The 67,449-nt window shown below is 36.9% G+C and overlaps 11 protein-coding genes and 1 non-coding gene across 15 annotated transcripts in view; 4 read left to right on the top strand and 8 right to left on the bottom strand.

Annotated features, from left to right (window-relative positions):
- Positions 1-520, bottom strand: part of LOC113711721 (UDP-glycosyltransferase 87A1-like) — a 2,819-nt gene extending 2,299 nt beyond the window's left edge. The window contains exon 1 of the mRNA XM_027234908.2: positions 1-520. This exon is cut by the window's left edge and continues 149 nt beyond it. Coding sequence (XP_027090709.1) covers positions 1-356 — 356 coding nt within the window. The 5' untranslated portion in view covers positions 357-520.
- Positions 521-1,385: 865 nt separating this feature from the next.
- On the bottom strand, positions 1,386-3,576 carry LOC113711715 (UDP-glycosyltransferase 87A1). The gene is made up of 2 exons (XM_027234897.2): positions 2,952-3,576; positions 1,386-2,439 (listed from the first exon to the last, which is right to left on the bottom strand). The coding sequence occupies exons 1-2, from the start codon at positions 3,454-3,456 to the stop codon at positions 1,574-1,576; spliced, it is 1,371 nt and encodes a 456-aa protein (XP_027090698.1). The 5' UTR covers positions 3,457-3,576; the 3' UTR covers positions 1,386-1,573.
- Positions 3,577-6,450: 2,874 nt separating this feature from the next.
- On the bottom strand, positions 6,451-8,173 carry LOC113711710 (uncharacterized). Its single transcript, XM_027234881.2, has 4 exons — positions 7,484-8,173; positions 7,153-7,302; positions 6,901-6,993; positions 6,451-6,812 (listed from the first exon to the last, which is right to left on the bottom strand). Exons 1-3 carry the CDS (start codon positions 8,078-8,080, stop codon positions 6,952-6,954), a joined length of 789 nt encoding a protein of 262 aa, XP_027090682.1. The 5' UTR covers positions 8,081-8,173; the 3' UTR covers positions 6,451-6,812; positions 6,901-6,951.
- A 3,191-nt stretch (positions 8,174-11,364) lies between these two features.
- On the bottom strand, positions 11,365-12,558 carry LOC113689819 (LOB domain-containing protein 12-like). The gene is made up of 2 exons (XM_027207612.2): positions 12,325-12,558; positions 11,365-12,103 (listed from the first exon to the last, which is right to left on the bottom strand). The coding sequence occupies exons 1-2, from the start codon at positions 12,478-12,480 to the stop codon at positions 11,762-11,764; spliced, it is 498 nt and encodes a 165-aa protein (XP_027063413.1). The 5' UTR covers positions 12,481-12,558; the 3' UTR covers positions 11,365-11,761.
- A 3,437-nt stretch (positions 12,559-15,995) lies between these two features.
- On the bottom strand, positions 15,996-19,985 carry LOC113689805 (protein DOUBLE-STRAND BREAK FORMATION). The gene is made up of 6 exons (XM_072071542.1): positions 19,894-19,985; positions 19,593-19,800; positions 18,726-18,869; positions 17,812-17,968; positions 16,525-16,916; positions 15,996-16,378 (listed from the first exon to the last, which is right to left on the bottom strand). Exons 1-5 carry the CDS (start codon positions 19,950-19,952, stop codon positions 16,528-16,530), a joined length of 957 nt encoding a protein of 318 aa, XP_071927643.1. The 5' UTR covers positions 19,953-19,985; the 3' UTR covers positions 15,996-16,378; positions 16,525-16,527.
- A 4,589-nt stretch (positions 19,986-24,574) lies between these two features.
- LOC113711696 (protein FLC EXPRESSOR) lies at positions 24,575-28,811 on the top strand. 2 transcript variants are annotated; one of them, XR_003453142.2, is made up of 5 exons: positions 24,575-25,262; positions 26,213-26,385; positions 26,499-26,575; positions 27,922-27,991; positions 28,102-28,811. XR_003453142.2 is itself a non-coding variant. In XM_027234867.2 (4 exons), the coding sequence occupies exons 1-4, from the start codon at positions 24,754-24,756 to the stop codon at positions 28,201-28,203; spliced, it is 861 nt and encodes a 286-aa protein (XP_027090668.1). In that variant the 5' UTR covers positions 24,575-24,753; the 3' UTR covers positions 28,204-28,393. The 2 variants fall into 2 exon arrangements, 1 of the variants encoding a protein (XP_027090668.1); XM_027234867.2 differs by lacking the exon at positions 27,922-27,991 and having other exon boundaries at positions 28,102-28,393.
- Positions 28,812-30,971: 2,160 nt separating this feature from the next.
- On the bottom strand, positions 30,972-36,030 carry LOC113711670 (transcription initiation factor TFIID subunit 15b). 2 transcript variants are annotated; one of them, XR_003453130.2, is made up of 7 exons: positions 35,578-36,030; positions 35,299-35,449; positions 34,356-34,986; positions 33,914-34,064; positions 33,753-33,834; positions 32,261-32,466; positions 30,972-32,140 (listed from the first exon to the last, which is right to left on the bottom strand). XR_003453130.2 is itself a non-coding variant. In XM_027234848.2 (6 exons), the coding sequence occupies exons 1-6, from the start codon at positions 35,846-35,848 to the stop codon at positions 32,352-32,354; spliced, it is 1,401 nt and encodes a 466-aa protein (XP_027090649.1). In that variant the 5' UTR covers positions 35,849-35,983; the 3' UTR covers positions 32,119-32,351. The 2 variants fall into 2 exon arrangements, 1 of the variants encoding a protein (XP_027090649.1); XM_027234848.2 differs by having other exon boundaries at positions 32,119-32,466; positions 35,578-35,983.
- Positions 36,031-37,929: 1,899 nt separating this feature from the next.
- Positions 37,930-41,099, bottom strand: LOC113711663 (glucan endo-1,3-beta-glucosidase 9-like). The gene is made up of 2 exons (XM_027234836.2): positions 40,603-41,099; positions 37,930-39,248 (listed from the first exon to the last, which is right to left on the bottom strand). Exons 1-2 carry the CDS (start codon positions 40,959-40,961, stop codon positions 38,132-38,134), a joined length of 1,476 nt encoding a protein of 491 aa, XP_027090637.1. The 5' UTR covers positions 40,962-41,099; the 3' UTR covers positions 37,930-38,131.
- A 1,983-nt stretch (positions 41,100-43,082) lies between these two features.
- Positions 43,083-47,303, top strand: LOC113711656 (cinnamoyl-CoA reductase 2). Its single transcript, XM_027234826.2, has 6 exons — positions 43,083-43,365; positions 43,510-43,682; positions 43,805-43,990; positions 44,433-44,595; positions 44,968-45,154; positions 46,981-47,303. Exons 1-6 carry the CDS (start codon positions 43,248-43,250, stop codon positions 47,123-47,125), a joined length of 972 nt encoding a protein of 323 aa, XP_027090627.1. The 5' UTR covers positions 43,083-43,247; the 3' UTR covers positions 47,126-47,303.
- Positions 47,304-47,737: 434 nt separating this feature from the next.
- Positions 47,738-51,983, top strand: LOC113711641 (gamma-interferon-responsive lysosomal thiol protein). The gene is made up of 5 exons (XM_027234815.2): positions 47,738-48,412; positions 49,994-50,059; positions 50,653-50,793; positions 51,024-51,116; positions 51,495-51,983. The coding sequence occupies exons 1-5, from the start codon at positions 48,146-48,148 to the stop codon at positions 51,717-51,719; spliced, it is 792 nt and encodes a 263-aa protein (XP_027090616.1). The 5' UTR covers positions 47,738-48,145; the 3' UTR covers positions 51,720-51,983.
- A 382-nt stretch (positions 51,984-52,365) lies between these two features.
- On the top strand, positions 52,366-52,447 carry TRNAS-CGA (transfer RNA serine (anticodon CGA)). Its single transcript has one exon. It is a non-coding gene; the product is annotated as a tRNA-Ser (tRNA).
- Positions 52,448-57,658: 5,211 nt separating this feature from the next.
- LOC113711610 (protein LIGHT-DEPENDENT SHORT HYPOCOTYLS 6-like) lies at positions 57,659-61,049 on the bottom strand. 2 transcript variants are annotated; one of them, XM_027234784.2, is made up of 2 exons: positions 59,417-61,049; positions 57,659-58,628 (listed from the first exon to the last, which is right to left on the bottom strand). In XM_027234784.2, exon 1 carries the CDS (start codon positions 60,107-60,109, stop codon positions 59,438-59,440), a length of 672 nt encoding a protein of 223 aa, XP_027090585.1. In that variant the 5' UTR covers positions 60,110-61,049; the 3' UTR covers positions 57,659-58,628; positions 59,417-59,437. The 2 variants fall into 2 exon arrangements, with proteins under 2 accessions (XP_027090585.1, XP_027090597.1); XM_027234796.2 differs by having other exon boundaries at positions 57,659-58,045.
- Between the last annotated feature and the right edge of the window lie 6,400 nt (positions 61,050-67,449).

The following is a 67,449-nucleotide window of genomic DNA, read 5'->3' as shown; positions in this document are numbered from 1 at the left end:
TGCACGATAACGTTAGGCTTGGGCTGCTCAAGCCGGTCCAAGAGCTGCTCGACCGGAGCTTGTAGCTTGGTCAAAGCTGCTCGAATGAAACCGGGCCAGTCTTTGGCTCGGCCAATTTCTGAAGGTATTACATTTGGGACGGTGACTAAACGGATGTTAGCCGGCCTGGGATCGGAGCTGAGGAAGCCGTACCACTCTTCAGTAACGATGAAGGTGATGAGCGTGTTAGTGTTACGCGGTGGACTCGCGGCTATGAGTTTGCAGAAGTTCATCAACGGGTTAACGTGGCCTCTCCCAGGAAACGGCATCGCCACCACGTGGCATGTCACGGTTGGCTCCAAGCTCGAAGGCTCCATTTGCAGTGCACCGATAAACCGCCGCAGTCAGTCGAAGGAATGATTGATTACAACTTACAAGGAGACGAGACAAGTAGCTAGAGCTACAAAGTCTCCGAATAGAGGGGATGATACAAGGTGAAGGAAGAAGCGGCGCAGTGCATCCGCTTTTTAAGCTTGAACTTAGAATTTACTTGAGTTGAGGTTCGACAAAAAACCTTAATTTTTGGGGGGGGGGGGGGGGGGGGGGGCGGGGGCCGGTGGCGGTGGGTCACCCGAAATCAATGCCCGAAACTAGCCCAGCTGGCTAGAATCTCTAACACCGACATTGATCGCATGTGAATTTCATTGCCCCAAAAAACGAATGCATTATTAATTTCCAGCAGCTTCAGCAGATGGCCCATTTACATCATTTTTTTTTTTATATAATTCACAGGTATTCCCGTCTGTTCTACGCCCTACAATTAATTCTGTTCGAACTGCATCGAACCTCTCTTTTGGAGAAGCTCTCCCAATATTATCTTTTTTATTTTTATGAATTTTGATTATTTTTATGAATTTCGAATCCGAGACGTGACGATTAAATGATACAAATGCCTTCGATTTGCACTTGGTACGGACCCATTCACATCATTTGAAGAATGGGCCACAAAGAGGAGGAACCCATGGCCGACTTGGTAGCTTTAGGGTAAAGGGATCTGCGACGGGACTGGCTATGCTGGGATTGGATCGACTTATTCACTAGCTTGGGACGTTACCTTAAATGACAATATAGACTTTGTCAAATACGAATCACCAAAATCACCTTCTCGTACTGAACAAATAATCTCCTGATGTCCAATACTGAGCGAGAAGGTGCATTACATGGTACCATCAAAGTTGCTCGTAGGCAGGGGAGAACTCATGACCAGAGCAAATGAAAATCAAGGATGATGATGGAATGTATCATTTTTTTTCTTTTGGCCCCAACAGTTTGGTTCCAAAGCCTGTTTCTTTTACGACTTCCTGAAATTGTGCATCCTCTCATCCACTCAAGCAAAAGCATGGGTCTACAAATGAAGAATGAGTAAGTATAATTTCACTAAGAGGTCGAAAACATCTGTTGCCTTGAAGAATTTTATTAATATACAAGAACAAGATAGGTCTCAAGTTAACAACTCTTTTAACTTGCACAAATTACGCACTAGGCTAATCCCACAGCAATCCTTCACCTTGATCCTGTCCAAAGAATTCTTGAGTTATGCTATGTTCTCGATGAAAGCCTCAATTTCAAGCTCAGAAGATCCACCACCTTCTGCGGTTGCTCGTCGGCAAATCTCCCGGATTTCTTGGGCTCTTCTCCTCATTTCTTTCCCTTCATCACATTCCAAGTCCATAAACCTCTTCAAACTCCTGGAAATTTCCTCTCTTTTCACCAGGCCTCCATCATCTCTCTTCAGCCTCCGACCAATTTTCCAGTCTTCCACAATTTGCTTGCTGTTTGTGTATTGATCCCATGCTAATGGGAAAGTAAGCATCGGCAGACCAGCAAATGCACCTTCTTTAGTAGAATTCCACCCGCAATGAGACCAGAATCCACCTATTGAGGGATGGCACAGCACTTTCAGTTGGTCGCACCAATGCACAACTACTCCATTACCAGTATCACCGCCACTTGCTTGAAACGTAGAAATGTCTTGGCGGTCTACCCAGAAGAATCTAATCCCACTTTCATGAACTCCAGCAATTATTTCAGCCGACTGCTCATTGGATGCAGATAGAAAGCTCCCCTGGGAAATGTACAATACGGAGGATCTAGGTTGAGCATCTAACCAAGCAATATGGTCATTGTTGCTGCGGTTTCTCACATTGAAAGAAGGTATTGCCAAACCTATGGAGTAGATGGGATTGGGTAATTCGGCCTTGAGACTGTCTATGACTCGAGATTCCAGTTCATAGACAGAACTAAATAGAAGGTACTCCGCCTTGGATGCCAGAGCAACAACTTCTAGAGCTATACGGACCGCTGTCTGACTTGTACCATGCAACAATAGTTCCCTAGGAAAATCTGCAAGTCGAATAGACGGGACTCCCGGAATGCAGGTTACCCTGTGATCCCCTTCTTCTGTAGTTGGTTCCATGGCAAGTCGCAAAATTATAAATTAGTTCATTATACGATGCCCACAGAGCATGAATTGACATTTGAGAAGTCAGTCTCATTCAAGAAGATGTTTGATGATCCCTCATAATAAATAAAGGGCTTGAATCCATTACCTAATCTATTACCCAATGAAATTACCCCAATTCATAGACTAAGAACTTCGAAACTGCAAATTCGTACAAGCAACATGAACTACTGACAACATTCGAGGCCCTTCTGATGACAAGTCATTGAAAACAACCATCACAACATATTCCTTAATTGCAAAGAATATTAACAAGGTCACTGACTGTGGTTAAAGCTTTTAGCAAGGATTTTCTTTCTTTTTTTTTTTTCAAAGCACAGAGTTACGCTATCATTGATTAACCACTTTCATTTTGACTGAAGTACGAATTCCTACTACAGGCTACTGGGATGAAAATTGTTCAAAGACGAAATGGGGAAAAAACAATGCAAGTGCAGACTGATAAACACACCTACTGGATTGGAAGGGAGATGCCCATTCTCGACAAGACTTTCATAGTGACGAAGAAGCGAGAAACACGTGGTCGACATGGGCCAAAGCGAAGCTGCGGGTATATTCCTCCGGTTTGCAACGCCCAATCCCCACTTCAAGAATGAATCGAATATTATCACACTCGGCTTCGGCTGCTCCAGCTGATCGAGCAGATGCTCAACTGGACCTTCCATCTTGTTCAAAACAGCTTCAACGAAGCCCGTAAAATCTTTGGCTCGGCCTATTTCAGAAGGAATGACATTGGGGATAGTGGCAAATCGGATATTGTTTGCATGAAGAGGTTCGGAGCTAAGGATGCCATGCCATTCTTCAGTAACGACGAAGGTTATGAGAAAGTTATTGGGTCTTCTGTTGGCCATGATTTTGCAGAGGTTCATCATTGGGTTGATGTGGCCTCTTCCGGGATATGGGACGGCCACCACTCGGAATCTAAAATTTGAGTTACCATTAACCGATGAATCCATTGATCCGTCCACCGACAGTTTTTCCAACTAGAAGAAAGAATTCAGAGAATGAAGCGATGCACGTAATTACTGCAACTTTAGATTCCTTATAACCTATAGTACACCATTTGCTAAGATTTTATAGTGGAAATCTTTATTACTAATTTGTTTGGTAGAGTCCCGGAGCATTTGACATCCTTGCTGACGAAATAAAGTGGAATGCGAATTCCAACAACTGATGCTGTTCAAGTCACCAGTCACCACATGACAATGGATGCTGACTGATGTACCAAAGTTGATTTTTTCTTACTGGCTCTTAAATAGTGAGACTGTATTGTGGGAAAATAAGTCAAAAGGGAAGACGCAAGCAGAACTTTTTTGCTCCGGGACGTAAGGGCAAAGGGAAAGCAGGTATGGGGATGAGAACCTAAAGATTACACCCAATACTACCAGAATATCAACTTCTTTCTGGGAATGTACCTGCTCTAGAAGGTTTGCAAATCAATGGACGTTACTTGCAGTTTTGTATATTTCTGGCGCATCATCCTTTTGACAACAGAGCAAGAAAACACAACAATCTTCAGTGATGCAATCAGATCAACGGTGCCTATGGAAACTTTGTAATGTCCCGTATGGAAGCTTGAAGTTGCAAGTTGACAAGGTCCACGTTCACCACTTCCGGAGAACCTGGACTTAATTTACAGAGTCCAGTCAAATAAATTTTTCCTATTTCCTATCGGGCCATTCTCTATAGTCTCGTCACAAAGTCCAGTCAAATAAAGCTCACAAACTTGATTTGCCTTAGTCTAATCGTCTCCTTAAATAATTGAGATCCTCAAAGTCCCGGACAGCTTATTGCGTCTCACCGTTACCTGCTGTCTTGTCTCCCCCATTCTATTGGCTTGCCCCCCACTGAGATGTGAGGCATGTGAGAACCAAACCAAAGTCCACGTGACATCTCACAAGTCTCTACATTCATTTTCATTTTGTAAATTTCTACCCAACTTTTGTCATAAAAATAAGTTTGCTTGTGCTCTTCATCGGTTCGTCTTCCTAAGGCTACAGGCTCCAGTGCAGCTGTTATAGGCATTCTTTTATTTTTTTTATATTCTTTTTAACTAAAAATTGAATTACGTTTTGCTGGTTATACAATTTTTTTTTTTGTGTATTTTCCTTTCAAAGGTGAAACTTTAATTTTATGCTTTTTGTATTTTAATTCAAGGTTAAAAGTCATTAACCCTTTCTTCGTTAGTCAAATAAATTGCCATTTTTGACAATTACCTCTTTCTAAAATTGCAATAATTGGGAAACTAATAGATTGATTTTAGTCTAGATAATAAATATTGATTGTATAGACAACTTGTCAATAGATGAACCTTAGAATGCTTAGAATTAAGTCTTTCTACTGTTTTAGCTGAAAATAAAAAAGGCTTTGAAACTTTTGAAACATAAGAGTTATAATTGATTATGCTAAATTGACTTTTTAGGTTATTTGGAAACTTTTTAAAAATTTGAGAATCTTGTGATCACGGTGAACAAGAAAATTGACTCATTTTTTCAAGAAAAAGGATGATTGACATAAGTGTTAAATCGGTGGTAACTTTGAAACATCTACATCCAAGAGTGTTCAGATTCTCATGGCTATTTCAAAAATAGCCAACATTATCCAAGTATTTTCTGCTCTCTGAAAATTTCAATGGAGGGAAATTCCTAGAGCTGAAACTCAATCAACATATTGCCACTAATAATTATTGAGTAAAAAACTTGAGCAATCCCTAAACTATCATAGTTGTCCACTTTTGACCCCTTATCTATTTTTTGTTTTCGACCTACTCCTAAACAATTAAAAGTGTATAGTTTAAGAACTTTTGGCCATTTTAAACATAAATTCAGCCGGAATCCAAGGGCATTTTTGTCCGACAATAACCAAAATTATTAAGAACTTAATAAAAAGCATCAAGAGGAGTAGAAACCCTAAAAAGATAAAAAAAACCCTTCATTTTCCATGAACTCTTCATCAGATTTCTCTAAAAAAAATTCCTAAATTCATTGATTTCACACCGAGTGGCCAACGTTTAATCAGATTTTTCATGTCCCTCTCAAATATGAAATCAATGAATTTGAAAAATTTATAGAGAAATTCAATGAAGAGATTAAGGAAAATGAAGGGTTTTCTTTTCTCATAACTTCAATTCCTGTCCTCGATGCTCTTGATTAAGTTCTCGATACTTTTGATTAATAATGGACAAAAATATCCTTTGATTCTGTCTGGATTTATGTCTAAAATGATCAGAAGTCCTTAAATTATGCATTTTTACTTGTTCAGAGGCCAATTAGAGATAAAAAAAAAATAAATTAATGACCAAAAGTGGACAACACTAATAATTTTGTGGCTCCTCGAGTTTTTTACTCTTATAATTATTTGAGTGTTCTGAATTTTTGTTTGCTCAATTAACTTGAGTTCATTCCTAAGTTGACATTAAAAATTAAGCTCATGTTGAGTTTCACACCTCCCCCTCCCCCTCCCCCCAACAAATACGAAACCCCTGACTTTGCGTCTCAGCCCCTCTCCTGAAAATTTTCTCCCCTCCCACAGCACCACCCCCCCCCCCCCCTCCTCTCCCTCCCCCAGACCAAAAAAAAAAAATCTAAAGGGTATAAATCGCATACAGCCCCAGCGAACTGTCAGCATTGCATCTTTTTGGCGGGACCACATAGGCTGAAACTAACGAAAGCAGCCTCACCAAAATATCTACCTTCGTTTTTCAATTTCAGGGAAATGAGTCCCAAAATATCTGCTCCAAACAGATTTGCCGGCACAGAATATACCAAAAGTTGGGAAACACATGATGTAAATGTGGCAGATTTCCTGTTTCTCCAATTCACATGCGGTAAATGAACGGAATATTATGATGTGTGAACCCAAAAGTTGGGAGCAAAAGACTGCCCATTACCATTAGTTGCTCGTTTACTTGAACATCTATCTATATCTATATATATGTGACACTCAATCCAAAATTGAATGAGTTTTCTTCATTATGCTCATATGTATAATTTCCTTTCCTGTTTTGTGAAAAATGGAACTCATTCGAACCCATTATGAGCAAATCAATCCAAGCTACGATGAAAATGAAGTGTAAAAAGGGCTACAGTACATTTTATACAAAAACTTCAGAAAATTGTAATTCAAACAGGATAGACCTCAGTATCATCCTCTTCTTCTTCTTTTTCCCTGTTCCAGAGGTAACTTTAAGGTCCCAATTGAGAAAACGACTCATGAGCTGATAAAAATTTGACATGCCTCAATCTTTGCATTCTGGGACGTAAACTCAGCAGGTGCTAGACTTCTCTATAGTACAGCACAGTAGACGTGCCCCCTGCCAAAAGAAAAGAGATGTACTACTTGTAATTGAAAGACATTGATAGATCAAATCGAAGGAATCGGTCAAATATAAAAGTACTTACAGACAGGAGTTGAGTTAGGTAAGATATTTTGAGGATTTTTTTTTTCTGCAATCATTTGTGCATCTCCTCGGCTACCCTTTTCACAAAACGGCCCTGAAATGATAATTAGGAATGAAAAGATGAGTGTTCTAAAAAATTCTTCTAACGTTAGGCGAGTATGTCTGGAGTTAGACCAGACTTATAAATCAGTACACTTGATTTCTGAAGGATGGAGAAAAATTAGTACTAGTAATTGGCTAGCCAGTCACGTACCTTGAATCTTGGTCTTTTATCTGCATTCAGCTTCCGAACTTGATATCTTATCTTCTTGGAGAACAATCTGGTTTGGCGTTTTTCTTTGTACCTCAGCACACTTGCTTCCCTTCTTCTCCTCTCTTCTTCTATCACCGGCACCTCTCCCATCTACGCTTCCAACATGATGAATGAATCTTATCAAACAAAAGAAAAAGTAGCAGTATTCTTTATATTATCCTTCCAGCAATACATATGATATTACGAGGCTAGGCAGCCAACTTAATTATATTGGAAAAAAAAAAGAAAGAAAGAGAAAAAGAAGAAGAAGTGAAAGGTGGAGATGGAATACTCTAACATAGGCATTATTTGCAGAAACAAAGATTGAAGAAGATTCATCAGCGCAAAGTGTGCGGTCGGACCATGCATCCAAAACCTCTTGATAGTTTAAGCTCAGATTCAAAGAAAGCTTTTTCTCATCATCATCATCATCATCATCATCATCGTCATCATCTTCCAGCAACCCACACTCGGCCTCTTTCTTTATGGTAAACCGCATATCACCAAGCGTGCTACGTGAATGGTTCTCTCTTCCATCAATAATATCATTATCTCCGGCCTCTTCATCATCTTTGATAACTAAACCATCCCAAGCAGGAGGCATCAAACAACCCCAGTAGTTTATAAGTTGACCGTACGCGATATCCTGCTCCTCTTGAACTTGGAGGTTTTCTGCATCATCATCGTCGTGGATGTTATGGAGATTAGTGCAGTAGTCGAGCTCATCCATAAGATCAATCTCTTTCTTGGCGTGGACGTGGATGTTGCTCTCTCTTTTCGGGTTCTCTTCTTCATTAGAACTACTACTAGTAACACTACTGGCACTGATTTCTGCAGGTACTCGCATTTCTTCTTTCTTTAAACTTGTTAACAAAGTTTTTATCCTCATATCCCTTGATTTTATCTCCTTTCTTACCTCGTTTTTCTACTTTCTTGCTGCGACTTATATGGAGAAGTAGAGGATATGTCACATGAATACATCGCAAAGAGAGAAGATATTTTGGGTTTGATAGTAATATATAAAAGTGACAGGTGCTTTTTCCCACGAGACACCTTATCTCTTTAGCTATTGGTCGTCGCTGCATGGCCTACAACTTCTGAGATTATCCAGCTTGGAAATTACATCCGGGGTACTCTAGAAAAATTTTTGATTGCTTTGCCATAAAAAAAAAATAAAAATTTTATATTGTGATTCTAGTAATTTTGGCAACTCCCCATTCTATCACATCACCTGCAAGATCTGATTACTACTCAAACAGTAAAATATGTAGGAAATATCAAAATATTACAAGAAAAAAAGAATATACGACCAAGATGAACTCAAAATGCATAAGTTGAATGAGATATAAGCACATATTCCATTTAGATTGGCCATTTTTGAGAATATTTTTAAAAAATTTTACTGTAACAGTGTATATAAAAAGTTTTTATTTGAAATTTTTGATATAATGTATGGATGAAATGTTTTTTTAGTTATTGTGTATTATTGTGGTATTGTATTTAAAAAATTTATTTTTTAAAAAAATGGTCAATCCGAACAAAGTGTTTTTCATTGGTTTATGGGAAGCTATAAGATAGAAAGGCAATGGGAGAGATTGGGGGAAAACAAAACAAAAGGAGAATTTAACCAGAAAATAAGAAAAACTAACGGAAATTAACAAAAATATGTCTAAATTTTTAGAGCATGTTTGGACTGTAGGATTGAAGTACTTGACTGAAAAATGTTAGCGGGATAAAGTAAACTATTTCATGGGTTTTAGTGTCACTTTACCCTTTAAACAATGGCGGGACGCGGGCGCATTTTTTCTCTGTTCCTGCCTTATCAGACACATGGGCCATATCCAATACAAATACTTACTGGACACAGCACGGCATTTTTGGGCCCTCTTAGCCCAGGACAGCAACGTCAAATTTCTAGGCACCCAAAAAAATAAAAAAGAATTTCACCTGGGCTTCTTCTCCTTACTGGCTATTTTTTCATGGGTCAAATTCTTACGCCGTTTGTGTGGCTTAGATGGCGAAACCTACAGCCGGGGGAATTTAAAGAAGATAACTAATGGTCAGGTCAGGTGAGAAAGTGAGATCACAATAAACCACTAACTGGCCACAATACTTACTCTTTTTTTTTTTTCTTTTCCGCGTCCAGTCGGGTCATTCGAAAACAAAATGATGATATTATTACTAGAGATAGTGACCCCGAAAAAAAAAAAAAAAAACACAATTCATGAAACGTACCTGAGGGCCACATGCCAATCCCTGGCAAGGTACTTGCAGACAAGTTTTAACAGCCCAAACTAACCAGATAGCCGTAACAAGGTAAATAACCAGATAGCCTTAACAAAAAGATGGTCGAGTATATGCTTGATCAACGAGAGTTGTTCAGAAACACTACACATGAGATTCTGAATTTAATAAGCGAACAAGTGAAAAAACGATGCTTAACGAATTTGAATCGACTTTGAAATTTAGTTTTTCAAGTAATTTCGGAGAATGGACATATTTTAGTCATGAATTTACATTTTTATTTATAATTACTAGGTGTATATTTCATTGCAAATCTAACATTTTTAAAATATTTTGTATGATTGGTCGAATATAACCAAGAACTTGATTTTAATATTTTTGAAACTTATAAAAATATTAAATAATTATGACACTATGCTAACATCAGCGAGTTTTTGAGAACAATTCGACCAGTTGATCCCTAACCCAGTAGTTTAGTCGAATGGCGCGCTATCCGATCTGAATTTAATAATATTGTTGTGAACTTTAGCAAACTGATATATTGGTTTTTAGCGACACATTCGACCTCAGTGTTAAATTTCGGCAAATGAAAAAACAAAACGGCATATTTCCTTCAAAATGTCATCACGCATCCGTTCTGGGAGGCTCCAAGTACTATAGTTAACGCCGGAGGTGTCTTTTCTGATTAGGTTTGAAGGCAGAGGCATTTTAAGTATCGAGAGGGTGCTTCAAATAATTGGAGATTGGAAAGCATTCTAGCCGTCGCCATCAAATAAATGCCGAAACCTCACATAGATCTTTAAACCTCTGCATAATTGGCTAAAGTCAAGTCGCCCCTTCTCCCACTTAAGATTGGTAGTAAACTAGTATGCGATGCATCACAATCGACCATAATAAGTGATCTAATCAAGTGGCCTCTTTTAGTGGTTTCTATCTGTATTCATTCTTCTTTTGGTCCTATTGTTCAGTCACAGATTAAGCCATTTTTTTCTTTTTCACGAGTGACAATGGAGGAAATAATATAAACACTACTCCACATGCAAAAAAGTCTTCAGAAAATGACTTATCTTGGATTCAGTTCATGCACCGCCCTCACCTTATTTGGACTTCATGAGATAGTATGATAGTAACTATATAGATTGGACACGACTAAGCTTGAAAAGGTAAAAGGGGCAGCATATAATACAAGATTATAGTTTAAAAGTCAATACGAATCCAGATTACAAGGCAAACCATTATCCTGGCCGTTAGTCAGTTTCGATTGTTATTCTGATTTTAGCTTTCTGCATTTTTGAGGGCTCGAGGCAATGCTTCCAAAAAACAAAATTACATTCCTTTGAACATCAGTTACCTTCTAGACATGGGAAATCCAGAATTCAGCTACTTTTGTTTTGTATGACTATAAGCTCAAGGAAAAGAAAGAAAAGCACAGAACCTAGAGGACGAGACGCGTATTAGGTGTATAGGCCATTAAAATTTCATGGAGACGAGCAATATATAGATGATAAAACTTGTGCAGTTTAGGGAGTAAAAGAGCGACGCATCATACTTGTTAATTCCCAGATAACAGTCAAGGAAATAATATTCTGGCTTCTTCGCTTGACAATAGATGGAACACCTTCTAGATTTCCAGGCCCATTCTCAACCAGAGCAGCAAGCTTAAAGATAATTGGATTTCTATATTATATCCTTGAAATTTAATTGCGACTTGCACGTAACTGCTTGGTTAAGCTTATGAACTTTCCTCTATTGTGAGAGAAACCAACCGAACGAGTTAAGAAAGATTTGCCCCGGTGATTAGACTTCATTTTACAGTAAAACTAACAGTAGCGGGTAAACTGTATTGCAGTAATATCGTGCTACATTAGACAAGCAACATCTTGATTATTGATCAATATGTAAGACCAGAGGGAGAAGGGAGATCTTGAGAAGAACATCCTACCATACTGCAGTTGCTTTAGAAGATTCATGAAGCAAATATTAACCCTACTTCACTCCTACTCCACTTCACATGGCAGCGTTGACCAACTACTTTATTTTGATGCATATATAGGATTTTCATGACTTTTTTCCCTTGTCTTCTTTCGATAAGCATATTAGAAGCTATTAAAATAGTGCTGAGAAAAATTCCATCTTCTTGATGCACGAAGCTGGATTAGTTTTGATACTTTTCAGTGCGGTATATCTTCCTGTCTCTGATGGTGCAATCATCAACAAAACCATGATGCCACAAACCCTTAATAGATACGAGGAAGAAACAAGTTAAAACACTTAAAGCACTTTCATTACTAACCACTAAGTAGTTAGATTAGTTCATAAAACATCGTTATGTCCAAAGAGACTCCCTCTTAAGAGGGTCTTGCATTACAGTGCTAGAAGAAGCAAAGCTGAGGTACGGTTGTAGGTTATTGAAGGTGCTAGTGGATAAGAGAAGCGACTTCTCATCTGGGACGTCCAGTTGAGTGGGCAAGGCTGCAGGCTCCTGTTGCTGCATCTGGATACACAGTATCTCTGCTTGAGCCACTGCTAACTGCATTTGTAACTGGGAAACTTGATTCTGCAGATAGGAGATAGCACCTACGCATCCGTAGACTGGGTCTCTCATTCTTGCATTTGCTTCATATACTAGACTGCCTACTGCATCTGCTCGCTGCTGAACAGGAAGCTCCTGAAGAAAGGATGGACACAAATAAAATTAATTGAAGAAAATATCAGACACAAATGAATTAAGTGCAAAAATGTTCACACGGATATACTTGTTCAGACGCGAGTATATATGATCAAAATTTGAACCCTTAACCTCCTGGTTTCCTACACTACGAAATAGAGAAGCATTGGCACATATATATAGATATGAGCCTGAGAAGAAGAAGGAGGAGGAGGAGAAACCTGCAACATCTTGCTGACGTTGCTAGCACCGAAAACCTTGTGGACAATGGCAAACTTATGAGGATCATCAGGAGGAAAATAGGGTGCAAAAATGCAGTCTTTGGCGCAGCGACGCCGCAACAATTTGCAGGAAGCACAAGGTGAGCTTCCTCCCATGATGTGAAGCTAAAGATAAGTAGTTAAACCAAGCGAGGTGTTAATAAACTTGCAAGATGCCAGGGCTTAAAAAGGAGCTGAACTAGAGCAAGAGAGTGATTTGAAAGAGAACAGGTGGGGTGCCTATTTATAATGGTGTTAAGAAGCGTAAGGCGAAGTGGAGAATGAATCCAAGAATAAAATATTGGAAACGGTCTATTTTTTGCGAAGATAAATTGCGACAAGCAAAGAGAAGTAGAATGACAAAAGGGAGAAGTGAGAACTCAGAGATGTTGTGGGAGTTGAAAAAACAAACCCCATGAAGGTGTGAGCATCTGATTCCCGTCCAATGTTACAGTTGAAGCCTCCCATAATAACAAAGAATACTGTAGCCGTCAAGGGCAATTAAGTCTTTCTGCATAGAAATCGTCTTGAAGAATCAAGTGCGAGAAGTTGACCACCGCCATTCTGCGTGCTAGGTTGGCTGGCGATCAATGGATTTGTTTACTTTCCACGTTCGTGTTTCGCTATTACTTGTGCGATAGAGTACTGGCACTTTGCTTGCAAAACATGAACCATAGGAAGGAAATTATTGAATATTAGAAGCTACTGCCACCATTAATTAGAAATTCACTAATAGACAAACGCAATAAATTTACGAGAACAACTAGGGTTAGGGTTTAGTAAGTTTTGATATGGTGCGAAATTAACGAAGCAAAACCCTGGTCCCAACCAAAAGAAAAGATTGGCTCAACGTGAATGTTTGTTGGCGGACATTCACATGAAAACATAAAATTTGATGGACGTGCAACTCATCTCTTATCATTTGATCGAAGGTCCCGCTCAACCTCTCTCTCACTCGATCACTCTTCTTTTTTTTTTTTTTTTTTTGTTGAACCTTTTTCTTGATCGAATTAAAGAAGGCACGAAATTAAGAAATATTAACCGTTGAATATAGCTGCTTGTTCTTATTCATCTTCTTAACCGGAAAACATGGTGAGGGTATTTTTCCTGCGATGAAGTCAAAATGAAGAAAATTGAGCTCATCTTCCTAATTAAAGAATATGTTATCGCATGCCTGGTCCCAACAACCATCGCAGCTGAGATGGTGTGATCCAAAACGACAAACAAGGGTCATAAGAGTTGAACTCAGATTTTAGACAATTTATTTGGTCAAAAATGGACATTTATTGTCCTCCATAACCTTAACATTTTTCTTTATAGTTACAAATAAAAATTAGAAAGGTCAATCAAGCTAGCTCCGACAGAGGCTGTACCAAGAGGAAAAAATGGAAATGCGAACGAAACTCCAAGATTACTCGACCGTGTTGCATTCCACTCCCAAACATTTCCTGTCTTCACCGTGTTCGGCTTTTTTGCCACCCATTTTCAGTCAAACATAAAAGGTTTTTTACACTTTTTCTTAATTAATCTTAATTTTCTAAAAATTTAACGCCTAAAATACATCTTAACGAATATCTATCAGACACCTGTTAAACTGAACCAACATGATATTATCACTTCGTCTACAATATAATACAGACCCAATTGATTTTGTTTAACAGCCATCAAACTTAAAATTGATAAAAATCTTTTGGTAGGGGTATTAATTAGTTTATGGTAACTTTGTCCGATCATTTATTTTATACAGTTTTGCTGTCAACGGCTGAATTCAGGAATTAGCATTAGCATGCGAACAGGAAAAGTATGAACACGAAAAGATGTTAATGACAGAAGTTCATCAGAAACGTACGTAGTATTAGGATTTAGCAACCTCAAAGAATTCTTTTCTGAGGTTTGGAAATTTGTCAATCTATTAATCAGGAAATTATTATATGAAGAGAAGAAATATAAAAGCAAAAAAAAAAAATGTTGAAGAGCTTCCAAAAAACAAAGAAAAAAAAGAAAATCTTTAAAAATTCTTATCTGAGGTAGGAACTTCATCAATCTGTTTTATCACCATCGTCAACTTTGTCGAATGAGCAACAAGCCTTAAAAGAAATTGACCATCCGCTCTTGTTTGTTTTCAAGAAATTTATATCATGTGCATTTTATTTTGTATACTTGAATACATATCCTTGTGCGAGTTGTAGAAAGTTAGACGCAGTGAAACTCTAATTCTTCGTCTCATTCAGTTCTATCCAAAACTTATACTACTACTACTAATAATAATTATAATTGAAAAATCATTACGACAGCCATAACAACAACCCACCATGGAATTAATGATAAACAGTTAATGAGAGAGATCCGACAAGAAGCTGAAATCTAAGGTAACAGAAAGAAGCGTCTTTTTTTAAGAATTTTTCTTAATTTCAGAAAATTAGAATCGAGTGTGCAGGTCGTAGACCAGTGATTTTAAAACCTAGCAGTCACATGCATAGGATTAAGTTAACTATTAGGCATCTGATTCACCATTATGTTGGTCATGAAACAAAAGGAAAAGATTCTTTCAGATTTCAATTTGCAAGATGTGAAATTAAATCTATGTATTAGCTTGTGGGTTATGCATCACGAGGCTTCTGAACTGACACTCCTAAATTATCAGAGTTGTAGAACCCTAAGATCGATTCCCCACTCCCTTGCATTTAATGCATTCCACATGATTCCAAGCTTCTAATCTTCTATTCCGAGGAAGAAAGCTCTGTTTCCCTGGTAGTCGTAGCAAGTGCATATTTTACCAAGGTTTTTTTAAAAGTGCACTTGTCTTATAACAAGTCCAAGTCACTGTTTTGCTTACTCGTAGACTCTTTCTGGTCCTAGACTCATGTAAATAAACATGGGACCCCACCAACATTTAATTGAACTTGTTAAATGCTTGTTACCTCACAAAACGCGTATTTTTCTGCTTGAGTTCCATATTTCAAACCCCTACGCTCTTAGGAAGAAGAGGCAGCGGAGACAGGATGAGAACCTTGTAAACTTTGTTTTATGTCTTAAGCGTGTTTTCCAAAACGATGTGCGAAGTGTTAGAAAAACAGACATCTTCACCGTCTTAGAGAAAATAAAAAAACATACGATCTCCAATGCAAACATTAAATGAGCTTTGTGATATGGAAGATTCGATTATTGGGATATGGATGTTTTTTCAAATTCTGAATCGGTGGAGACTACGATTGAAGCAATCTTTGACAAAAGACAAATAGCAATTTATGTGTTCAGGAGTTACAAAATGCTACATACCTCAGGTCCAATTGCTACTGGGTTGTTTTAGAGTAAGCATTGTTAGGTCTTCAACGCACAGATGTCTATCCAAAATTCAAGTGTCAACCCTAAGAAACCAAAATATCGAGCAGAATCAACTGCAGAATTTCATGGACTCGGAACCATATCAAGCACATATCTTGCTGCAAATGTACCCTTTCTGGCATAGAATTAATTACAGGTTCCCCGTGGCTTGCTGTGTTAGCGGACTATTAAAAATGAATTAATAAAAAATAGACTAGTAATGGCCTCCTAGGTTCATTAAGCTGTGTTTACAGTAATTCAGTGCCATCCCCAATGGCTGTTGCAGGGTTACACTGACATGTCTCCCGAAATATCAATACGTCGGGGAGTCTACGCAAACAACCATATATCAGAATCCATTTGTGACGTACATCATTTGTAGCAACAAGAAACTTCAAGAGAAGTGGACCAAGGTTGTTATCCTCAATTACCCCTACAAGAAGTAAAAAATTTTCATGTATATTCCTGTATAAGAATACCTTGAATCCCCCTCTGAAAATGTTCTCTTGAACTTGCAGTAGGACTATAATTTAGGTCCACCATTTCATGAAAGCATGAAGAAAAGGTATTGCCTGAGTGACAAATCAATTCTTCCAAGAGTTCCCAACCTCAGGACGCATGCATATTGATATACTACCTTGTTAAAAGCATGTTTGGGCTTCACTATCATCAAACTCACCTCTCTGGCTGTCTAGTTATACAGAAAGACAACAAATCAAGTGCTGAATATAATATTTTAGTCCAACTACAACAAAATAGAATATCCAAACAGTACTAAAGATAATAAAGGAAATATCTGAAAGGAACTAAAAATTGCTAAATTCTGTCATAAATAACCTGCTATAGACATTGGTGTTCCTGCAATTTTCGTAAATTCCGTCTTTTAATTCCATTTCTGAACAGAGTGCTTCCTGAAGAATACGTCTCAGTGCAAATGGACTCTTGTTGTTTCAGCTGCTGATTAATTTTCTTTTTCATGTATTCAGTTGCCTGAACCTGAACTGTATCATCATCAAGCTGAGTTAATAAGTGCACACGAGAGCGCCTAGCTGCTAGTTTTAAGAATAACATAGAATTCAGCTCCAGCCATTTTCCATGACAAATGAAGCCCTTAAGAGAACGTAACAGAGATAGCAGGTAGAATATCAAATTGGACTTTTGAAGCCTCACAACATCGAGAAACGGGATTCCAAGAGGAAAAGGCAATCCACCCAAGGACTTGTTGATTGCTAAAGAGCAAGTCTCTTTATCAATTCTACAAGGATATACTCTTGGTGCATGGATAACAGCCTTTTTTTTTTCCTTTTACAACTTCAGAATTCTGTAGTGATATATTATTAGAATTAAGACATATAAATATGATGCAAGAATTTGCTGAGGTAATCCCAAATTATAGTTTTAAATATAACTTAAAACTATAACCCAAATGTGACGTGTGCATGTGGTATTCACTTTGTGATAATTCAATGAATTCTGTTACTGAGGATGCTGATGTCACAGCAAAATGGAAGTTGTCAATTGTTTGATGAGTCTGCACCTATTCTATACCAATCTACGCGTAACCGTAAGTATGGTACTGAATATCTAGCATGGCACTATCTTCACAACTTAGACCCAAGTGAGGAAGAGGGGCAGGAACGGCATGGCCAAGATTTGGCCAAAAAAAAAAAAATGTAAGGTTCAGATTGTATCTTGTACATCATTTTTCACACTGTATGTGGGGTCTACAAAATTTTATTCTATAATTACACATCGTTAAAAGTGAGTTACACCGTATGCATACAAAGTTACATTTTGTGCATTTTACACAAAATCAGTCCGAACGATTTTCCTAACAACCGTTGGTCGGTAAACATTGCATCCTGTTGAACCTTCTTAATTATAAATATGCACTTGTTGTTTTAAAAAATGTGATTCCAGAAATCATGACGCTAGCCAAACAACATTTCGTCTACTATCACCATGATTTTTTTATCAAGGACTGTTAGAAATATACGATATGTCCATTAGCAAAGGAAATTATTCCAACAAAATAAATAATCACATCTTTTGATGCCTCAGAAACCTTACACCAGAGGTCTTACATCTAATATATCAACAAATTGCACATCATCTCAAGAATCTAACCTCGGTTTGTACCAGTTTGTGAAGCAGCTAATATGATAGCAGCATCCTTGAGTCTCTTAATATTCTCAGAAGCATGCTCACAATTAAAGCAGTCATCATCTTCAGTGCAAATCCCGTTGTCCATCTGAATGCATAAAAGTGCTCTCTCACATGTCTGCAGAAATAGTTATCCAGTTCAACATGAAACTTAATCAAGAAAGGTGGAGGAAGCGTAAAAGAAGTTGTGCAATTTATGATGTACAAGATAACATACTTTTAAGCCAAAGGACAAAAACATGAGGACGATATGCTTGGCATTCAACAAGTGAGACAAATTGATGTCCAAATAATATTGTTATTAACCCTAACATTTATCTTTTCACAAGACACATGAAAAATTTGAAGCATATTAAAGAAAAGAAAGCTACTTAAAGGGGAACCAAAGATTGTTCATCACTACTTTCATTCCCAGTTTAAAAAGGACAAAAATGGTGGACCATTAAAATGTCCATGAAGTCCCATATGAGAGACTCCAAATTACTGGAAAGGTAAACCTCTCAACTAAGAAACATGAAAAGGCTTGGCTATCTGAGCAGGGGAATTGAACAATTGTTCAGGCAGGCGAACCTGAAATTGGAGTGAAGACTAAGAGAAAGTGCAGCTCAACAGTCTCTGCAATAAAATCCTGTGATGCTCTGAAAGAAATATTTCCAGGTAGTCTTGGGCATAATTTGAAACTTGAAACAAGAATGTCTAGCAAATCGTTCTGTTATAGTTTAAATTTTTTCCTATTGTCCTCACCACGGACCGTGATAATATTTTGGGTAATGAATGTTGATGAAAAATGACAGTAACAATTAGCATCAGTAAAAACAGCATTAATAATACGATGACATTTCTGTGACTAATTGAGGCAACTGAACATTCACTACCTTTGTTGCAGCGGAATAAAAACCATTATCAAACAATTGCTCGGCTAATGTGAGCCACTCGTGGTATGAAACCTCTAGCCTTGTGTCACTAGATGCCTTTTCATCTCGCAGTAGCAATGCCTCATATCTCAGGGCCAAGCAACTCTGTCAAAAAGAAAAATTGCAGAATACCAAGTGAAATAAATCAATTATTACCGCAGATTTTTCTAGCACAATCATGTAACATCCAATACCAACGTAGAATAGGCTATTTCAGTCCCGTCGGTTCCCCTGGCTATTGCAATCATGTAACGGCAGGACTGTTATTCTTCTTTACACCCAAAAAAGAAAAAAAAGAAAGGAAATACTGAAGTACCCTGACTATTACATATGGAAGATCAGAAAACTACTTGGACTCAAAACTAGACAAAGGACAATGAAGCTAGAGTACTTTCTCTTAAACACTGGAAATAAGTACAAACAACTAGCTTGAAGTCGCCATTTTAGATCATGTATCAAAACAAAAACTTATGTGGATAATTATCACAACAATAATTGAAGGATGAAATGCTAGTCGAGTCTCTTTTAATCTAGCTACTTAACTTTACTTTGACCAATGAAAGTTCCAAGAGACGAACGAATAAAGACGTAATTATTTGAGCAAAAGTATGTAGTCCTATTCCTGTAGGAAAGATATGTAAAACATGAAAGAACCTATAAAGCCAATATATGATCTCATTCCTCAAATTTGCTACATAAGCGTCATACTCTCGATTCTCGGATTTTCTTTTTTTTTCTTTTTTTTTTTTGCAAAGATTATGAAATCTGAAAGCCAAATGTTTTGAGACAATGTAGTAGGATCGCGCAATAAATATCATTTAAATGTACCTCCACGTCACCAATGAGAGCAAAAGCACGAATGAGAAAATCAGCGATCAGTAGCTTATTGTCGACGGACTTCTCAGTGATTTCTCGAATAATGCTGAGCGATTCGTGTCTCATAAACTCTTTCAAAGCTGATCGGATTTCTAGTGACGATTTGATGTCCTTGGAAGCTAGAAGCGATTCCAGAATTGCAATGGTTCCGTCGCCGAATCTGCGTCAAAATAAAATCGTTTGCAACTAATCAATTCAGGTGTCTGCAAAAATGGAGGGAAGATTTGATACGGATTAGGATGAAGATTACTACATTCGATTTTGCATTTGGGTGCTAAAGAGGGAGATTTGCCGCGAGACTTCGTTGGACATTCTGTGGATTTTCTGTCGTTTGATTTGCGTCGGTGGAAATTTGGCGGTTTTTATTGAACAGCCACAGGCCTTAAAGCTTAAACAGAGCAATTTCAGTATCGGAGTTTGTGGGCCTGAAGTAATGTGGCCATGGCCCGTGTTCAAAATGAGCTAGGGCCAAAGATTAATAAAGTTTGCGACACACAAAACATTCAGCGGACGTTTAGTATTTGCGCCGGAAAATATGTAGTAGAGCTGGGAAAAAAACCCCAAAACCCAACAACCCGTCCAATTCGTCCATTAATTTTAAAGGATGAGTTAGGTCAATTGGATTATGGGTTTTATTGGGTTGGTTAAGAATAACTCAATTTATTTATTGGGCGGGTTGAATTTTTTATTTGGGTACCCAATACCCAACTTGTTTAAAAGTATGATCCTAGATGATTCTAATTAATTAGGTGATGAATTATCTAACGGTATCAAATCAAAAAAAAAATACCTTCTAATATATATTATATGTATATAGATCGTGATATTAACTTCGAATCAATGTAGTTGACTTGCAGATTCTATTTGGTTTTGATTAATTATGGCAGCTTGGCAGTCCAACGATTTCATTTCGTCTAAAGCAAATACCTCCAATCTTCAACTTCATGAGAAGTTTACAATCAGCAAGACAATTAATTTTCCCTCTTAATTAGCGAGTCCAAGAACCACAGTCATTTAATGGAAGAAAGCAATTTGCATATTATCCCCATAATGTAGTTCTGATGCATGGACCTTTCACAACAGTTTGCAAAATTTCTAGAGTCATGAATCATAAAATTTTTGAGAATATAAGGACTAAAATACAAACTTATTTTCTATAATTTCAAAATTATTATACAACAAATTATATGTCTCTTACTTACATTTTCAAGTATAATATAATCTAGCATTCAATAATTTAAATACATAGAATATTACAATTTACGATAAAATAGCTATGAATAGTAAAAGTGTTAATAAGTTGTGACAAAAAATAAGCTTCAATCAATTAGTAGTATTTAAAAAGTATAAAGTAAACAATTTTTTTAGCTAATCTATTTAAATGTATAATTTATTATCTAAAATTCACAATACAAGCAATATAAAATATTATTCTATTTATGATGTGTTTCCAAGGAACTTAAGAAGTGAGTGTGTGTTTGTGTGTGTGAAAATACATTTATGCATGTGAAAATGTGTTTATATGTGTGAAAAAAATCTTTTTTGTGTGTTAAAATATATGTGTAAAAGTTTATGTATTAAAATGTATTAATTAATTTGTTGGGTCATATTTGGGTCATGGGTTTGAGATAACCCAATATGACCCAACCCAAAATCGACCCAATCTAAAGTTTGGCGGGTTGGATATAACCCATTTAAGTAAAAATCCAATATTAACCCGCCCAACCCGCCCAATTGCCAGGTATAATATGTCGTCATAGTTTTCAGGTATCTCCAAATATTTGTCCATTAGCAAAGATATTTAAATCAAATGGCGAAAAAAAAAGAGGGAATAAAAAAGAAAACTCAAAACGTAAATTCATAGAATTTAAAGAATACGATAGACACACTTAGAGAAGACTGACATTCTAATTTTTCAGTCAAGGAATAGTAATATTACCTTTTTTTTAAATAAATTATATACATTATTACTTTTGGATTCATAATACATGTACAAAAGTCAAAATTTATATAATTGTCATTCATCCAAAAATAATAGTGTATACACTAATGCATAGAAGACTAATCTTTTCTTTTTTTGGACAAAATATTTGAACACTTATTATACTATTGCTCGTATCGACTTTTGACTATCAAACAATTTTTCATCATGAATTAGCCACTAAACTAACTAATCAGTATAAGCGTAGCCATTTTCGTGAATTTTGCCTCTTAATCCATCAAAATAATCAAAACACCAAATGGTTTTTTTTTATTACTAACTCAGCCCTGTACCCTTGCTCCATTAAGTTCCAGTCCCTTTTAACTTTCTCGACGATAACAGCTACATCATTCCTCTTTGCAGAAAAATAGTACTAAGTGTATCAGATCCTATTTCTTGTAGTTTTTCAAGGTCAATGCGTGTGGTATTTTCGCCAGCTCCAAAATTCATCAAATATAATTAACACTTTGAGTGGATAAAAATACCTTTAGACCTTTTAATTATTTTGTAGATTAAGAGTCAAAATCCATGAAATGGGCATGGTTGTGCTAATTAGTTAGTTTAGTGACCAAATTGTGATAAAAAATTATTTAATAGTCAAAAGTCGATACAAGTAATAGTTTATTGGCTTATGAGATTTTTGCTTTTTTTTAATGTCTTTCTTTCGCTTCTCCAAACTATGTCAAAGAATTTGTTAATTTTTTCACATGTATACGAAAACATGGTACAGTGGTCTTACAAACTACGAGCATTTTTTCGACTGATTATTTTAACTAATTATAAATCTAATGTTGGTTAATCCGTTTATGTAATGCTCTCATTGTTTTTTAGTTAGATTGTAGGTTTTTGATAAGGAAAAAAGTTAAAATCAATAATAATTCAAATAATAAATTTTACTAATTCTAATTATTCTTTATAAACACTTTCTATAACTAGATATTACAAAACCTAAAACAAATGAAAACAAGGCATGCATACAAAAGATAATTAATAGTTTAAAAATATATTTTCGCCACAAAAAAAACTCAGTAGTCAAGAAATGTCTCTTAGAATTTTTCCAACGGCCATATGTATGTTATATGTGTGTGTATCTAATCTAATCTAATCTAACTATGATACAAGAAGGAGTTGCTTCTTCCTGTAGCAACTTCATGCACTGCCACATGGCACGATGAGTGAGTTGAGAAGCTCCATTTTCTTCTTGCTCTTGCTTTCAATATATTTTGCTGTTGCATGGGGGGATAATTTGGGTTGGATTTAACAATGATATAAATTGGGTTTAAGTCACAAATGATACGTAAGGTTTTTTTTTTTTAACTTTTATTTTTTTATTTGTTGTAAGTATTAGACAATACAAAACTAAGTAGTTGATGTTAAACTTAAATAAAAGGCCTATAAATATCAAATGCAATTATTTAAGAAGTAAATACGAATACATTGATATTTCTTTTTTATTTTTTTAATAGAAGAGGGGTGGAAATGCATCAACATTTCTATTACCGTTTGAATTTATATTTGTTATCGTTTGTATTAGCATCTTGAATTGTAATTTCTAGATTTGGTTATTGCTGTAGTTGCTTGTTGTGTTGCCACGTGGCAGCTGGAAGAAGAAGCTAGTATCTTGCATTTGTTGTGGTGTGTTGACTTTTGTGATGGTATTTCAAGAAGCTAAATGGGTTGCAAATTTTGGCCCATGAAATAAAATGATATGATACGTAGTATGACACGGGAAAGGGCATCGCACCTGCTTGTTTGGGATTTACCAGTGATTCTAAGTTGAATATAATTTTCTGCTATCATAAATGTATATATAAATGCTAGCAACAAATGTAAAGGTTTTTTTTGGCTACCTTAAAAAAATTTAACACCAACAGTAAATGTCAAATAAATTAATGATTATCCTGATATTGTAATTTATAATGAATAACATTTTTTTATTGTTTATTATTTCTTTGCTCAAGAATAAAACAATTAACTGAGAAGTATTTGATACCAATATATATTATGCGAGTAATAAATTTTTGAATCGTACGTGTAGTAGCGGAATTAGGATCTATATTTAGCAGGGACATCATTATACACCTAAAATGATGTTGTTATCATGTAAAGAAAATTTTGATTAAAAATAAATTTTTATTATGAGTTTTCTACATTCAAAAGGAACAAGGTTACCCCTTATTTAAGCAGTAATTAGTTTTATGTTTTAATAGCTTTGAAAAATTTGTACGTGGGAGAGATGTCCAAAAAAATTGATTATTTAAAGAGGTGATATAAAAAGAATGGAAATTTCTCATAATATAAGGGGCAATATAAAGGGAAAAAGATATTTTTCTAAATTTGAGTGGGGTGCAATTATAATAAAAACATAAAAATGCGTAAAAGTTTCAAGACTATTCTTTCAATTTTACAAAATTAAGGGGGTGCAATTACCCATCTTCTACACAATGTGGTTCTGCTGCTAAATATGTGTAAATTTACTAGCACTATTACTTTGTATGAGTTTTTTTTTTTAGGTCAAAATAGACGTCATTCAATTATATTAATCATAAAAAGCATTGCAAATCAGATGTCATTACACATATCTAAGTAAAGTTTTGATATGAATGTGCACATTTACATGGCGTGTGATAATATTATCATCGAATAAGCATGACAGATGACTTGTTAATTTTTTAGAATGTATTTATTGATTGCTAACTTGTGTATTTTTTTTTTCAATAAAATACTATTGAACCATACAACGAGGATTCATGCGCTAAGGATTGTGAACGGTGAGGAGAGAACTCGTTCCACTCCTTAGTGCAAGGTACTCTATACATGTATGAAGAGGACTTGGTCCAATATGTATAGTTACCCTTTTGATCTCGTTTCGAGAGACCAAAAAAAAAAAAAAAAAAAAAAAGTCGTGCGACGAGCATAAAGGATTCTCCAACAAGCCCGGCTTACTACTGCTGATGTCGCGAATTACGCGCCCCCTCACTGGCACACTGATTAGCTGAAAAACACCTTTTGCTTTGCTTCTTTCCCTCGTAGCCGCCCTTCCCAGAACTTGAGATCAATACTTCTGAATAAAAGAAAACAGGAAAGGAGTCCCGGCGGCAGCTGCCTTCTCCTCAAAGGCGCGAGGTAGCAATGGCCGGACGAAATCATCCTTACTCAAGACAACAGCATCGTCGTCCTTCAATTGACGGACCCCGACTTCTCCACCAAGGCCTTCATCGACCTCACCCTGCCGCTCTAATCGAGGCCCAACAGCGGGAGATCCAAGCTCTCCTCCTCGACAACCAGCGCTTGGCCGCCACCCACGTGGCACTGAAGCAGGAGTTGGCCGTCGCCGACCAGGAGCTCCGCCACCTCTCTTCCACAGCCGTCAGCGTCAAGGCCGATACCGATGCTCGGGTGCACGAGGTTTACGAGAGGTCGCTCAAAACCGAGGCGGAGCTCCGCTCGATTGATGAACTCGGTGCTGATTTGTCTCAGGTAAAAACTGATATTCAGAATATGACGGCCGACCGTAAAGAATTCACGTCAAAGCTGCGTGAACTCAACGAAGAGCTCGTGTTGGCCCACTCTGAATTGGAGCAATTGCCTGCGATCCAAGAGGAAATTCAGGACATGCGCCAGGAAATAAAAAGAGGAAGGTATATAAATACTATGAAATTCTCTCCCATTCACTTGATTTTCATGGGATAAGGCTAAATTTGATGAGTTATACCTTATGTTTTTTTTGCATTCTTTAACATAAAGGTGATTTATCTGTAAGCTAAACATTATAGCGAGCATAGAATAGGTATCGTCTTAGGGATCAAATGCTTGATCATGATTGATTAACGTATTGCTGGAGGAATTCGAATATTCGTACTGGCAAGAGGTCAATCCGTGGCATCTCAAGGGAGCTATAGTTAACTTGCAACATTTGTTTGCAAGCAAGAGGTATTTAAGCTATTTGACATATAATTGGCCAATGTAGGTTTTTTCAAACTTAAAAGAATGTGTAGCTGATATTTTTAGTGGGCATTAATGTGAGTACTGTATTGCACGCAAACGTGCTGAAGTTTTCAAGGTTGTACTGAAAGACCAATGTATGTGTAATTCGAGAAACTGAGATTGATATTTGCACAGAAAGATGAAAACAAATAAAGAAAGAAAATTACTTGATACACGAGGACGACAGAACACTTCTCACAAAAGAAAGAAAAGAAGATGAAGATAATAAAGAAAGATAAGATCAGTTGAAGGACCATATCTACAAGCTAATCCTACATGGTCTGATGAGGTTTTCCTCTGTGCTATACTTCTTGCCTCACTAGTTTTGTAATGTAGGACATGAAAACAAATATGGTAGAAAGATAAAGATAAGATCAGTTGAAGAAACGTATCTACAAGCTAATCCTACATGGTCTGATGAGGTTTTCCTCCGTGCTATACTTCTTGCCTCGCTAGTTTTTGTAAGGTAGGATATGAAAACAAATATGGTAGGATAAATATAGTTCTGCAAGATAAATTCATTATGTTAATGCGTTCCTATTAGCTCAAAGATTCGCCTATTATTTTATAACGTTTTCTTCTACTGTTGGTTATTTTGAAATAGGGCGGCTATTGAATATGAGAAGAAGATGCATGCCACTAACCTTGAACAGAGCCAGATTATAGAGAAAAATATGATATCTATGGCTCATGAAATTGAAAAACTGCATGCTGAGCTTGCAGATGCAGAAAAGCGAGCAAGGGCAGCAGCTGCAGCATCCACTGCAGCTACTCCAGGTTATTTTAGATTCTAGATCTCAACTTTCTTGCCTTCTTTTTCCCTCTCCCTACTGATTGTTAAATCTTTATAGCATATCATCATATTAATGCCTGGAACTTTTGTATTGCAGCTCCTGGTTATGCATCTGTCTACTCTGAGGCTGTATATGGTGGGAACTTGTATTCGGACCACTACCCAATGCAGCAGGTTTGTCTTAATACAATACAGTTATGAATTCCAGTGCATTCCATGGAAGGCTCTTTACGTTGCGCACTAAGACTCCATACTTTTATCCATTCAGTTAGAAGGGTCCATGAATCATTGACTTGCTATACATTTGATGATAACCCTCAATCTGAGACTGTCTCTATTATCACGTTTAAAGTGATTCTCATATTGAACTTTTATTCTTTTTGAATAGAAAAATGAGGCAAAAGTGGAAATGTTATGGTACATTTTGCATTTATGCTTGTCGAGCATCGTTTTCTTTCTGTGAATTAATGCATTATCAAATATGTCCATTTTTCCAAAAGATTAAAGTGCAACTACTTCCAGCAAGCCAATTGTCTTGCTGCTTTAATTTGCTCACTTCCTGGCATGCCGGTGATTGCAAGTGACATGCCATCCGCATGGGTAATAGTGCATAAGCAAATTAAAGCCTGAAACTGTTGAGTAAATTTCGCTGTCTCTCAAATGTTGTCATAATCATGGACTGCCCATCAGATTTTTAATGCTGAATTGGTTGGTTAACATTTTGGTTGGATCACCTCCACATTGCATAGGTTTGTTAAGCATAATTTTGGAACTATATGCCAAACTTCCTCATCAAAGAGAGAATGAATGGCTGTCATTTTAGTTAGCAACGGTAGGTGGAGTTTGTATAACATGATAAGAGAGCTTAAACTGGAGTTGCTGGGATTCTCGCTTGTTGGCTTTGTGCAAGTATGTGCAGTTTGAGAGGACTGGCCAGGGAACGAAACAATCATTGTTGACAAATACATAAACAATTTGTCCTGCCTTTTGTATATAGATCTATCAACCCCATACTGCTTTCTTGATATAGAAGAGTTGAAAATCAAGACAAGAAGATTATCGAGATTATCTTTCTAGTCTAGTTACAAAGAGAAATGCACCGCTGTTAGATAAAGAACAGAAATCGTAGAAAAAAGGAGATCAGCAGCTCCTTATACAATGTAGTCAAGCATAAACACCTATATCCATGAAATTAGTTTATAAGAACCTCACTTCTGCCAGCCCGGAGAAATGAAGCTACTTCTGCAGTTCTGCTGCTTGCTAGTTTCCCTCTCCACCCTCATATTAGTCTGGTACTACTGATTGGTCAGCAATAGCAATCTGGCACAAACTTGTCTAGAGAAAAAAATCTTGTATTTTATTGCCCAATGTTGTAATGCTTGCTGTTTTAGATCATTTCTATCCTAATTTTTTGTTTGCTTGCCCAGTGTGGTGTAAGTGGTCTTACTCTGTTGCAGTTCTTTTTTGGCCATATGTCAAGTTTCTATTAGATGTTAAATCCTCATTTTCAACTGTCACAGATTCATGTGTGAACTCTAGAAGAGTTGGCATTTTCATTTACACGCCCTACTTAACAAGAACATCTCAAGTGTATGAATTGTTTTCTTTATTTCAGGTTCAAGGCAGTATTTGACATTTGATTAACTCACTCTGCTTGACAGAAACATCTGAAAGTGTATGTATTGCTTCGTTTATTTCAGGTTCAAGGTGGTATTAATGTCAGTACTCAGTACGGCCCTGGAGGAGTGCCTCATGGAACTAGTGCGCCTTATGACGTTCAATGGTCAAATGTACATAGATAGGTTGTTGCTGTAGAATTTGTGAAGCTCAACTGAGAAATTTTGCTTCATTGGCTACCTACCCCGCAGAAATTTGACCAGCTGTTTAGTGAGCTAAAAGAACAGTTTGGTTGAGTTAAAAGAGCGTCTAGACAGAAATACAGAATTAGGCGTGCAATTTTAAAAACATGTAAAGAGGATTAGAAATGTGAAATTTTAAAAACTTACAAAGAGGTGCCTACAAGCCATTGGATTCACCCCCATGGCTAGGGGAAGCCTCTTAGAATCCTCTACGATGTAGGTTTGGGTTAGAATCATATGCTTAGTTGATAGGGATAGAAAGCGCGTGGAGTTAGGAGGATTTTTTTTTTTTTTTTTTGAATTGGTGCTTGGAGTTAGAAGTGTTAAAATGGGTGATTTAGATGGATTTGGATTGGTTAAAATGGGTAATAGGTATAAGTGAGTCAATTCATTTATATCCATTTAATTAAATGGGTATAAATGGGTAGGTCAAAAAATGAATTGGATAATCCAATTAATCATTTATTACTCATTTATTTTAATTTTTTGTAAACTCGTTTATATTCATTTTTGTAAACTAAGTTGTCAATTTATACCATCTTTTGTACCCATTATTAGTTTTAAATATTTACTTATAATGGTCAATAAGTTTAATTACCAATTTTTTTTCATCATTCTATGTTGCAAAATTACATACTATTTAATAATTGAATGATAAGAATATAAAATTTGAACTAAGTACTATAAAAGTTAATACAAAAATTTAATTTAAAATTTTGAACCTCTAACATTTTTTTTGTGTGTAAATTTAAAATTTCATTTTGAAAAGATAGGAAAAGAGGTTAAAATTTGTCATAAATTGGTAATGCTGAAAAATGAGCAAGTTAACAAACTAAGAGAAAATAAAATGATAAGATAAAATCAACAAATAATAATAATAATGAAACAAAAGTAGTTAATGTCATGAGAAAATGAAAATTTTGAAGAAAAAAAAATGGGTGAGAGAAAAGAGGAGATTTGGAGGAAGACAATTTTAAATGAGTTAATTGAATTTGATGAGTTATCCAATAATACCGGATAACTCATTTATACTCATATGCAAAAATTTAAGATAGTCATACTCATCTATTCATGGGCGGGTATGAAAAAATTTAGTTAAATGGATTTGTTTGTCACTTATACCTGAAGGAGTCATAAGTGAAATTATCAGAGTATTTAGGTCTTGTTTGGAAAGCAATTTTTCAAATTGCTACGTTTTTTGTGAACACATTTTTCAATCCCCTTTTTACCTAGTACTATATATTAAATCGCTACAGTAATTTTTCTACAAAAAATTCAAAAAAATGTAATCCAAACATGGCCTTAGTATTTAGTGTTTCTTCTTAAATTATTTTCTGCCTGGTTACTTCTAGATTGAGGGTCAAGGTGTAAAGGAATTAGAAGTAATGCAACGATGTTTTTTTTTTTTTTTGTTGTTGGTTTTAGATTTAGGACCAAAATTTTTTTTTTCTTTTCAGTTAATTTTCAATATAGATGTGCCTTGCGAGTGTCTTGATAATTTGATCTGAACCATCTGCTCTGGTATGCCAGTTTCTCTCCAAGTCTTTGGCAGGGCTTTCTTTTTAGTGTTTCTGTTTCTTCTTTCCTAATTCCTATGTTGTTTAATAACGACATGGCTTCCATTCCCGGTTTCTTTTGTTGCTAATTTCCTAAATAGGTCATCGCTTACTGTTGAGTAATGGCACAGTAAATTTTTAAGCAACTATCAAAGTCATTTTCTGGCGAGGGAAGAACTTTGGAAATGGTTATCGTGTCATTTACTTAAAATATTGGCGTGTAACAAAAGATCTATTTGGATGGTGTATTTTTTTTTGAATCTTTATGTAAAATTTTATTATAACTTACTGTAAAATTTATAAAAGAAATCTTCAAGTATTTGGAGAAATTAAAAAAATTTCCTTTCCTTTCTTCTTCCTTTTTTCCCCTCATCTACCTCCTCCCCCATCTTACTTCTCTCGCACCAATGCTGCTATTCCTCCTTCCTAACTCTCCATTGTCTCCTCACCCTCTCCCTCCCCACTCTCCCTTCTATCATCTTCTTCCCTTGTCACCCCCTCTTTCCCCTCTCATTTACCTTGCCCCCTTACCAAAGGCTGTAGGAGAGGTCGCGAGAGTGGTGAGGGAAGAAGGGAAGGAGTATAGGAGGGAAAGAAAAGAAGAGAGAAGAAACAAAAAAATGTACGGCAAGGTCGCAGCAATACTGAGCAGATTGAGGTGAATGGGTGATGGTAGATTAGGAAAATAGGCGTATTTTTGACTGTGAAGGTTGGTGGTAGATTAGAAAAATAGGGGCGTTTTTAATGTTTTGAGATGTCTATTTTAAAAATTTTATACTTTTTTTTGAAATATAATATATAGGCAAAATTGTATCTTAAACGGTAAATTGGTCACCAGATAAAAACATAAGATGCAAGCTTGATTACAGGTAAAGAGTTCAGACTTAAATAGTCACTTCTTTAATTTAGAGGTGCGAACCACCTCCCTTAATCCAGTTAAGCCCTTCCTTGAAAAGGGTTGATAGAAATAATATTTAAGCTAACGGTTGATATATAAATTTTTTTAAAAAAAACTAAAAACTATCTTTCACCTACGCTTCTATCAATTGCATATATCAGAACACCCACGTACACCACCCCCCCCCCCCACCACAAAAACAAAAAAAGCATAAGTCACCGGACCGGGGGCAAACAAGAAGGAAAAATCAAAGTCAATTACAAAGAAAAAAAATTAGACCGCTTGCCTCATTTCGTGTTTATGTATGATCTGCTCCTGAAAATAACCTTAGGATTACAAACGATATTTACATCGTCAACTAGGTAACCATCAGAAAGAAAAGGGCTAAAACGGATAGAGAGAGAGAGAGAGAGAGAAGCGAATAGAACAACAACATAGCCGCATCAACAAGCTAGGGAGAGAATCAGATGAACACCAAAAACAGTAGAAGCCTCTTGCAACACTTTGAAAATGTTGCTGTGGATAAGACCCAAGCGCAAGAACCAAAGCTGACACCTTAGCCACGTTTGATCCCAAGTCGATCACAAAACGTAGTCCCAGTGAGCTCCACGCGTTTCTACAGCGCACCAACTTCCAAAGGTTTCAAGCCTTGCTATTATCACGAGCGTTTGATTCCGAACAGATTCAATTCCTAGGTCTACTATATAACCATGCCTAATAAAAAGATATTATTAATACAATTCCCTTGCAATATAATACCAGATTATCATTGATATGATAAATAAAACATATGGAAAGTTCCCTGCGTTAAATTGTCTTTGTTCCCTCTTACAGAGACTTGCAATCAAGTTGGGAGCAATAGCTCTGACTTTTTGGGGATTAAAAATCATAATTAGCTCCAACTCCTCAAGGGCTAGTAGAAACTAGAAAGCCCCTAAACGGAGAGGCAAAGAAACTCCTATTCAGCTTCGGAAGTTCTGGAACACGGAAGTAAATTAACCATGATATGGTCTGGAGACCAACGACAGAGAAAATTCCAAAAGTAGTTTCCGGTGAAAGCTTTTAGAACATTCTCCTCCTAACTCGTGATTTGGCTCATCACTTACAACTTTCACATTCCCAAATAACTCAAAAGTATGTGGAATCTCATATCAGCACTTCGGTATAGAAGACATAAAGGCCATAGAAGAGACAAATTATTCGACGCATGAATTACGCCATGCCAAATACAAATATCAGAAAGATGCAAAAACGTCATTCTTATATGATGCAAACATCAAAGCCAATACGCATGAACCAAGCATGCAATCCACAAAATGCATCACTTAAGACCAACTTAACAGCACAATGTAATCACTAGAAAAGCAACACTCACCTGATAATTTCAACCTACCTTAGCAGCAATTTGGAGAATATCCACTTCCCTCTATAAAAACATTCACACAAGTTCGAATCAATCTGTAGCTTGAAAAGGAAAAGAGCCCGACAACTAGTACTCAAAACAAAAGGAGAAAAAGGGTATCGCTCAGAGTAGTGAACAACCTACCTCTTAATCTCCCGTTAGAGAACAATCTGCAATGGAATAAAATAAAACCCCTCCCACCACAAGTTTTAGTACATATATGCTTGGATGAGGTCTAATAAGGGCGTGAACGGTTTCCTCCATGATAATTTCTATCCGGACCAGAACCTCCACCATCTCTGTAGTTGTCTCTACGTCTATCACCCCCATAACCGCCTCTACCACCTCCCCTGTAGAATAATCAACTAGTCAGACTACAAAACCATGAAATAAAAGACAAAATATCATCTTGTAAACGAGCAAGAGTACATTTAGGAAGAAATCATATTGAGAATTGAAGCACAAAAAATGCTAAAATTATGATTTACAATGCAATGACTCAACAGCACAAACTCAAAATTCATAGCAAATAACAAATAAGGCATAGGATACAAAATAACTTGACCACCAACACAAAGCATTAACCAAGATAAGATTGTTGTACAATCACCCAAGACAGACCCTTGACAGAAAAATCTAGAGCTAATCAATTGAATTATCAATGAAGGGCTACATCAAGAGGTGATACTAAAATCACCATCTATCCTTACAAAGACAATAGTCCGCATAAACACCAAATCAGAAAAACGGGAAGCCAAAAGATTAATAGGCCAGGGGTTCATAAGTTGAATAGTGGACAACTTCCAAGCAGTGCAAATAACTTATATTGGAGAAGCTATGCATAAAAACCCACATGCAAGCAGTAGAAAAATAATTATGAATGATTCAACATGATCAAACACGACTTTAATAGAGAACTTGCATCCAAGTGAGAAACTGAATAACCATCTACAAAAAAGTAAAACTATATCAACTACTGACCCCAAATTTTTGGAAAATGTCACTGTACATTAGAAATTCTTTTGTCAGAGAAAATCATGTTTCGACTTCTTAACCAGCTCAGGTGGAGCCAATTAAATTATACTCTGAGACATCTCCACCAGCAATATGGAAGACCACTTCATGATACTAAGATCAACAATGTAATGTACAAAAAGTCCAACCATCCGCAAGATAAGAAGAACAAAAAGAAGATAGCAAAACATATAATTACAGTTGACCACCAACAAAGGAATTCAGAGGCAAGGGAGTGAAGACTGAACTACGGTTCCTAATGTCTTCAGGACACCAATGAGCTACCAGTTATTTTACCCACATGAACTGTTTCATACCTGTATAAATGCAGATTGCAGAATTTCTAGAACTCAAGCAAAAAACTTCTCAGACTATCAATGACTTTACAAACATTTGACCATTGATAGATTTCAGATTTCATATCAAATGATACACGACATAGTAAACTCGCCTCAATGTGTAAGTATAAAAGTACAAGAACTAACAGCAAGTCAACATAATGAGTTAACTCAAAAATCTTAATGCAAGATGCTTAGCAACCCTTGCATAAGAGAACAAGACAACAAAGAAGCTCATCGTCCTGGATTTACAAAATGATATTTAGTTGAGAAAGATAGAATACCCATATCCATGCTGTGAGGCAGGTTTTGGTGCAGATTTCTCAGCCATAGCCACACTGATTGCATAACCTCGTAGATCATGATCTGAAAAAACAATTTCAAATGAGTACATGATGACTATATACAATTTAAATTAAAGATGAGAAGTCTGCTTCGGGTTTACTATTGAAAAAGCCACCAGCAGAGTGTGCTGCAGAAGGATCTTCATAAGATAAAACTGCATCTCCTTTGTTTTTTCCTTGGTCATCTGTGTACAGTTTTATACTCCAGGGCCACTGATCTTTATAACCTCGCTTTTGTTTGATCCTTGCAACCTAGCAAAAGAGAAAGGTAAGAACCCATTTCTTTTTTACTCATGCATCAACTACTGTATCTATGTACCTGCAACAACTAAAAGAACTTGAACATAGCATAATCTGCTAGACCAATAAATAAATTGCAAAGTGATTTAATAAAATGAGATTCTCCATTTAATGCAACAATCTTTCCTTCGGACATAAGTATTTGGGACAAGATGTATAATTCCCAGATCAATTTGCAACAGCAGGCCAAATACGATTTTTATATCGTTCAAAATAATAAGCCGAAGGAAATTTGCATATTACTTGTCCAATGCTTCCAAAAAGTTCTTGAAGTTCTTCAATGGTCACATCTGGAGGCAAATTTGAAATGTAAATTCTCGAGTTGTCACACGCATCCCCACAGTTTTCATCACACTGCTTCACTTTAACAGGAGCTTCAGCTGGAGCACCACCATATCCACCACCCAGATTCCGTGGACCACCTCCATAGCCTCCATCATAGCCACCAGGTGGAGCACCATATGATGGAGGATATGAAGAAGGCCCCCCACTATAGCTTGAAGGTGGAGGAACAGCATCTTGAGCATAATTAGGGTTTCCACCAAAACTGCTAGGTGGTGGTGCATAGTTACCACCATGTCCACCATAAGAAGGAGCTACAACAGGGCTCTGACCAAAACCACCATCATCTCTTCCTTGACCATAACCTCCATCACCTCTTCCTTGACTATAACCACTATCCTCTCTTCCATGACCGTAGCCACTGCCTCTACTGCCTCCACCTCTCCCACCTCGATTATTTCCATATCCTGCATTATTGCCATCTCTATTATAATTACCACCACCTCTGTCACCACGGTCACCAGCACCAGCAGGAGGGAGTGCACCACATTTGTTACACTTATCTCTTCTAGCAAAGTTCAAATTCCCACAGCTACAACCACACAGGCCAAAATCAATGACCATTAACATGTTTAAAAAATGATAACAAGGTTTTACCCTCTGCTTCTTTTATGTCACATACTTGCTATAGCTTCTTTGTACAGAATGACTGAAGTCAGCACAAAATTCACAAGTTAAGATCCAACATAATACAATCTTATTAGGTCCTTTATCCTTCCAAGTATCATAGAGATAATAACGTAAAGAACAATCTCAACAAAGTAATTAAGACACAGCACACTTTCTGAGGGGAATAAAAGGAAAAAAAAAAGAAAAGAAAAGATGAGCACCGGAAATAGGTTACCTTGGGTTAGGACAACGCCAGTCCCCATCTCTGCCACTTCCACCACCGCGGCCACCTCCTCTACCGCCACCTCCACCACGACCTCCGCGGTCCCCCCCTTGGTAGCCACCACCACCCCCACGATCTCCTCCTTGGTATCCACCACCACCACCTAAAATGAGCACATATCGAGGAAACAAGAGAAAAAAAAAATGCTTAGTGCAAAAAATGTTTAGTGAACTTGAACGTTTAGATAGAGTAGCGAAAAACAGAAACAGAAGTGCACCAGGTCATCATTACCTCGATTCTGCATATTACCGCCGTAACCACCACCTCCTCTGCCTCCACCACCACCACCTCTACCGCCTCCCCGGCCACCGCCGCCACCGTATCCTCCACCGCTTCCTCCATAACCACCATCTCCTCCTCCAGAGCTACCGTAGCCTCCTCCTCCTCCTCCTCCAGAGCCACCGTAGCCTCCGCCTCCGTATCCTCCAGAGCTTCCGTTACCTCCATAACCTCCTCCGCCCATAGGCGGTGGACCAGATCCGTCGCCTTGTTGACCGTACATGTTTTTTGATATACGATGTCGGAATAGCAAAAGAGAAAGCGACGCCCAGAAGGAAAATTGGTTAAGAGGATAAAAAGTGGATTTAGGGTATTGTATTGCTTTATATAAAAGGACAGCTCGAGACTGGAAAGAGGATATTTTCTTTTCTGGTGTTGATGAGCGTCCAGCAAATCAACTTGTATGCTGTTCTCGGGTCCACGGTAGCTTACATGTGCCGCTAAATTCTGAACGGGAAAGTACGCGAGAGTCGAATCCAACATTCCAACTCCGTTTAAGCGTTTTTTCAAAAAAAAAAACTCCGTTTAAGCGTAAAAGGGCCAAAGGCCTAATGGTAATGGTTAACCTTTTCAACCCAATTGAGCTATTTGTTTTTAACCCCTCAAAAGTAACAAAGCCCAAATATATATATATATTAACAAGTCTTTTGCAACATATTGAGTAGTAAATAAGTTTTTTTTTTTTTTTGCGTTGAGGGGAGATATTACAGTCTCTAAACCAAAACAAATTCTGAGTAGCAACCCCCTATGATTAGTAAATAAGTTTCACCTGATAATATTGAAAATATTGCGCCTTTCACAACAGAAGTATACATATCCTCTTTATTATGCTAAGACTTTGGGGTTAGACAAGCGGCTCTTTCTTTTAAGAGAAACCAGTGTGAACTTGAATCAAACTATGATAAAATCAAGCTTTGTAAAAACATGGAGTAACATATAACTCGTTGAATAAATCAATCAAATTTGAACATGTCTTGGTGGGGGTGGAAGGTCAAGGGAAAATTACGTCAGCTTCTCCTTTCCTTAGATTAGATTAGAGTAGATTATACAAATATTATCGATGCGACAAAGAAAAAAAATCAAGTTTTAACATTTTAAGTTTTTGGCTTAATGGGATTTTGTCTACACTACTGATACGTTAAACAGGCAGTACATCATACCACAAATCTGTTCAGAAAGTGCAGTATACCGCGGATAGAATGCTCCTGTAAAGTAAAAAGTGGAATAATTGCCTAAGTTCTTTATAACTTGGTAACTTTTACCTGGTTGGTTGCACATCCATCGTTTGCTCTCTAAATTACAGTAGTAAAAACTTGTTCAAAAGTGTTGGGTGGTCAAGGATGTAATCTTTGCTAGTCACCCGTTATACGGTTTGGTTTAGTCTACAGCAGTGACATTACGTATCATGACGCCTTTAACCAAATGCACCCTACTCAAGTCTAATAGTAAGTATATACCAATTCATGGTAAATCAGGAACCAAATGGCCAACCGTCAACAATGAGTTTACGAATTCCAATTGATCTACGTGAGTAGGGGTGGCAATTTCTGACACGATCCGAAAACACGACACGAACCTAACACGAAATTAATGGGTTTGGGTTGAAGTTTTGGGGGTTCGGGTCAGAATCGGGTCGAACCCGATGAACCCGAAAAGAAAACAGGTCAATTTCGGGTCAACCCGTGGTGACCTGATATGACCCGTTTATAAATTAAAAATAATTTAATAAACATAAAAATTATTTTATCTAACTAAACTAAATCATTCTTTTTTTTCAAAGGCATTAATTACTTAATCCTAAATGAATTTATTTACCTTGTATGAAGTTAAAATTATTATATTTGGACAAATAATATAATTCATTTTAATTTATTTTATATTTGGTTTGGAATAAAACACTTTTACGGTGTTTAATTTATTTTAGATTTGATTTGAAATTATTTATTTAAATTTTTATTACTTGATGATGTAATTAATTTTGTGAGAAATTGATTTTATTAGAATTTACAGTGATAAATTAATAAATTAAAATTAATTTTCGGGTCATTTCGGGTCGACCCGCCAACCCAAAATTTTCGGGTTCGTGTCAGATATACTGACCCGTCACGGGTTGACGGGTCGGGTTCGGGTCAACAGATTTTTTGACGGATCGGGCCAACCTGATTGGACCCGAATTGCCACCCTGAGTGCCAGGCCAGAAGGGAAAAAAAAGGGAGCCAATTTGCAAAATCAACCCCTTTCTCTTCTTCTTTTGTTTTTTGTTACTTTGTATCCATGTAAATGCGTGCATATACTCGAGGGAAGTCAGAAGACGCCCTTTTTCCAGGAAGTGCCCAAGCGTAAAGGGGATAATCTATCATCTTAGTTGCACTACAAATCGAGAAAAGAGAGGTACAAAGCTCAGAATCAGCTGATGCAAAGCGTCAGCCAACATCCAAAACAGCAGAGAGAGCAGTCTGAGAGCCGCAAATATATTAGATAGACTTGCACGCTATTCAGCAAAATCTCACCAGGTTACGCATACTAAACACAACAAAATGGTTGCAACTGGCGAGATAAACCAGTGGAACTGAGAAGACCTGCGAAGGGACACTGAGAGTGAATTCCTTAGTCCAATCATGAACCGACAATTTTCAACTGAAGGATCAACTGTAGTTATCAAGCCCAAGCCCCCAAAGTCACAACTGTCTGCACTTTGATCATGCTGCTGATAGAAACTATTGAAAGCATAGGAAACATTTCCAGGCCAAGAAAGGTCAGAACAGGAACCATCAGGTGACAATGCACTACAATCCGCAGCAGAACATGCCTCCAGAGCATGTGCACTTATATTGGACAAGTCTTTGTTGTTATTCACAACACACCATTTGGGAGAGAGGTACTGGACATTCTGTGCATTTATGAGTTTTCCGGAGCCATGGACAAAATCAACCTGATATTTTGCTTGACCATCAAAAGTGAAGATGCCCCAGTGCCTCTCAAAATTTCCGGGAGTTCTGCTTCTCTGATCTTCATCTAATAGGCTAAATATGTAAGTCTCCACTGGCAGATCTCGAGGCCTTAGTGGAGTTCCTAATCTGCTATCAAGGTGGTCCACCAGGCCTTTTAAGAAAACCTGAGCTAGAGATGAGGTAGCATTTGCAGCTCCATCTGTAGGCCAACCAATTTGCCCAATGATTATATCCATCCGAGGGAATCCAGCTGTTGATAATGCCATTACAACTGTATCGTAGCTCAAATCAAAGCTGTTTTTGTATGATCTATGACTGTCATTACGGGGATGTGCACCTTCTCGGAAGAGAGCAAAGTCCAGGGAAACATTCTTATTTTGATGATAACTCAGAAAAGGGGAAATGGCAACAAAGAAAGGAGATCTGTGCTTGTTCAAAAACGTGAGAACTTCAGCCATGGTTTTGTTGAGATCTGGCCTAAATTGTCCTCTTGATGGCAGGCCAGATTCCGACTGGAAAGCGTCAAAGCTGCACGGAGTGACAACTTTTACCTTGTTTGCCAGGTTAACTTTGACCAGAGCTGTCTGGATGTTGGCAGCAGCACCAACTACAAATGGATAGAATTGCTCACCAAAACTCTGGAGAAACGGATCATCTCCAACAGCAATAAACCTGTAAATATGAGATTCAGCAGCACGTAAATCCATTGGATGTCTTTGAATGTAAAGAAACACCGATTGATCTCCTACCACTCATTTTTGGAGAACCCCCTCAGACACACATCATACAGAAAGTAGAACATAATTTTTCTTAAGCACAGTTAAGATAGCATATACCCGTTACAGATCCGTGTAGACACAGCAATCACATTGTGAACCTAAGTTTCTTTGTCTAAATTAAGAACAATAACAGCAAGATTTTGAGTCTAGTGGAATATTTGCTATGAGCAAAAGCAGCAAAACAGCAGCCTGCATCAAAACCTAGCTTCATAAAGAAATTAACACTAAATAACTATAAGATACATTAATTGAATCAATAAGAGACAGGAAAGAGAAGCAACTGTCATGTAGGAAAGAGAAGCAACAGTGATGTATTTTTAGCAAGCAGTGGAATCATCCAGTTAGCTCAAAAGCCTCAGAAATGAAGGACTATAGAGTAAAAGTGCACTGCTGAATTTTTCTATATGTCTAATCCATTTCAAACAGCCATCACTGATGCAATAGCAGGAATCCACAGAAGTAGACTTTACAGGCTGATGTATTATTACCTGAAAAATTCCTAAAGCACTTGATAAAGGAAACCTCAGAAACAGAGAGAAAGGAAATAAAAATAAGTCCTAGAAATTGCTCAATAACGTGCTCGAAAGCATATCAAACAGTGATCTTGATCACATAGGTCTCCCGTCGAAGAGTCAAAGGTTGACAAAAAGTATGATAACCAAAAAAATCAACAAATGCTGTAATGATAAAGTAATTCAGTGGAAAATCTTCTTAAATCAATCAAAATCCATTGGTTCTACACTTCTCTTAATAGGGTTTCATCCATTTGAGAAGGAAAACATGATTAACAAATTAAAATGCCTGGATTCAATATTTCATCAAACCAAACATGGAATTATGCAGTAATGGACGCTAATAATGCTCCGTTGCACACACAGTAAATGAAAATTGGAAGAAACGAAAAAAAAAATGAAGCACTATATGTTCTATCCAACAGGTTAAGTTTCAACTGCACTGAATGCAACCATTAATTATCTTTTTCTGGAAAGCATAAAAAGAAGACGCAAGAATCTAAAAATTGAGAGTTCCACTCCAGAGAAGAAACCAGTACTTCAGCATTCAGAAACTACAGTCCTAACTCCCAAAGTGAAGCCAAATTTCAGCTTAATAATGATGCAAATATGAAAAACGAAGGGGTTCCCCTGCTGAGAGGTTTGCTTCATCCATTAACTACAGCACAATGACTGTATACTGTAGCTGGAACCAGTTCGAAAATGAAAATTCAAGTAAGAATGAAAGAAAAATACTCTACACGGACAGAGCCGGCACCATCAGAGACGTAGCGGGTGAGATTATCGTGGACCCAACTCTCAGCAGCCTTAAGAGACGAGTTCAAGCTACGAAGCATAGAATTGGGAATGCCAACAGTTACGTAAATATTAGAACCCGCAAGAGCCTGGAGGACATCTGGGTCAGCATCAAACAGCTTCACTTTAGTGACATTATTGGCCTTCAACAGTTGCACCACCTGGGCCGGGGGTAGAGGATGTGACGCCGAGGTGCCCCAGTTCACACCTATAGCTATAACCCTAGAGAAATGGACAGTACTCAACAGGGTTAGTAACTGCAAGGCAGTGTAAAGAAATGGGAGGGTTGTTGAAGCCATTGATGGATGAAAGAGAGTTTTCCTCGGCAACTTCTGCTTATTGAAGCATTGTGAGCTTAAGCTGGACTAGGGCGATGATGGTAGAGGGGAAGGAGAGGACAATAAGTCAATAAGAACAGCACGGGTCCGGAAAAGTGCAGCTAAAAAGCTGGTTCAAAATATTTAATATGAATGGTCGGAATTTTTGTCACACGACAGCACTTTGACTATTGAATTTAACTCTTTTTTTTTTTTTTTTTTTTTTTGTGAAGGTGCTAATCCAGTTCGCGGTGAGGTGGATGACTTGTGGTGTTAACTTCAAATACACTTATTGACATTACATGTTACAAAAAAGGTCTCTAATATAGAGCTGCAGTGCTTTTTTTTTGTCCAAAAAAGAGACAAATTAACGGAAAATCCTACCTCTTGATTTTTTTTTATATTTTATTAGTTAGACGTACGGCTCGTATGGATTAGGTGTTTTTTAGCATGCTTTTAAAAATTTTTACTATAATGATATGTACAAAAAAAACTTTTTAATGTAGATAGTTAATGTGTTTTTGAGGGTGTGTTTTGGGATATTTTTGAAATCGAATTTTTTTTGGAATTATATTTTAAAAAATGAAAAACCACCCACCACCTCCTTCGTCCTCTCTAAGGTGGTGCTAAACTAAATAACTCAATTCAAACTTGCAAACTACTCGATCAACAACTCAACTCGAACTCATTTTGATCACATTCGAGTTCGAGCTACTTGTTTAAACTCGTGAGTCGAGTTTGAACTCTAATATTTTGTAATCGAATGTTCGATGAGCCTAATCGAGTTTTTTATAATATTTATTTTTTTATATTTGTTATTGTGAAATATCAATAATATCATTTATTTAAAATTACATGTAAAATATTAGTTTTTATTACGTAATTTTGATTCGACTCGATTGAATTTGACTAGACTCTATTATATTTAATTAAACTCGAATTCGAGCTCGAGTTCAAGTTACGTAAATTGAAGTCGAACTCGACTTCTAAAATCTCGATGAGTTCGAGCTCAATTATTATTTTATATTAAATCGAGATTGAGTAGTGCACTATTCGAGTTCAACTTGATTCAAAATGCGCTCCTAATTCTCTCCCTCTTCCTCTTTTCTTTTTCACTCCCCTCCTCTCCCTTCTACTTTGATCACGGCCCACTCTCTAGTTGCAGCCCCTACTCTATTAGAGTTATTTTTAGAGTGTTACTATAAATTCCACGTATAACCTTATTTGTGTTTGGCATACATATCATGATATATCATAGCTGAATATTTATTTTTCCATTTAGTTTTTTTTTTATGAATTTATCTCTATGTATTCATCATCTAAAGATATATCTTTCACTACAATGGTCATGTGATAGATAGGTCTCTTTATTGGATAACTGCATCCTCAAGTTTGAGGTTTAAATTTCTTTATGGTAGCACCATCGTCGACTTTAGCTTTACTAATGAGTAAGTTAGCATTGTTGGAACTCATATTATAACTAGCATTTGCTGCCGGAGAATAAACTAATTTAAAAATCGAATAACATACTCAACAGGCCATGAGCTATAGTATCACAGGGATATCTTCGAAAGACCGAGATCTTATTGGAAATGTCATTTTTTATGTAGTCTCAAAGAAAATGCCATTTTTATTGAAATTTTTTTAAATATTTTTTCACGAATATATTTTTTAGTCTTTTTTTAATTTCACATACATCAAATTATTATAATATATTTTTTCATAAAAACTTCAAAAAATAGGAATCCAAATGGATTATAAGTTTTGGTAAAAAATTATTTATAATAACACTTTAAAATATCCTTTTAAATTTTAAAAAATATCAGCAAAAATACATTCAACAGGATACCAGTGGCGGAGATGTGTAGCTGTAGCTGTTGGTGAGTGGGCGATGGTGGAGGGAGGAAGAACCGGCTGTTTTGAAAAATATAAGAGTGTTTTAAATTTTTTTAGATAAACACTAAACATTTTTTCTAACAAATACTGTATAATAATTTACAGTAAAAAATTTTAGACACACACTTTTAAAACAAATCATCCGAGCTGACCGAATTGCAGTTTGAGAATTCAATTGTATTGTATTATTACCCAAAAAAAAAAAAATTTGTATTGTACAGTAGAATGTTTTTTCGAAAGCATGCCAAGGGAATCTTACACTATTCACAATTTCCTCTTTTTCGTAGGAGATAAGACATGGGAGGCGGTCACTGGCTAGGATGTGCTGAGAATTGAGTAACCATAATTTACGGAGTAAATTATTGTTGGAAGATGGCAAAGAAAGAAGAGGTGGTCTGTGTGACGGGAGGCAGCGGCTACATTGGGTCTTGGTTGGTCCGTCTCCTGCTTGACCGTGGCTACACCGTCCACGCCACCGTCAAAGATCTCAGTAAATATTCATATCCCTTTCTCTTCTATAGTAATCAACTCGATTTTATCACCCCCTCCCCAAAAAAACCAAAGGGGCCCTGATTCTGGGGAGCTAGCAATCAAGTTAGTTATATTAGTAACTAATTTCATTAAATCGGTGCAGAGGATGAGAAAGAGACGAAGCATCTAGAAGCATTGGAAGGCGCTGAATCCCGTCTCCGGCTATTTGAAATCGATCTCCTTAACTACGACTCTATTGTCTCCGCTGTCACCGGCACAACCGGCGTTTTCCATCTCGCTTCTCCCTGCATCGTCGAAAAAGTTGACGACCCCGAGGTCTCCTCTTCAATTCTCACACTTCATTTACTTGCTAGTTGCTACTACTTGTCTCATTAATTAGTCTAACTGGTGATCATGGAAATCCATATTCGCTGTTTCTGGTGTACGCTTGATTAAAGAATGAGCTATTGGCACCGGCGATAAACGGCACCATTAATGTGCTGACGGCAGCGAAAGAGCTAGGAGTTCGGCGTGTGGTGGTCACCTCGTCTATATCCGCAATTATCCCCAGCCCTAATTGGCCTGCGGATAAGGTCAAGAATGAGGAATGCTGGGCAGACGAAGAATACTGCAAACAGAAAGGGGTAAAAGATTTTTTTCTTTTTTTATTCCGGTGATTTCAGTTTTCTAAAGTAATGGTTTTCCTACTTTGTTTGATCAAGTCCTTATAAGGGTTTTGCATCTCCCACAGAATAAAGGCAAAATCTTTTTATCAAATGTATCAGATTTCTGCAATGGAACTGCATTCTTTTGGCAAAAATGAAACAGGAAGGAATATGTAAAACACTATGTTCTTTATCTCCTTGGAGATGCACACAGCCAATTGAGTATAAAATGTCTCCCTTTTTCTTTTCATCATCAGAATATTTATACCGTACACTTGATTATACTGCTGGAGCCTCGATTGCCATACTGTCACACAATAGTCTTCTTCTTGTTTGTGTAGATACTAGTATTCTTTTATGCTGGATGTCCTGAGCTTCAAAACTTTGCTGGGGATTTACCTGATGACTTTTGGTGGGACAGGTATGGTATCCACTTTCTAAAACACTGGCTGAAAAAGCTGCATGGAAATTTGCCAAGGAGAAAGGATTGGATATTGTAGTGGTCAATCCTGGAACTGTAATGGGCCCTATTCTGCCCCCAGCTCTGAATGCAAGCATGTTGATGATTCTGCGCCTTCTTCAGGGTAACCATGATTTAAACTGACCTAGATGGTTTAAGTCAATTCTGCATTTTTATTCATGTCAGCTCTCTTAGTAGATGCATGGGGATAGCCTGTGATTTGTGCAACACATTATACACATGTTAGGGAGCAGATTGTTTAAAGTATATATACTCCTCTATACAGGCATAATGCTGTGGTATCTTTCTGAGTCTCAGGTCCTATATCTGAGTTAATAGATTCCTTCGGCTGACTCTATGTAATAGATGTTGCTTAAAGAATGTCAAGTCCTTTACAACATGGTGTCACTCTTCTTTTTTTTGTTTTTTTGGGTTGTCCAGATGTGTACATGCTTATAATCTTGCTGAACTCTCTGTCTTTTGGTCTTGGATTTAGGCTGCACAAATACATATGAGGATGTATTTATGGGGTCAGTCCATGTCAAAGATGTGGCCCTAGCACACATCCTAGTCTACGAGAACTCCTCTTCAACTGGAAGGCATTTATGTCTTGAAGCCATATCTCAATATGGTGATTTTGCTGCTATGGTTGCTGAACTTTACCCAGAATATAAAGTGCCCAGGTAAAGTGCCCTATTTCATACTTTAATAAGGTGTATTTATGAAGCAATAACATATAAGCTGGAGACATATACTGCTGCTTGAAACTTAGTAATCCACCATTTTCTTGCAACCAACCCAGTTCCATTGCTAGAATTAGCACCATACATCTATTAGGATCTGCGACTATACAGTCTGGGTTTCTGATGGAGGATGAAAGGAACTTGATTTTGGAGTTGCTCCTATAAACTCAGATCAACTTGTTGGGGTTAGTACGGCAAAACGAATTTCATTGTTTTTGGATTCCATCTTCGGAGTGTTTCAACTCCAGCTCCTGCGATGTATGATGTGTTAAATGACTTAAATCCTAAAATGAAGATAATGCCCTGCACAGATTTCAATAAAAGTATGAAGCAAAGAATATAGAATACAGCCATCCTTGTAAGAGCCTAGATGAAGCCTATCTGTTAGATTGAAATTAGAGTACATTGCTGCTTTCTAAAACGTCTTATGGCACTGTACGAGTCCTGGCTGTTGCTAATTAAAGATTCAAAGCTCTGTTTTGAAACTTGGGCTGGACCAACCGGTCGAACCTGGAACCGGCCAAGTGTCCGGTCCGAGTCATGTTAAAAAACCGAAAATTTAGGTTGTGTTTGGATTGCATTTTCCGTGATTTTTCATGGAAAAAATACTGTAGCGATTTGATCTATGTGAGGAAAAAAGGTAATAGGGAAATGTGATCACGGAAAACGACGTAATTTTTCGACGAAAACCGGCAATACAAACAAAGCCTTAAAGTCTGGTCAAAAACCGGGTTTGACCGGGAAAAAACCGGTTTTTCCGGTTCAATGGCCATTTTTTTTTAAAAAAAAACTCAATCTTTTCAATATTATGTTTTGGCCCCCTAAATTGTTAAAACTTATTAATATACCTCAAATATTTCATACTTTATAAATATTGTCCTAAAATTTGATGTTATTTTTCAATTAAATTCATAATTTTAATTCTAAACTTGTTAATATTTATTAAATAACATAAATTGCTACTTGATTGTTCTAATTTCTTTGTATTTTATTGTTAAATATATTTGAAACATCAAATATATATGAATATGCCTTTATTAATATTAACATATTATTAGATATTTTATATATAATATTTTAATTTTTAAATAATTTTTATTTATGACGTCATCCGGTTCGACCCCCTATCGACCTCCGGTCGAACCCATTGACCCCTGACCCCTGACCTCGGCCGAGTTGATACCCGGTCCGGTTCTGAAAACATAGATTCAAAGCCTGCATGGATACTATTTTGTCCTTTCTCTCTAAAACTTCTTATTGGCACTTGCATGAATCATGGCTCTTGCTATTTAAAGATTTAAAGCCTAGATAGATATTAATCTCCATCTCTTGCTGCGCCTTTGAAGAGTTGCAATATTCCCATCCAGTGATAGAGGTAGGAAACCATGAAGTTGGGGAGCAAAACACAAAATCACACTTTCCTTTTGTTTTGCTCCAAATATGTATGCTAGTGCGAGTATGATTTGGGAGCCTACTTTGAGAAAGATGTTTGCTATTTCAAAATCTTTGAGAAAGATGTTTGGAATTGAATGCTACGTTTAACCTTATGTAGCCAAAGCATCAAAACTTTTATGCTCTTGTGGAGCTTCTTTTTCTTTTAAAATTTTCACCTAGCAATGCGGATGGTAACTGCTAAGCTGGATTAAATGGTTGTACGTTCTTAAATCTATTTTGTTTTGGTCCCTGAAGGGGCAATTACTTGCTTGACTTCTAGAGGGCACCAAAACCGCGGGGTTAATGACTTGGTGTCACCACACTTCCTGCAGGTTGCCCAAGGATACTCAACCTGGACTGTTGAGAGCCAAGGATGGGGCTAAGAAGCTAATGGACTTGGGTCTTCAGTTCATTCCCATGGAGCAAATTATCAGGGATGCTGTGGAGAGCTTGAAGGGCAATGGATTTATTTCTTAAGTGTCTGATGTATTGTAATTTTATTTTATTTTTTTTAAAAAGTACCATTCTCCAATTGAATGGGCTGTTACCTCTATTCTGGCACTTAAAAACATATGCGCTGTGTTGTGACAGTTGAATTAGTATATGTATATCACGTACGCGAGTGCATTATAACATCAAAAACTGTTGCCAGTGCCTTGAATGACTCTCTGACAATAGGCATTTGCTTGCCCAGATGAGAAATTTGTCAGTATTCATTTATTTCAGCGAGAACTGCATTAGGCCTGCGGTTCGCCTTCTGTCACTTCCATCCAAGCCAAGAGTGACACACCCGGCTTGTTTGTTGATTAGTAGCCAGTAACTATAACGTTGGTAAAACAAAAAAATCATTGTTAGGATTCCGTGGTGACGATTTGGAAAGTTTCGGGCCGGGTCAATATGGGGGAAATCTGGAGGCAGTTGCCAAAATAAATCAACAATTTGGGGGGCTAAAACTGGAGGATAGAAATTTGCGAGATGCTCTGCTGTATTGCAATCGTTCCTACCGGGCTAGGCGGGTAATTTCATTTTCAGAGTTCAGTTGCGTGTGATTATTGAATTCAGCCTCCATCATCATCATCACTATTTATTATATACAAAAGGACAATCTGTCCAGAGAGGAGGAGCAGTCATTTACTGACTTCAGTTCATTCAACAATGCATCTAGACTAAAAATAAGGACATGTTCACGAGTTCGTTTGATGGGTCGTTGAAGTGTGAACGTGAAAGTAGCAAATACCACTACTAGTTCTCCCTCGTGGAAACTTCAAAGCCATTAGTGGGCACATTGCTTGACTGCACGAACTTCCCCAAATTAAATTATTCCGTTGATCGGACTAAAGCATCTCTTGCTTGTGAATTGTGAAAATGAAACTGCAAGCAACGCGAGGGCACAACACAAATATCTAAAACTTAGAGGGCACTTGGCAGACTCCAGCCAGCTTGAAGATCTCCGAACGACACAATACTAACTAACTACTCCCTACGCAGTTGTCTGCAATGGACGCTCGAGGAAGAAGACATGTACCTCTTCGATGGCCTCTGCTAATGCTATCCTTGATCATCTCCTCTTCCTTAATCTCTGCTACTTCTTCTGATAAAGTTACCCTGGAGCTGTACTATGAGACCCTTTGTCCCTACTGCGCCAATTTCATCGTTAATTATCTGTACAAGCTTTTTGATACGGGACTCATCGAGATCACCGATCTCAAGCTCATCCCTTATGGCAACGCTAAAATCAGACCCAATTCCACCGTCGTTTGTCAGGTAGTACCAAAATTGACCATCCCATTTATCATCCTCTCATTCTTGCAAGTGAAGATGTAAACCTGCTTTATTTTTCCTAAAAGAGAATACGTGCGAAAGAAACAAGCTTTATATGTTTTTGCTCTGTGAGACTACTGTTTGGAGTCTCAACCACTCTTCTTTGGAAAGATGGTAGAATCTTTGTACCTAACCGTCAAGACTCGAGATTGGTCTTCTCCTTTAGCTTTCCGCGTCTCCCTTTACAGTTCTTAATTTTCTGTTTCAATTCTATAAATATGAATCTTAGAGTTGTTACTTGAAGTATATCCAATTAGCCACACAACACGCTAGGAATCCACGTTACATGTCTGCCGCTTTTGTTGTTAAACTGAGCTCAAATATTTGTTGAATAGGCAAAAGTATACATCATTATAGTGAGGCGGGCATGCTTGTGAGACATATACAAGAATATTTGCTTTTGATAGGTATATAGATACATAAATTAACACCGATCCTGCTGTTCTCGGGTGCAAAAAGGCTTCACAGTGTATTAAATTTTTTAACATTTATATACACAAGAAGAATCTGCCTTCTCGAAGACTCATTGTTAAGACAAACTGTGTGGTGAGTTGATAAGAGTGCACTGTTGAACTCGTGGGATTTATTTCTGCTTGCTGTTTAATTTTCTGAATTTTTAGTTATCTTTTTGAAAATTGACATGCTAGGTTGGTGTAACTTCAAGAAAAATGAGAGCCCTTATGTATTTAAGATTAGTTGACGGACAATTTTAGCCGTTAGCTTAAACTTTTACAGCAGTGCATATTGTGGTCCAGTTTAACATTTCATTACTTACAAAAGAAAGCTGAGCGGCAGAAGAAGAAAAGAATTGGATTCTCTAAATACTTAAGTTTTTCATTTACTTTTTCAAGTAAAGGAAGGGAAAATGGGAAAAAAAAAACGAAATAATAGTTGATAAATAAAGGATAACAGACTGGTGGGTATAATACTATCTTCCCAGGTTGTCTTTGTCTATGAAGAAGAATTCTTTTGCTTGTTTTACCCTATCTTTTGATGTGTAACCTCTCGCTATCATTGACGAGGAACCTGGAATATCTGTAAAGAATTATGAATTTCAAGCTTCAGAGTCATATGATTCCCACATTTCACATGACTAAGATCTATTTTCTCCTTTTCTTGCTCTTTCTCACGATTGTCTCTCCCATTTCATGCAAGAAAGTATCATTGGGATTATCCTATGAAAGCAATTGCCCTTATAGTGTCCTTTTTGTTGTTGAAGATCTATATAAAATCTTCTATAATGGGCTCATTGATATAGTTGATCTCCATCTGGTTCCTTGGGGTAATGCCAGAATCCTTGACAACAATACCATCCAATGCCAGGTTTTTGGCACAATTTACTTTCGTTTTCTCAACCTATAAAATTGTTGATTGTTAGGCAACTGACAGTAAACAGAATTAGCATTCTTGAGTTTTTCGTTGTTGCTTTTTTGTTAGTCACCCAGGAGATTGATACTGAAAGGAGTCAAGTATTCTACAACTGATGCACATATGTAATTATTTTCTATTTTCTGGTGGTTGCAGCATGGACCATATGAATGCTTACTGAACACCATAGAGGCGTGTGCAATCGATGTGTGGCCAGATGTGGTGAGTCCTTTTGTTTTCCTTTGATGCACCTAAATGGATATAATCCAAGCCTTATATTGCCTGATTATACTGAGAGCTTTATAACATTAGTTGCCGCTCTGTTTCTGGGGTGTAACCAATTTCGTTCTTCCACCTTGTTGTATTTTATATTTTTTATCTTTTCTTTTCCATTTTCGCTCTGAACTTCATAAATACAGTTCAGTTTGTTTATGTCGGATGATGGCATAAATTTGAGGTGTGTTCAGTAGAAAGGGGAGTTCTTACCACTTGAGCTGCATCCTTACCTCAATGAATCTTTCCTTCCAGTATGCCATATACTGGAAGGAAGACCTTTTGGTTATATCTGTGACATGTATACAATGAGAGATTATCATTGCAAACTTTCTAGCTTGTCACTAAATGAACGCATGAGCGGTACATATTGAAATAAATTCTAGCTTTGTTATTGCAGTTTTGCTTCGGATTCTTAAGGCTGAAATATGGAGTTTTTGTTTTTCTTGGATTGTTTTCCAATTTCCCCAAATGATGATATGGTTTTAATTAATTTGCTTATATCTGTAACTCGAGCCTTTTATTTTTATTTTTTTCTGCAGCATGCACATTTTCCCTTCATCTATTGCGTAGAAAAACTAATATACGATGGGAAGAAAACTGAGTGGGAGACGTGCTTTTTGAAGTTGGGTTTGGATGAAAAGCCTGTCACTGATTGCTATGAAAGTGGACGTGGAAAAGAGGTTAGTTTCCTTGGCTTATTACATACTACGAATCTTTTTTACAATGTACCTGATATGCACATGACAAGCATTTGCGAATAAGTCTCTCTAAATCGTACAACCAATGGGGAACCATGTCTGCTACTACATTTCTTTTTGTGTTCCTATCTTTTTGTGAATTCAGCGTCACTTTTGCGAATAAGTCTCTCTGGTTGACCTGTAATAAAAAGTTAAAAACCTGTCCTGTGCAGCTTAATCTAAGAAATGCAGCAGTGACAGGTGACCTGCGACCTCCTCACACATACGTGCCTTGGGTAACTGTGGATGGACAGCCGCTTTATGATGTAAGTTTTCCTTCAATAGAGTATCATGTAATTTCATGAGTATATTCTCTTTGTTTTTTCTTTCAGAAATGAGTTATCAGCTGTTTATTTAGGGTTTAAAGAATTTTCAGTGCATGGAATACTTCCTGAAGTGTAGCTGGTAGTAACATAGTTCGTGCCTAGCGCACACACTCAAAATCCCTTCTTGTCTTGTGCTTCTCTTCTTTCTCTAATCTCCAACAACACATACAATTTATCCCTTTGGGTTTGTCCAGATAGCAAGAGTGTAAGGCTGCCTATATTTAGTTGTAAGTGGAGAAGCTCATACTAGAGCAAACCGAAAGAGGCAAGTCTTCCTTATTTACTGATGAAAATCCATCATGTGTTTAACTGTTACAGGACTACATAGACTTCGTAAGCTTCATCTGCAAGGCTTACAAAGGAAGTCCAGTGCCTGCTGCTTGCAGTGGATTGTCTGCAGCTGACGTTAGCGAAAAGGGAAGTTTGAACATTTTCACTCCGGTCTGCTATACAGGGGTGACAATTAAGTCGTTATTTTCCGGCATAACAACAGCTGTAGCATCATGGGTGCGGGGTGTTACAGAGGCGGCAGCTTTGGAATAGATCCATGTTGCTCTATATCATGCTCAGGCTGCTACTGTCTAAGAAAAGACACTACTGTAATTAGTCTGTTCATAAGGAGGTTATTCTACTTTAAGCTATAGGAAAAACGTTATGCTTTTTCTACATGATTGTAAGGTTCTCGTAATGATCATATGTCGCCTGTGAACGACGCAAGTATCCATGGATCCGCGAATACAAAACTATACCATCTTAAGTGTTCTACATGTGTAATTTGAAGGAAAAGCAGTCTTTTGCTTGTAATAATTTCGACTTGTTATATGATTCAATCTTGAATATGAGAAAGTGCAATGGGGCCAAAGTTGCAGACAAGATAAACAAAATGGCTAATTCTGTCGTAGATGCTGGTGATGGAGCTTAGCAAAACAACTGTTAATAAAGGAAATAAATTTATCAATATTAGGCGCTTCCGGTGGGGCGTTTGCTTAGTTGTTCCGTTCGGGTATAGCCGTAAAACTGTGTTAATATGATGGTGGGCTGAAACATATCCATTTTCCCCATTCATTTTGGTGGGGGTGGAGCGAAAGTGTTGGAGTTGGACGCATTCTTGTTTCTCGTTTTCGGAAAATCCGTTGGTGAAGATTTCCCACACTAAATAAGATTAAAGTAGGTTGTTGAGTAACAACCGGTCGATATGTCCGAGTGGTTAAGGAGACAGACTCGAAATCTGTTGGGCTTTGCCTGCGCAGGTTCGAATCCTGCTGTCGACGTAGTTTTCCTTATCTGTCGAATTGCTTTTTCCCCTTCCACGTGAGGCAATTAATTGCGTCGCAATCTCCAGAATATTTCATATGGGAATGGGTTTCATCCAATACCTCATTTTTAAGAAGGTTAAACTTGGGCTTCTGATTTCGCGCATTACTTGGCCCAATTCCCAGCGTACGCTACCCAGTTCCACGATTCAAACCTTTAAACTGACACTCTTGGCCCCAACCACCGAATTTATAATCCTTGATTTTCTTCCTTTGGGTTTTGGAAACAAGAGGATTATATTGTCTTGAATTAGTTCATAATATATTCTGCAGTTGTAATTTTTTCTTTTCCCTTATCAATTTCAATAATCTGTCGAGGGCCCTTTTCCCTCCAAATTGATAACATAATAGCCAATTTGTTTTTCACGAAACCTTAGGGACTATTTTGGTCCAGCTGCCAAAGTATGAAACAAGAAAATTGCAATTCTCTCTCTCTTTTTCTCGTTACCTATTTTGAGATATGTTAACTTGCATGTACATCTAGCTTTAATTTAAATAACTCAACAGATATGTAAAAGGCACCCCTTCAAAATATATCAAATCTGATAACCACAAAAATAGTAGAATTGATAAATTAAAAAGAAATCTCATTTACTCCAGCTTTCACAAATATTGGGAACTACCATAAGTCACAATAAAATTAACAAGAACAGAGCCCAATATTTACAATTTAGCTAGTCAAGTCTAGTCTATGCATCCCCTTCTACAGCAATAGACTGCTATTTATTACCTTAAGGCGGAGTGAATTAGACGTTAAACAAAAGTATTGATCGAGCCTCAAAAAAGAAAATCCCCATCAACGACCAAATCAACCATTTCTCTACAGCACCCTTGGGCTATGCATTATTATCTTCTAAGTAAACCCTACTTGGCACTTGAGTTTTTTACCAAGTTTGTCCGCTACAAGTTTTTTAAAAACTTTATCTGCAGTAATCTCAAAAAACTTCTCAAAATTTTTAAACTGTACATTTCAAAATATTCAAAAATTTACACACTTCAAATTTTATTTTTTTTTAAAAACTTCTACAGTAAGTTACAGTAGAATTTTAGACAAACACCCAAAAACTCATTTGTCAAACGGGGCCTATATGCAACACGTTATTCGACCCAGCCGACAATTTAAGGCCATCTAGTCTTCATTTTAGAATGATTGGCAGCCGAATAAACAAAACTAGTAGAAAAACTGTGCTTGTGAATGGGGCAAAAGAATGAGATGGGCTGAGAATTAGTAAACCAAAAAAATAAATAAATAAAATTATAAAACCTAAGTACGTAGATGAGAGCCCTGCAAATAAGACAAGGTATATAATGTTTCTTTAAGCGCATGAACGTTGTATTTATGTTGGAGAGGATACCAGCATACGTGAGTAGAGGGCAATCATCTAGAAGAAGATGGCGTCAGCGTCACCAAAATAATTAAGTACTAAAAATAATAATTTAGTAGTAAGTAGTACATGCATAATGGAGCACTGATTAAACAAACATATATGCTGCCAGTGCAGGGAGGCAAATGGATACATGCGATGTCATTTCTTGAAGATTTGTGATGTTATTTTAATGTAGTATGATTTTTAAACAAAAACCAATCAAATTGTTGGATTGTCTTGCGCAAATAGTCGTAATTAACAAGAAGCGAAAGAAGAGAAAGGATGAGGGATTATCTTACCAATTCTTTCATCATCAACTGAAAGTGTATGAGATGGATATTGCAATATTGCATTGCAGAAATTTCAAGACATGGTACCGGAGAACAAGTAACTTCAAAACAAAGACAAAACTATATTGAAACTGTATAACATCCTAAAAAAAGGTCTGATTTGGGATTTCAGCATAGAAAAAGAAAATAAAAAGAAGAGAAACCTCCAACTCAAACTATGAGGGGAAATGTTAAAATTTTTTTCATCTTGGTTAAGAGTTTAGGGAAAAAGATGGGATGATTTAGGACGTATTGTCAACGCCAGTATTTTCTTCTGCTGCATCTGCAGAGTTACAGTTTGTGGGAGATTTTACAAGGCTTTAATTTAGCCAGTTGTCTCTTTGTTTCTTTCCAATGCGGAGGGAATTTTTGTACAGTCTGTGTTAGACATCCATCCATCCACCAATTTTTCTGCCTTTTGCTTCGTTTATTTTCTTCATAGATCCTATCCAATCACCGTGCCGTGACTTTTCTGCACCAATCCCAAGTCCCAACTGCCAATGAAATGTTACGGTAGGATGCCATTTTTAGCCGAGTACTGTGCTATGAAAGCAAGATGCCAGGAGACATTCAACGTTTTTTCAATTTCTGTGCTGAAGCCTCGATCGGATTCGTCCCTCGCGTCTACCAGAAGAAGAGATCCCCAGCCATGTATAAAATCAAGAAATGGTTATTTGCTGCCTACAAGTACGCGCCGGACTAACGTGATTCCTTTGATGGAGCAGATATACTCTTATTCTATTTCAAGATTTTTTTGCAGATTTTCATACAAAATTGCTTTCAGAACAGACCATACGTCGATAACACACAGCTTTCAACCACAGACAAGACTACTCCTGGCGCAGGTTCATTCACACGCACACACAACACACACTCTTCCTGTTTATTTCTCGCTTGTCAATTGGAGTACGCCACAGGCCCTGGCTGCTCGAGTAACGACAAATATGCATACCTACGCAGTTTCTTTTCTTTTTTTTTTTAATCACAAAATTGCAAGGAATAATGAAACAATTTGCCAACTTTATCTAAACAAAGTTACGACAAAATCAATTTGATAACTCATCAACGAGGTTGCTTGGATAGAAGATCATTTGAAAAAAAGAATTTAAATTATTACTGTAATACTTTTTGTAATGTGATGTACGTGAGATTAAAAAAAATTAAAACTATATTTGTAATACAAGTAATTTTTTTTTTTTTTAATAAATGATTGACCAACTGACTTACACTGGGTAAGATACTATATACTAGCATAAAGCTTAGTGTAGTTTTCTTTTGACACAAATTATCTAAGATTTGTATCAACATGTATTCTGGATACGAAATTATATCAAATTTTATTTTATTTACATCAGAAACAAGCTTTTAACTCTTTTTGGTTTATGTTCCCAACTGTCTTTTTTATTTTATAATACTCCCTCCGTCCCGTTTTGTTAGTCTTGTTTTCCTTTTTCGTCTGTCCCAAATTGTAGTTCATTTTCCCATTAAGAAATGTAGTAATCTTTCAAATTGTCTAAAATACCCTTATTAAATATCTTGTTATTAATACATTGTTATTAAATACTAACCCACTACATTGAATACATTGAGCTTTTCCAATACATAGATAAATGAAAAGTCTATCTTTGTTATTTATTGGCACTATTGGCGGTAATTGAAACAATCAGGGTGCACTATTGGTGGTAACTGATATTTATTGGCACCATTAGTTGTAACTGATATTAATTGGCACTCTTCGTGATTAGCATAAGGGTATTTTAGGAAATTATTAATCTAAATTTATGTTTCCAACCAAATTAATTACACTTTCTTAATCTGTGTGAAAAAAAAACCAAGACTAACAAAACGGGACGGAGGGAGTAACTATTTCAAATAATAGCCTAAATGATATTTCAAATAATACTCCAAATAAGGAAAAAAAAATGTTCAAAACGTCCCTCACATTTCGCTAAATAAAATTTTACACCCTTTACTTTTAAAAAGGTGACATTACATCGCTTACAAAATTAAGTTGGTAAAATTTGCCAATTAAGGTGAGATTACGCCTCGTATAAGTCAAAGTTCGTTATTGCAAAAAAGATTGCCAAATGCACATGATAATTTATTTTCTTGCAAATATTTCAACTCTTTTTTTTTTTTTTGGCAGCACATAACTCAGTAAAATGGATTCGAGAATTAGATTCTAGTAATTAGTTCCCTAGAGTCCCATGGTCATAGCAGTTAATGGCATTCAGATTGGCTCTATGAGAGTTGAGCAGTGTAATTGTCCGATAATTAATGAGTTATGGCTCTATCAGGCAGGGGAGATAGATGGACCGAACAGCCTAAAGTATTTTCTATCAAACTTTTATTCCACCTGTCTATGCTGCAACAACCTAAACTATTTGTCCCGGGATTGCTCCTCCTTTTTGCCCTAAATAGAAAATCTCAAGGATTTCCGTTCATGAATACGTGTTCGTTTGGCTTGAAGCTTATTTAGAAAAATGACTTTTTTTTTTGTTTGGTGTTTTTTTTTTTTAATGATGTGATGTATGAAAAAATAAAAATAAAAAAGTGTTTGGAGCGTACATTCAATTCTGTTTTCCTACTTTTGGGAGATACAAATAGAGTGAGTGAAAGAATAACTCAATTGGACTCTGTTTTTCTCATTTTCACTTTTGCCAAACGTTATTGCAGCAGCGACTTTGAAACACGGCTTGTGAATGGTATAAATGATTGATTCAACCAATTTTAGTATCTTATTTCTTAATATTGGATAGACGCAGCCAAGAACACTTGTGTATTTTCGTATGGTCCAATAATTGATGATTAATTGACACAATTAGTAATAGTTTAGGGGACGGAAATGAAACAAGAGCAAACTTTAGGGAGCAAAGTGCATTTTAGCTTCTCAATAAGAAATGAAAGTCAGCTGCCAACAACCAGAAAATAGTAGTGTCCTGGATAACATCTTGCATCAAGGTGTGGGGTAGGTCAATTAATTGTGTACAAGATGTTAATTGGTAAAGATTTATTACTCGTTCTGATTTTCTGAACCGGATTCGCAGGATTGTTTGGGAGTGTGATTGGTGGGTGGGTCTATATTGGATTGAATTATAAAGATACAATAATTTAGATTGCACACATAATATATACTTGATTTTAAAAAGTAGACAATGGGTAGTAAGGGTTGGCTACTAGTCCTTTTCTTTCTGATGTGGAGGTTTCTCTAAACAAAAGTAGCGTCACTCCGTCTCGTTTTTCTATTTCAATCATGCTTTCACCCTATATCTATCGTTTGTTCTTTTAGATTCCCCTTGCATCTTTCTTTCCCACAGCCTTTTATTCTTCTCTCTTTTTTCCTCCCTGTTAGTTTCCGATTGCAGCCAAAGAGATAAGTACTTTTTTTTTTTCCATCCTTTTCAAACAGATGAGCAATGAGAATTGTCCAAAAAGGAAAGGGGCCGGGGGGAGAGGCAGAATGCAATAGATCCTGACCATGTAAACCTGCTGTTTCCTCTCACTATCTAGACTCATTAAATTCATTCATGACGAAGGGCCATTTAGGTTTTACAAACGAGACTGCTGATGATAAGTGCAGGATGAGTTGAACCGTGTCCAGAAACAGTGCAAGAAAGGCAAGACTCGGGGTGTTTCTGAACTCTTTTGAGATTCCCATAAAATTTTTACCAGGGTGAAGGTTCGAACTCGTACCCCAGAAACGCAATCAGCTGGTACAAAAATATCGAGTTAAAAGGACCGAATCCTGACTCTAACGATGTTGGAAACGAACACTTTACAAGCAAGCAAGCCTTGCCGTCGAGGATCCGTAAGTTTGGATTTTTTAAACACCCAAAGGGGCAAAATCAAGAACCTAAAACCTGAAAAAGGAAATGTTGGATCGATCAGTAAGTAGGACATAAAGAAGGCACCTGAAAGCTGAAAGTAAAGTGCTCTTATGTATCAAATGCCAGACCCACGTGTGCTTAACTACAAGTAGATTTCATGGCCCTTGCTTGGGTGTGGTATCCCAGCATCTGAAGCGTCCAGTTAAATGGGGGACCAAAGAAGAACAGTACATCAAGTAAGTACCAGTCTACCACTACCTGGAGCCCGAAGACAGTTTATTCATAGTTATTTGAGTGCTGTTCCCGTCCCTATTGTCATATTGTGTTTATATGCACATAGCGCTGTCGCTTCCATTTGAAAACCCTGAAACTAATCTTCTTTATGTAGCGAAGCACAAACATTGGGGTAGACCCCTGACCAACTAAGAGGGATACAAAACACTCTTTAACATGGACTGAGAGAAAAACAGAATGAATCATAAGTGTTCTAGTAGTACCTACTAGTGCCTACAGTCCCAGAATACAATCAAATTCCAAGGCCACTTTAGCAGGTTCAATTCTCTAAGACTTCTGCCAGGAGTATCTTGGGATCAGGATGTTGAGTAGGTACCATTTTCTGTCAATTTTATAGATGGTGTTAAAAATCATGCGGAGTTTTCCTAAAGGGCGAAAAAAATGATAATAAATTACTCATTATTTGATAGCCTATGCCCTTGGCTTATCAGCATTTGCTCTTGGCATGGATTCCTACAAGAATGTGTAATGTTGTGAAATGGCAACAAATAGAACAGACATTATTATTGATTTGTAGACATGCATATTTGAACAATTACACATACCTCAATGATGAGAGAAGCCCAACCCCACTCACCGCAGGACATCGACCAGTATGAAGAATGCCATAGTTATACACTAGACAATAGAAGAAAAAGGATGGAGAAGTACCACTGGTCTATATCCTAGCTCCTTCCGGATATTGTCTTGGTTGCCATGAAAAAACAAAAGGGCTATCTATGTACCCAAAACAAAAAGAAACAACTAAATAGGGAAAATCAGTATGACAGACGTAATGCAAGAGGAGAAAGCCGGAAACGAAGTGTTGGCAGCAAGAGAATGAAACACACTAATTAATATATATATATATATATATATATATATATGCGCCTTTATGTTTTGTTTTTTTGGGTAAAATAATGCATGCGTACTTTAGCTGCCTCGTTCTAAAATTTTAACTTAAAAGCACAATTGATCAAAATAATTTCCACCGACCGACGTTCCTTCTTGAAGTTTTAGTGCAATAAGAAATTCGAGATAGCCTCATAGTCGCAATTAGAAGGCACACAATTAGTCTAGAAAATGGGGGGAAATTTTTATATTAAAAAAAAAAAATTGGAAATGACGTACTGCTGGTAGTAATAAAATTTGCTATACTGTTGTCGTGGTAACAACCACAGTAGTAGGAGTACCTCCAGGCCCGCCACCACTACCACCATCACCTCCTCCTCCTCCTACATCCCCACCGCCACTACTACTAGCTCCAACATCACTCGCAGCCACCGACACAGCGGGCACGGCCGTAGCAGCCGGCCTTTTTCGTTTCTTCTTCTCGTAAGGTATCCCTCTAGCCTTGGCCTGGCTTTCCCTTACTTCCCTGAGATAAATCCTAACAGCTCTAGCACCAAAAGGGTTGGATTCGGGTCTTCCACCGTTTTCTTCGTAGGCAGCTCTAAGGCGTCCGATGAGGGCATCAAGACTGCCCCAAGCTTGCTTGAGCGGGCACTGGCATGGGGCTGGTGGATTAGGGTGCCCGAAATAAGGGCACCCGGCCACGTGCACCTTAGTTTTTCCGAACTGATCCAAGTACTTCAAGAACTCGATCACGTGCGCTCCGCTACACCGAGCTAGTGTCAGCGGCGGCTTGTGGTTCCTGAGGTACTGCAGGAAAGTGTTCCAATCTCGCCGCTTTTGCGACTCGTAACGACTGGGTGGCGCAGCCGTTGACCCGCCTACACCTTCGGCGCTACCACTCCCGCTGGCTGATGATGGCCCGGCCTCTCCTCCCCCGCTCAAGTCCGGTCCTCCAGACGCTGAATCCATCCACCAAAAAGACCCAGAATCTAAGAAATGATGATCTGTGGCGAAGGCCACCTTAAGATTGCAGGATGATGATGTGGGTAGGGTTTTGAACTCTTCTTGAATTTGATAGAAGGATCATGTGTGGATGATGCATATAGCCCTTCTTTCTTTTTCTATCCGTAGAAGATGTAACAGAAGCGAGTATTTGTTTGGTTTTGCACACACAATAATGTAGAGTGGTGGCAGCGGTGGTGATGGTGAATGTTTCTTGGTTTCCTTCCTATTCCGTGCGTCAAGTATATTAGTAGTACTTGTTTTTCTTGCGTGAGCAATGAAAATTTTCTGTATTTAGAGCTTATGCTGATGGAGTTTGGAGGGGTATTTCTTTTCTTAGATAAACAGAAAATTCGTACTTTGTTTTTGACATGTGAGAAGGAGAGCGTTTTCGGGGAAGAAATAAGAGAAGAAAGGGGGCAGAGAAGGGGGGCAGAAGAAGTAAAATGATGGGACGTAAAAAAGGATATGAATGAATGAGAGAAGTGAATTGGCAAAGTGTGAAAAACTAGTCCTACGAATGAGGAAAGAGTGTAAAAAAGGGGGCGAGACTCCTCTGGTCCTCTCCCTTGTCCAAAACCGAGAGAGAGAGAGAGAGAGAGCTCAGCTTATTAGTTAGGCTGCTGCTACAATGCTATTGAATACAGTTTTGATAGATAGTCTAGAGGGAGAGAGAGGACTACTGCTTGTGCTGAGATGGTGTGACTTGAGAGAGAGAGAGAGAGAGACACAGAGAATCCGAAGGGGAAAATGGTAATGCTAGAATTCACGTGGTGGCCCCTCATAGTGGTGACAGGTTTACTATTCAAACATTGGCGGCCCCTCCACACTCACACAGACACAAACCCTCCCTCTCTTCTTGTATTTGCGCCCTAGCCTACATTACGGTACTAGACTATATACGTCTCATTCGTACTGTTTTCTGTATTTCATTTCTGCGTCACTGTGGGTACACGCAACAGTAAATTCACATCATGCCCATGTGACAATCGCAAATCCTCAATTCTGCAAACAAACACGTACAAGTTGACTCTATTGATAATAAGAGGCGCGGCTGCGATTTCATTTTGAGAGCATACTTTGACTTCCGCGAGACGTATAGCGGTGATTAGAATCGAATCCATTCGAGCAGTCTTTACTTTAGAAGGCATTTCATTCCACGGATTGGACTATTATATGGTCAATTCACGCCATAATAAATTTGATCGAATCTCAAGAGAGAACTTGTTTAATTATTTTAATGAATTTAAATTTATGTTTAAAATTGACTTATTTATGTATCGAGTCAAACTCAGACAAAATTTTATTGAACCGAACTCAATTCGAGCTCGAGTTGTTTTTTTTTTAGTTTTTACCTGTAAATTCTAATTTTGTATTAATCGAGTGAAACTCCAATCGAACTTCAAAGTTTACCAGACACAAAAAATATTATTCAAATTTAATTTGATTAGTTAGTAAACCAAATTCGAACAAGTTTTTACTGAACCGTATTCAATTCAAATATCGAATAGATTAATTCATGTTTTAACTATAGATATACTTGGAACGTCTTTGATGAATTTAAAGTTTAATCTAAATTTACAAAATAAATTTGCACGTCATTGGGAGCCCTAAATTAAATTGGCTACCTTTTCATTTTAACATATCGAACAAAAGTCCTATCTAGTCTTTCGTTCACCTGCGAGACGGCATTTGTTGTTGTATGTAGAAAGTTTACGATGTCAATTTTAAACCATTGTAACCATTAATATTCATGTGCATCTAAACGAATGATGTTCATTCACGTACATCTAAATGGATGATGTTAAGATTCCTTTAGGAAAACTTATAAATCAATAAACTAGAAAAGGGAAAAAAAAAAAAAAAAAAACCCTCAGAGTATCTAGATACTCAAATATGTCTATCATCTGATAGTTCAAAAGGAAGTAACCATTAATTTGTTAGAAACTTTCTTTTTCTCCTAATTTATTGCCACTCAAACATTGACTTGAGAGAGAGATATTACCTAATTGAACTTTAAAAGTTCAAGGAACTATTTTTCAAATTCTTACAAGCTACATTCATTTTTATATTAAGCTACATACCATGCTGTTGGCCCAGTACTTGTCAAAAGTTTAATGTAATGTATCTACTTGTCAACAAAAAAAAAAAAAAAGAAAAAGGCCTACCGGTTAAGATATTATCAGTTTTCAACCTAATGATGATATTGCATATTCGAAACGACAAGAATCTTACACACTTAAAGGGTGAAAGGTACTGTCAAAAAACAATGTCGGTTTTTTTTACCCAAAAATAGGAGAATTTAAAAAAAAAGAAGAAGAATAATCAATAGTGATTTTTCACTTACCCTCTTCATACTTAGATAGATTTAAATCATATCTCTGAGGATGGGAAAAAAAATTAACCAACCACTATAGTAGAATGAAAGTTGAGAGATACTGTCCCATGGAGTGTATAATAATGTCTGTCATTTTGGATTACCAGAACTTTCAGAACAAAATGTTGATTTTAAGAATGTAAATGAAATCCTATACATATGTCGCACTGCTCATTTTTAATTGGCCCTTAAATTAATCCTGCTGAATCAAAGGCACGGTGATCAGTATTATATCTTGTACGGCTTCCATAGCTGTGCTTGGATTGCAGCTTATACGGAATGGTTTAATGTCCTGCATGGGAGAAGTTGGATTCCTGGATTTGGATGGATGGCTGGCTGGATGCGAGTAAGTGTGCGATGGTGTCTCATAATTGGATAAAGTTTGCTAGCATACTTCTGCCAAATGCAATTCTAGTCAAAGATTTCCTAGTGCCCGATTTTAATGCGCTACATTGCTGTCCACCAAATTTAAGAGGAATATATTGTGGATCCAAAGCATTTCTATGGACCATCTTACACTCAACTTTTTCTTCCCCCAAACAAAAAAGAATAAATAAACCAATAGCCATTTAGGTTGGCGACTATCCCTAAAGATTTTAAATTTTTGTAGGGTGGAAGGTCAAGAATTCAAACCTGTTTTCCATCACTTGTCACAATATGTGATTTTCTTAAATTCATACAGGTAATCTGATAGTGGTTCAATCCCTGTATCGGTTACCTCATAGGTCCAATTAGACCTTCCCTGTTAGATTATGTTAGAGTAGGAATATGTGTAGTATAGATAAACGAGGAATGACAAAAAAAAAGGGTTATTATCACTTTGTTCTCTTAAACTATATCACTACTATCAATTTACTCCCTAACGTTATCTTTTGATTACTTCACCTCCATAAATAATTCAACTCAATATATTAATAAATTTTGGACAAAAATATCCTTTTATTCTATAGCATTACTACATTATTGTTATCACTTTATCCCTTAAATTATAATGATATAATCACTGTAATCCCTAACATTATTTTCTAGACATTTTACCTCATCATTAATCAAACTAGTATGGTAAAAATTTTTTAAATGTATTTACCCTTTTTTATATATAATGAAAAATAAAAGGTTGGAATGGTTAGTCTTCTTTTTTTTCACTTTAAGAGATCCAAAAACATAAAAATAAAACGATTTTTTTCAAATTTCTTTTTCACATTTATTAATACTAGGAAATGAAAAAGAAATATGAAATAAGGAGATAAAAAATTAGAATTTACAAAGAAAGAAAATAAAGAAAAATCTAACATTATCGTATTACTTAAGATTGTCGGAATTAGGATTGGAATTTTGTGATAAACAGAAAAGTAAAATAATTTTAATATAATAAAAATATTAAATTTTTTCTTATTTGTATTTAAAAAAAAAAGAATTGAGCTCTCTCTCTCTCTTTCTCATTCCCTCTCCACCTCCCCATCTTTATATTTTTTCAATATTAATAAGATTGTCAAAAAGAAATAGATTAATCATTTGATTTTTTTTCTTAATACTAAAAAGGAGAAGAGTCACTCTAAATTTTCTATTATTTTTATTATACAAAGAGGAGGGCACTCTTTTTTTAAAATTTTTTAACTTGCTAAGTTGGTTTAATGGTGGGATAAATTATTTTAAAAATAACTATAGGGGATAAATTGATAATGAGACTATAGTCTATAGGGCTAAACATGTCTTTTCACTATAATTAACAAATTCCGTTAAGTTTAACCGTTAGTGTTAGAGGTAAAGTGACTAAAATATAACGTTAAGGGAAAAATTAATAGTGATACTAAAAGTTAAAGGGTAAAGTGATAATAATCTAAAAAAAGGAATAAATAAATAAAACTAACTCAGCCTTTTCTTCTTCCCTGTTTCTTTTTTTCATTAATTTGTTTTGGTGTCAAGACCAAATTACATTTGTGTTTGAATAAGATATTATTTAAAATATTATTAAGAATAATTATTGTAGCACTTTTTATGATATAATATGTGTGTGATAAAAAAAATGTAATTGAGAAGACAAAAATGTCCGTTAGAAAATGTATTTGTGATGCAAGTAAATCATTTTTTGATAAATAATTCCTATCCAAATTTATATGTGCATTGGCTTGAACTGCTAGTGCCTGATCCTCTTACGTGGGAAGCAAGAGATGGGATGACCCGCTACAATGGAAAGTAGACGGGTAAAAAGCTACGGGAGCCATTGGAAACAAAAACAGGGAAGACTACATTCAAGGATTGTTGGCAATGATGGGAGTCGGTTCAATGGTCCGGAGAATTTTTTAAAATTTTTTTTTGGTTGTCAGATTTAAAATTAAACTTTTATTTTTGACAATTGAGGGTCGAAGGATTTGGAGACGGGGGAGGGTTTTTTTTTTAAAAAAAAAAAAAAAAAAAGATTGTTGGCATTTGGGAACAATTCCGGACTTGATTGATAGACATGACCTATTGAGTACAGAAATGATGCGTTTGAGGAAGCATGGTTATATATGCTCTACTACTACTACTACTTCATGGATATTCATCCATCGTCCCAAAATAGAATCGTGTGAATGTGGTTGGCCCTAATCCATCAATGGAAATGCCCACATAATAGATAATGCTTACAAGTACACTTGATAGAAATTTTATTTTATTTTATTTTTTATTGAGAAAGGGAAAAAAAAAGAAAAGAAAGAGAAGCAGAGAAGAGGAGATGATTGGGCGTATGTCAACCTGTTGGCAGCTGGATATTATACGGTAGGCATTTCCTTAGCCTTCAATAACAGAAAATTCAAAAAGAAAAGAAAGAGAGAATCAAATCTATCAATTTGCGAATTGCCAAAAAAAAGAAAAAACAACTTTCGTTAGAATCAAATCTTGTGCAAAAATTTATTTTCGTGGCCCTCTAATTGTGACAGGTTCCATATCTTATTTACTTTCGCTTTTTGTTTTTTTTTTTTTTTCATGATCAAGATTCGCCATTAAGCAAGGCATGCTTTATTTGTATTTCTTCTTCCCTCCTGTTCCTGTAGAAGTGGATGCTATAATTTCCTTACTTTAGTGTTTTCTTCGAGTGCGGTGAAATTTGAGGTCTGAATGAATTGGGAGCAACGCCAGTGGACTTGACCTCTTTCAATTCAATTCGTGGGCCGTTTCGCAGCAATCGTACGCTGGTGATACGGTCACGGTGACAGAAACTTACCTGAGGCTCAGAATTTTATGCTGCAAGCAGCGTGCAAATTTTACTGCAGCGTTACAGAACGTCGACTGCGGCGAAATTCTGCATTAATTAACTAGTACTTGATTGATCATTGTATAGACAAGTGAGAGACCTCCTAAATAATTTAAATAATTAGAGAGATTTTAAAAAATTTTAAATCTTTTATCAAATCCATCGATTCGAACACAGCATTAAAAGAACACATTATTCATAATCAAGTGGAAAATTTGAACCAAGGTTTACTCGTATCAATAAGAATTATTCACGAACGGACAGAGTAATATGCGATTTAAAGAAAAAATATATGATCCTGCAAAAAATGGGATAAAATGAGCTTAAAAGGAAATATGAAACTTTTTTTTTTTTTTTTTTTTTTACACTTTCTCTTAGTGATTTACTAAAATAAATCCTACCAAAGATTAAATCTTCTACTGCTAAACAAATATACGACGAGTAGTTGATGCAGGAGAGACCGTACAAAATCCCAGACCGTCGTCGCAAACAAACGAGCAGTACAGTATACAGGTTCTTGATTTCTGCCACTGTCCCTTCCTCAATCAGTGATAAAAAAAAAAAAAATTGCAATGGCTTCCAAGGAAACAGGCAGGTGACCATAAAGTTGCTCTCTCTCTCTGCTTTCTTGAATGGGTGAAAAAAGCTCTGGGAGCAGCGAGACCCTTTGGGTAGGGGTAGGGGGGATTGGGGAGGAGGGGGTGGGGTCAGAGGAGCAGTGTGGCCCAATGAAATTTTTGCAGTGGGATTCGAAATGTCAGCACTCAGCACTCACAGACTTGAATGAGTGAAGGAGAAAATATTTAATAAAAGATGGACAAAGGAACGGGTGGGCAGTGAGTATTGGGGGATGAGGCTTTTCGTGTGAATCTTATTATAACCTCTGCCCCCCAAATTCATTCGCCCATCTCAGGCCTACACTCTCTTCAATTATTTCCCACAAAATCCACAAAAGGGAATACGATGAGGAATTGCCTGTGTCCTCTACCGCCTTCTTTCTTACAGAACCACCGTTGTCGGGTACTCTTATTAGGAGGGATTGTCACACCGCTCGCAACAACTGGCAGTACAATATCTATCAGTAGTACTAGTATCTCCTCTTCTTTTTCTTTTTTATTTTGAAAAGGTATCTCCTTCTTAATTGGTTTCAAGATTCAAACTCTTCTGACACAAAGTACTTATAATTGCTCAAGTGATGCCCTGATGTAGATTGTACGTGTTACAAATGAATCATATAAGCTAATTTGCGATTAGTTCAGTCAAATGCCCAATTCCAACTAGAGTTTGATTGAAATCAAACTACTTAGTCCCCCTCGAGTTGATTTCAAACATCAAAATGCGTGGAAGTATGTCAAGCTTTTAGTGCTTTTTGTTTCATTTTTTTAATAATAAGTAATTACCTAAATCTTCATGAGACATCCACTCAAGTTTAAGCTTAATTTGAGCTCACTTTGTTTTCTCAAGTGAGCTCAAGCTCATTAAAATTCAGTCGAGTCGATCTCAATCATCGAGTTCAAATTTAATCAAATATCTTTGAGGTCGAACTCAAATATGCTAGTGTTTGACTTGACTCGATTCGTTGTCGCGTCTAGTCTAATTACACGTGCTCGGAGAGTTACTAGAAATCCATATGTACTAGATTTATGCAACTATATTCTTTGTTAGGGGTGGCAATTCGGATCCAAATCATGTTGG

This window comes from Coffea arabica, chromosome 1e (genome assembly GCF_036785885.1).
Source record: "Coffea arabica cultivar ET-39 chromosome 1e, Coffea Arabica ET-39 HiFi, whole genome shotgun sequence".
NCBI lineage: Eukaryota > Viridiplantae > Streptophyta > Magnoliopsida > Gentianales > Rubiaceae > Coffea > Coffea arabica.
Note: the sequence above shows the minus strand (reverse complement) of the source record. Positions and strands in the feature narration are given on the sequence as shown.

What these genes read in the sequence shown, in the direction of transcription:
- LOC113689819 (XM_027207612.2), bottom strand. Translation starts at nt 12,480, where the DNA reads ATGGGAGGAAGCTCACCTTGTGCTTCCTGCAAATTGTTGCGGCGTCGC. An exon ending in ACGTCAGCAAGATGTTGCAG is followed by an intron (nt 12,104 to 12,324) that starts GTTTCTCCTCCT and finishes TCCTTTCTTCAG; the next exon opens with GAGCTTCCTGTTCAGCAGCG.
- LOC113711641 (XM_027234815.2), top strand. Translation starts at nt 48,146, where the DNA reads ATGGACGCTCGAGGAAGAAGACATGTACCTCTTCGATGGCCTCTGCTA. An exon ending in ATTCCACCGTCGTTTGTCAG is followed by an intron (nt 48,413 to 49,993) that starts GTAGTACCAAAA and finishes TGGTGGTTGCAG; the next exon opens with CATGGACCATATGAATGCTT. An exon ending in AAAGTGGACGTGGAAAAGAG is followed by an intron (nt 50,794 to 51,023) that starts GTTAGTTTCCTT and finishes TGTCCTGTGCAG; the next exon opens with CTTAATCTAAGAAATGCAGC.
- LOC113711710 (XM_027234881.2), bottom strand. Translation starts at nt 8,080, where the DNA reads ATGAGGATAAAAACTTTGTTAACAAGTTTAAAGAAAGAAGAAATGCGA. An exon ending in CAAATAATGCCTATGTTAGA is followed by an intron (nt 7,303 to 7,483) that starts GTATTCCATCTC and finishes TTGGAAGCGTAG; the next exon opens with ATGGGAGAGGTGCCGGTGAT. An exon ending in ATAAAAGACCAAGATTCAAG is followed by an intron (nt 6,994 to 7,152) that starts GTACGTGACTGG and finishes TTATCATTTCAG; the next exon opens with GGCCGTTTTGTGAAAAGGGT.
- LOC113711715 (XM_027234897.2), bottom strand. Translation starts at nt 3,456, where the DNA reads ATGGATTCATCGGTTAATGGTAACTCAAATTTTAGATTCCGAGTGGTG. An exon ending in TCTCCCTTCCAATCCAGTAG is followed by an intron (nt 2,440 to 2,951) that starts GTGTGTTTATCA and finishes AACCAACTACAG; the next exon opens with AAGAAGGGGATCACAGGGTA.
- LOC113711696 (XM_027234867.2), top strand. Translation starts at nt 24,754, where the DNA reads ATGGCCGGACGAAATCATCCTTACTCAAGACAACAGCATCGTCGTCCT. An exon ending in CAGGAAATAAAAAGAGGAAG is followed by an intron (nt 25,263 to 26,212) that starts GTATATAAATAC and finishes ATTTTGAAATAG; the next exon opens with GGCGGCTATTGAATATGAGA. An exon ending in ATCCACTGCAGCTACTCCAG is followed by an intron (nt 26,386 to 26,498) that starts GTTATTTTAGAT and finishes TTTGTATTGCAG; the next exon opens with CTCCTGGTTATGCATCTGTC.
- LOC113711670 (XM_027234848.2), bottom strand. Translation starts at nt 35,848, where the DNA reads ATGTACGGTCAACAAGGCGACGGATCTGGTCCACCGCCTATGGGCGGA. An exon ending in TGGCGTTGTCCTAACCCAAG is followed by an intron (nt 34,987 to 35,298) that starts GTAACCTATTTC and finishes GTGTGGTTGTAG; the next exon opens with CTGTGGGAATTTGAACTTTG. An exon ending in GCCTCACAGCATGGATATGG is followed by an intron (nt 32,467 to 33,752) that starts GTATTCTATCTT and finishes ATTATTCTACAG; the next exon opens with GGGAGGTGGTAGAGGCGGTT.
- LOC113711663 (XM_027234836.2), bottom strand. Translation starts at nt 40,961, where the DNA reads ATGGCTTCAACAACCCTCCCATTTCTTTACACTGCCTTGCAGTTACTA. An exon ending in GCCGGCTCTGTCCGTGTAGA is followed by an intron (nt 39,249 to 40,602) that starts GTATTTTTCTTT and finishes TCATATTTACAG; the next exon opens with GTTTATTGCTGTTGGAGATG.
- LOC113711610 (XM_027234784.2), bottom strand. Translation starts at nt 60,109, where the DNA reads ATGGATTCAGCGTCTGGAGGACCGGACTTGAGCGGGGGAGGAGAGGCC.
- LOC113711656 (XM_027234826.2), top strand. Translation starts at nt 43,248, where the DNA reads ATGGCAAAGAAAGAAGAGGTGGTCTGTGTGACGGGAGGCAGCGGCTAC. An exon ending in AAAAAGTTGACGACCCCGAG is followed by an intron (nt 43,683 to 43,804) that starts GTCTCCTCTTCA and finishes GCTTGATTAAAG; the next exon opens with AATGAGCTATTGGCACCGGC. An exon ending in AATACTGCAAACAGAAAGGG is followed by an intron (nt 43,991 to 44,432) that starts GTAAAAGATTTT and finishes TTGGTGGGACAG; the next exon opens with GTATGGTATCCACTTTCTAA.
- LOC113689805 (XM_072071542.1), bottom strand. Translation starts at nt 19,952, where the DNA reads ATGTCCAACGAAGTCTCGCGGCAAATCTCCCTCTTTAGCACCCAAATG. An exon ending in ACCCAAATGCAAAATCGAAT is followed by an intron (nt 19,801 to 19,893) that starts GTAGTAATCTTC and finishes ATTTTGACGCAG; the next exon opens with ATTCGGCGACGGAACCATTG. An exon ending in CTCTCATTGGTGACGTGGAG is followed by an intron (nt 18,870 to 19,592) that starts GTACATTTAAAT and finishes TCTTTTTGACAG; the next exon opens with AGTTGCTTGGCCCTGAGATA.